Raw genomic sequence first — 72,089 nt, 5'->3', positions numbered from 1 at the left:
GTGGAATTGAAAATGAGTTTTAAGTGAAGAAGAATGTTAAATTAGGCTTTGAAATTGTGAGAAAATCAGCAGTCTTCTCTGCTTGAGACTGGCATACATTGTAACTATATTCTAAATGTCCACCACAGGGGGCGTGTCGCGTCGCCTGAAGGAGCTATATTAGACATTCTCTGATACCACCTTATTCCCATAGGAGGTGGGACACAACCTTGTCTACCTTAAAGCAGACATATAGCCTAGTCAGAGCCTTAAAGTCCCACATCACCGGTCCTGGGTTTTAGTTGTCATCGTCAAAGTGAAATACAAACGGCTGGGTGCTCATGTGTTGCTGGACCAGGGCACTACTAACCCACACAAATTCCTATATGAACACTTGCATCCCATCTTTACTGTCAGTACTGCAACTAAATCTGTGGAGGTCTTTCGTAGCCCAAACACAAAGTAGGAATGCGGATTTCCTCCGTCGGCTTTTTGTCCACAAAATGAAATGAGTACACATATGATAGTGTTTTGGGTGGTCTCTTCAAGGCTAGGTTTTTCAGCTACATTCTTTTGTATTCCTCATCTGTTGGCAGGCGATGGAAACTGTACCGTTTGTCAAAAGAACAATCCCTTTTTGTTGTGGGTGTGTGTTCAACACACTAGTTGAAGCCACAGATTTAGATAAGTCTGGTTGTTAGTACCATAGATATATATAAAGGGTAGATGTCTCGTCCGCACATGGCGGCCATCTTGCTACAGTCAACTCACTCACCCATAACATTGTGTTGATGCTACATGTACTTTTTAAATTACCATAACTTGCTCAATTTTCAACTGATTTTTAAACAGTTTGGTTTGTTATCAACGTCAGAGATGTCGTTATGCCACTGCATACTTATGAATAATTGTTTTTTTTTATAGAATAGAAGTATGCAGTGGCATAACGTAAAAAGGTAAAATCGTATTGAAAATATAGGTATCAAATATGATACAGCAGGTATATAAAGTAATAATTGACCTGCAAATTCTGGCATCGACAATGCATTGCATTTCATGATGCAATCTGGATTATGCCATTTCACAATGCCAAATACTGTGTTTTGATCATTTAATTAAACTAATTAAAGGTATAAATGCCACAGTAAGATATTTTTTGAGTGGAAATGTATGTATTTTATTTATTTTTAAATCCTCATAATCTTTTGTTATATTGCTCTATAAAAATCTGAGTAAACAATCATTTGTATTTTCTGTTTACTTTTAGATGGCAAAAGAATAAAATGTTGAAAATGTCATCAGCATGATACTTGATGGCAATTCAAGTGACATGGAGAAGTTAGGGCAGGGGCGTTGTTAGACATAAAACTCTACTGGGAAACAGGCCCCTATTCATATCACTTTTTTTCTTCCAAGCGTGCTGCGCACAATGCTCTACTCGGCTTGTTACGGGTTACGCACCTTGTCTAGGGGGAAAGGCCGTAACACTGCTCAATGAGCCTATGACACTAAGACACACTGAGTAACACTGCTCAATGAGCCTATGACACTAAGACACACTGAGGTACACTGCTCAATGAGCCTATGACACTAAGACACACTGAGGTACACTGCTCAATGAGCCTATGACACTAAGACACACTGAGGTACACTGCTCAATGAGCCTATGACACTAAGACACACTGAGGTACAATGAGCCTATGACACTAAGACACACTGAGGTACAATGAGCCTATGACACTAAGACACACTGAGTAACACTGCTCAATGAGCCTATGACACTAAGACACACTGAGGTACAAGCCAACAAAAAATTTATTGTCTACACAAAAGGGGGAAAAACACAGCCGACAGGGTACAGTGGAACTATGAGAAGAAAAGAACCCCATCTACCTAACCAAAAGACGTCCCTATACTAAAAACATACATGGGTGGCACACGCTCCTTACCTAGACAAACAAACCAACAGGAGGATAACAACGTATAACACTTAACAAGAGTCTCAGAAGTATCGGCAAAACGGCACAGACACATACAACGCCGACGACAAACACACACAGGGCTAGAGACTACTGAATAGAGGACAGGGTTTAAATGTGGACGGACAGACAGTTGTTTGGAGGAGTGTAGTGCGTTGGCGGCGGGGGAGTGGTGACGACAGCCAATCGCGGACGGAGATGGATGGGCGTAGGTGCACCGGTAACGAGGATTGGGTTGGTAGCCAATCACTGACGGGCACCTGGTTGCAGCAATGAGAATGAGGGGAAACAGAAGGGAAGACAAGCACACAACAATACAGAACACACATACAAGCAGGGCGAGGGACATAGCACGGCTATAGAAACACCCCTTGCTTAACCCACTATACAACAGTTCAGGGACGCAAGTTTGATATCAGCTTTGGCAGGGACATCAAGTTAATGCAAGCTCACACATTTTTTTTCATTCATTTGAGCGCAAATACTGTTTTTTGGGGCTTCGTGTAATGTTGTTTTTATGTTTTCATGAAAATAAGATGATCGGTAGGCCTATCATTTCGAAACTTTCTTTAGTTTTGTAATGTTTGCTTAGCCTACCTCAATTCTGACTTGTGTGCTGAGTCCGACACCTGGACTTCTGTGTGCATGCTGCAGTGGCTATTTGGCAAGCTCAGAAGAGCGCGCTGACATGGAATTCTGCAGGCATTGGTTTGTGTTTTCGGTTAAACTGCTTTGATTTGACAAGCGTTGATTGGATTACTGCTTTTTTTTCCGGGATTATCAATCTAAATGAATGCACTGACTAATAAAATAAATTGTTAAATCTTTTTAACGGGGCACAGCAGATTTATACTGGGGCACGTGCCCCCAGTAATAAGGGTCTAACGATGCCCCTGAGTTACGGGGAAGATGGTGATGATGAGGAGAAGGAATGGTCTCCTAATGCAGTGCTTACTGAGGGAAGCTCAGATAGAGGTGAGGAGGAAGACTTGCAAGAGGAAAGTGTTGACCAGACTAGTGCAGAAGTAGAGGGCCCAGCACTGCAAGAGGAAAGTGTAGACCAAATGAGCAGAGGTAGAAGGCCCAACAGCAACAACAACAAAACAGTCGGCAAGGGGTAAAGTGAAAACGAAAAAATACAAGTGTAAAAAAGTTCAATATGAACCTCCCGCTGTTGAATTTAATGAATGTGTTGAGGAAGCCACAGAAGACAGGTGTGCCTGGACACCATACATGTTTGTTAACCCTCGTGCTGCCTTCGGGTCACATGACCCAAAGGTTCATAACGAACCATCGTTGTGTTTACCCAATTTTACCCAATACAAAAACAAATTAAAATAATTTTCTTTTAACCTTTGCAATGTGGGGGGTCTGAGACAGCCCAACGGTTAAAAGAAAATGCTTCACTTTGTCTTTGTATGCGGTAAATCTGTCGCAATACGACGGTGGGTCACAATGACTGATGGGTCAGAATGACCCGAAGATAACACAAGGGTTAATGATGAAATGCTGCAGGAAAATGCAGAACAAACAAACAAACGTGTACACAGTGTACAGAAATAGGGAAAGTCAGTTAACACAACTGCCAAAGAAATGGAGCAGGGGTATGTACATGCACATGGGGTTATTACAGATGCCCAGTGTACGAGCATAAGATGGAAACAAAGCACTTCATAGTTTGTGATGTCATGTCTCATTCTTTGACTAAAGGTCCAATAAACACTTTTATTTAAAAAATCAGAATTTTCTGGATATTATTTGCTTCACAGGGTTAGGAAGTTGTGATACCCTCATAAAATTATTCAACAGAACACCCCACACGTAATGTATTCCTTTAGCATATGCTTTAATCCAAAGCAATGCACGGGAGGGGGGGATTTGAACCTGCAACCTCTTGATCTGCAGTCAAATAATCCACCACTGAGCTGTACTTATCTCCATGTGGTGTGTACATATTTCCCATCTCCCCCAAGGTATGTGTCCTCCAGTCCTTGTGCCACCTGTGCAGCCAAGCTGGTGGAGGTACTCCAGGCCAGGAAGAGCTTGAAGCTGACCATCTTCTCCGCCCGGCTGTTTGAGTGGGAGGAGCCGGACATCCAGGCAGGGCTGAGGGCCCTGGCGCAGGCAGGCTGCAAACTTAGGATGATGAAGCCCCTGGACTTCTCCTACACCTGGGACACGTTCGTGGAGAGTGACGAACAGAGCTTCACGCCCTGGGAGGACTGCCAGGAGAACTACGAGTACTACCAGGAGAAACTGGCTGACATCCTGCAGTGACCACAGTGAGTAGGAATACATACACGCACAAACACACATGAAGAAGTATGATCATGTACTATACACACACACGAGAGAGGTGGCGAGAGAGAGTTGAGCAGGCTCAGCTTTAGAATTAATTGGATGGGGGGGCCGATCCTGAAGTTGAGCAAAAGCCAGGGAAGGCAACAGGGTGGCAGGAGATGGAGGTGGTTTAGGGAGGGAGACAGGGAGGCAGGAAATGGGTGGAGGGTAGAAGATTGTCAGAGGGAGTAGAAGGCTTGTTTGGATTCAGCCACATGTAGGTATAGGATTACCTTGAGTCATCAATCAGTCACACAAGGATTAAGAGGAGAGGACAAGCTTAGCTTGAATCCTAAGGTTTTCAACTTGAATATACAGACAAAGGTCATTTCAGATTCCAATCCAATTGTTAAACAAAATAAGTAGGGATGCACCAATATGGAAATTGTGGTCGTTACTGATAACCGATAACTCTATATACTATTTGGAAGCTGATAACTGATTAAATGCCGATAAATACAAAGCCTGAGTCTGATTACAAAAACAAAAGGCAACCAAATACAGTGGACAACTGCTTTTAACTCGTTAAAAGCAGACCCGCTCCGGTCACAAATATGTGATCGTTCGAATGTGGGTCCCACAGCGTAACATCACAAATATGTGATTTGAACATTCCAATAGAATATTTTGCGATAGACAAAAAGCTTTAGTATGGTTGCAAAATGTACTAATTATAAGGCTATCAAGTAACACTAGCATGGTAGTAGCATAGCTATGAGTATTATGCTAGGTAAATTAGCCCGGCACCTATCTAAGCTAGCTAGCTACCATTTCATACAAAAATACTTACGCTGTGGGGACCTTCCGAAATATTTGGAACTCACTAATCTAAAGGTTAACCTTAACTGCATAAAACATACAGATATTTATTTTACCAATTGATCAGATTTCTTTTAATTTTACAATTAATTATACATTCCTATGGCCGACTTTCTTTTATATAAATAAAATATATTGCCTGACAGAAAAAAGTGATTCAAGGCGGAAATAATACATAATATATTTTTTTGATGATATTATTTGTTGACCTAATCATCGGGCCGATAACAAAAACAATAAAAATATTTATCGGCCAATACCGATATGGCCGCCGATATATTGTGCATCGCTAAAAATAAGAAATACATTTTTTTACTAATTTCATCAAGTTGATCTTGATACCTTTTTGTCTCAAGGCTTATTTGTGCTCTCTATTGGTTCAATCTTCTTTCATGGCTTCGTTCTCATCAACAATCTGCAACAATCGTCTGTCATTCCAAATTCCTGTCTATCGTCACTATCTCCAACATCTGTCTTTCTCTCCGGACACAGGAATGCTGTTGGCCCAGAGTTCCCCCAGCCAGCTCAGACATGTGGACATCAGTCAAACATCTGCAGAGCAGATCTCTTGTGGAAAGGGCTGATGTCTGTGTGTGAGTTTGTGTGGGTGTTTGTGTGTGGGTGAGAGAACATTGTTAACCCTAACCCTAGAAACCAGATTCCAACACCACCTTTCCTCTGACCCATGTCCCGGCTTTTGCCTATTTTGGGGTTGTCCTGGCAGGGAGTTTTGGGGTATGTAGTTCTTTGGTGGAAAACTATTTTGTATCAATATGCAGTGAAAGCTTCTGCACATCTTGAATACATTGCACTGGTTATCATATAACATATTGTAACATTGTAACGTTGTAAATTATCCTCATTCATTGATAACAATAAGAAACCGGGGAAGCCGAAGCATAAAACAAACTGCACTAATTTACCTCTGAAACTCAGTGGTATAATAATAGTGTAGTGGGATGGTGATATTACAGGGACTTACAATGTTCTAATAATGAAACGATGCCATAGAGAATGTGTTATAGGTTTGGATACTGTATGATTTACTGAATGTGACCGGTACATTATTACTGTTGATGTGAAACACATTCAATATATTTGTTTTACACATTTTGCTGTTGTGGTTAGTATTTAAAAAGTGGATGATTGACAAAACTTTTTTTACTTGCATACACACACTATTTCTTGAATTTCCTCTTTTAAACACTAAATTGTAATATATTGAAAAAGTAAAGTGATATACAGTTTCTATTTTGAACATATGAGATTATTAAAATTTTGTCATAATCACTGATCAATATATATTACTCGTGTTTTATGGAAATACATTTGTCACTGAAATACTACAGTTCCATCAATTTTTTTATCTCAAATATCTGCACTACAGTCACACTAAATTTAAAAACATATATGTACACAGCTTATACCCTTGTCACCTGTTCCTAATAATAATTACAATTTGTCTGAAGATGTGAATATATGTTATGAAGTGTAAAGTTTAAACCAAAAAAAGTAAATAGAAATAATTCCATAATGGGAAAAACTTTTATTCCTTGAGTAATAAACTAAAATAGATATACAGTAGGGATGTGCATCTCCATCACTGAGGACGATGCGATACACATCTCGATGCACTGCCAACGATCCGATACCTAAAGGTTTACTTCACATATTAAACAAAGTCTCTGACAAAAGATAAAATAACATCAGGCCTGGACCTTGCCTTAAACCAGTCCTTCTTTCCTGTTGTATGTGTTCTCTGAATGTAAAAAAGGGTAAACTATTACTGGCAGTCACAAGCTGCTGTAAACACTGTCATAACACCACACACTAAACTTGAACTCATACGTCCTACTTTAAGGTTTTTCTCAATGACTCAGCTATCTCTCGTCTTACTTTGTCGTACACAACAGGGATTTGTTTCTCGGAGAATAGCTTCCTATTCTTGCTAGGGGTACCGGTGGAGCTAGCCACTGACTGTAGCCATAGCTGAATCCAAGGGGGAGGCAGACGTCTCCACACAAATACCATGTAGCCTCTTCAGGTGACTACCTAAATTAGCCGTGCTCCCTGTGTACTTTATAGCAACACGACATATCTTGCCAATTGCATTGGTCTTGTCAAATTGCCCATCTTTCTTGTAAAATCCGAAGTGTTGCCAAACCTTGGATTTATTGCAATTCGTAGGGACGTGTAATTCGCCATGATAACACTCTCCCGAACACGCCTACAACTCGCGCAAAACTTGGTCGAGAGACTTGATGAGAATCGGCCACTGACAGCTAGGGATGGGCGATACCAATCATTTTCTTTTCGATCCGATACCAAGTACTTTCAAGACCAGTATCGTCGATATCAATACCGATACCTAGGGGTGGGCGATATGGCCAAAATCTTCTATCACGGTATGAGTCATTTTATATCACGGCTACGGTAAATATATCATGGTATAGTAATTGTTAGCCTTCACTAGTCATGATCAAGAATGCTAGCAACGCCACCAGTGTAATTTTACAACAATAATTTTACAGCAGGAGACATAAAACTTGAACAACAAATCGAATTGGTTACCTGCAGAATGGGTCATCAAATATATCATTAATTAGCATCGGCATGAATGTGGTCCGCTTAGACAAAATACACTCCGTTCCGTCAGACCAACGCAAATGTGCTTCAAGGTCAAACGAAAATAGCAAATCAAATAAAAGTTAAACTACAATTCTAAATATCGCAAGAATGCGATTTATATGATGGCTTATATACAATACAACAACCAGACATTTAATTGACACGTGTAATACAAAAATATAGTATAAAAGTATACCACGGTTGAAACGGTATAGCCCAATCTCTCCCGGTAGACACATTTCTACCGTCGCACGGTATATACCGTCATACCGCCCAGCCCTACCGATACTGATACTTCTATGAAATATTTGTAGTTGAGTAATTTTATAATGCATTCTGAAAGCCATCGTTATTAATATTAAATAAACCGCAATAGGCATTACGTGTCTGTGTTGCCTCCTCTGCTCGCGTCAGCTGTACCTACTTCGTTGTGCTCTTTAGGGTGTTTAACTTTTAGATGCTTGTCATGTTTGTGGTATTGCCACAATGGCGTATTGTTGTTTGACAAATGTCACATAAAGTTTCATCGTTGTTAACTGGTGAGTCGGGCTAGTAATCTGAAGGTTGCCAGTTCGATACCCAGCCGTGCCAAATGACGTTGTGTCCTTGGGCAAGGCACTTCACCCTACTTGCTTCGGGGGGAATGTCCCTGTACTTACTGTAAGTCGCTCTGGATAAGAGCGTCTGCTAAATGACTAAAATGTAACTCCAGGATTATGCTTCTTTTTCTTTCAGTCATGACCGCAGCAATGCACTCGAATCTGCGCTGAGTGTGCTTTCACTGAGTGAGAGTGAGAGAGCGTGGCGCGCTGCCGCTGATGAACTCATGATAAGCACAGACACAGCGGAAGAAAAAATAGTTCCCATTGACTTTCTTATTTAAGTACATTTATATACTATACGGCCTACAACTATTAGAAAAATATTCTAAAATCACTTGTTTAAAAGAAATCCCAGGTAGGATCGATATTTCAAATTGAAAATCGATCCTTTTGATACAATGCCAGTATCGAAAATATCGATACTTTAGGATCGATCCGCCCATCCCTACTGACAGCAGTGGAGATGAGAGCGCGCTTAAGAAACAGTTAGAGAGGAGGAATCTATCTAAATATAAAATTATTGGTCACAAATCATTGGTCACATTTCTAAATACTAAATGGTGTTCGCCTACCATAATTCTATATAAATACATCGGATTATACCGATGCAAAAATGTTAGAAACGATGCATCACGATTCATCCCACATTGTATCCGGTGCACACTTTTTGGATCCGGGCCATCGCATCGTGAACTTTTATGCCGATGCATCGATGCGAACCGGTGAATCTTTCCATCCCTACTCTGTGCATACAACATTTTGACACCGACATTGTCTATGTAGAGCAAATATTCACGTTTTTTTTCGACAATGTTACAATGGTACCTCGCTTTCACCCAGCTTCACGTGGCTCAGCTAGCAGCTAGCATGCAGGCTTAAGTCAAACTTTTCCGTATAGTCTGCTAAATGTACATGCTTAAATTATTACATTAACTAACCTAATACTTTACTCACTGATTGTTCATTACAGTATTAAAACATATATACATTAATCAACACATATCACAACCTTCGTTCTTACCATATAAGTCTATGGTTCTTACCTGTAAGGGGGGGTGGGGGGTGGGGAATAGAAAATGTTGTAATGAACGAACGTAAGCTACACGTTCCCCTACAGTCAGAACGAGGCATTAGCAATCAAAACAGATAAGCAAATAACAATTGGTACTCGCCGGTCTCCCAGCATGCGCAACCCGCCCTCTTCAGAGGATTCAGAACGCGGCGGCCCGTCTGGTCTACAATCTACCCAGACGCTCCCATGTTACCCCGCTCCTCATCTCCCTCCACTGGCTTCCCATCACGGCCCGTATCAGATTCAAGACTCTGGTACTGACCTTCCGAGGGGTGAACGGGACTGCACCCGACTACATCAAGTCTCTCCTCCAGCCTTACACCCCCCCCCCCCCCCCCCCCCGCCACCTACGGTCTTCTTCTGACAACCGTCTGGTGGTCCCACCGCTCAAGAGCGCCCGGTCCCAACACAAGCTCTTCTCCTGTCTGCCCCCCCAATGGTGGAATCAACTCCCCACCTCCATCAAGGACACTGACTGTCTCCCCACCTTCAAGAAAAGGCTCAAGACGCACTTGTTCCGGGAGTACAACGGCACTTACGAATGCTTGGCTGGACTTGATGTTAGTTTCCTCCAGGATCACAATGACTCGTATTGAGAGACTTGTTGCTCTTGTTGGTTAGTTGTAACGGTTTTAAATTATTGTACTCGCTGTGAAATATTTGTTACTGTTGATTGTTTTTCTACAGGTACACTCTTGCACTTTTTGAGTTTCATGTTGTTTAATTGTAACTTGTTTAACTGCATGCCCTTATGGTTCTTCCCTTTGGCACTTATTTGGTTTTTCACAATGTATGCTTCATGTTTTGGCTGCTCGCAATGTTTGGGGCTATCTTGTTGTTATGATCAGTGACCTATGCTCTTTTGTAAAGCTCTCTCTTGGAAGTCGCTTTGGATAAAAGCGTCATAGAACACAGAATCTTCAGAATCTCTCTCTCACACACACACTAGCACACGCACACACACATGCACACACCCTGACTGGCAATAAGAAATTGTATTTGGCCATCGACTGTGAACCCTTTACACCATGAGAGGATCTGTTGTCAAACTCACCTTAAATACGTGCGGGGGGTCTAGCTCAGAGTGAAGCTGATCCGGCCCAGAGTCTTCACTCATGGTGGGGGCTCTGGGAAGTCTGGGGGGCACCCCTCCCAGTCTGCCTCCTTGGCTTCCTCCCCCTCCTCCTCCAGACCATCTTCCAATATACTGCAGACAGGACAGGCAGAGGGACAAGAGAGAGATCAAGCTTCCTTCCCAAAGCTTGAGAGGTAAACTCCTTCTCTTCATTATTGTGGTCGCAGAAACTGCCTGATATTTCCAAGTAAAACCAAAATACATGAATTTGACACAAGAATTTATTCCCTTAAATAACTATAAATCTAGTTGTAGCACAACATGGTAAGAACGAGATTAAGAGATTACTTTAGACCCACTTCCCCTTAATGAGCTGGTGAACACATTCTGATAAGAGAGGGGATGGAGATCTCATGTCCTTATATGGGTCATTAGATAGTGCCAGACTTGGGTCAGGAAAGGACATCTGGGGTCATTTTATCTTTGGTTCTGAGAGGAGTTGGGAGAGGAGGGAAATGTTTTGCAATATTTCTGTATAAATGATCCACTGTATTTTGACTTTGTGCTTCTCTGCTTCATTGCTCCACTTGTTGTAACCTGCTTCAAGCCTGAATAAACCAGTTTGATTGAAAAGAGTGTTTTGCGTATCCTTAAAACCTTCTGAATTTAGCCACAACATTATCTATTAATATTAGTCAGATAGCCTGCAGGTTTGTTACCTGTCAGGCATGGAGCCCCCCTGTTTTACATCGTGTAGAGGGTCTCTGGTGAGTCAAAATGCTTCAGCTGCAGCCCGGGAAACACACCAGCGTAAACAAAGTCTCTTTTAAAGAGATTAATATGGTATTTTTTTCATTACAATGTGATGCCAAAAGTTGTTTCAGGAATCTCAGGAATGGCCAGTGATGTGGTGGCTTCTGCCATGTCTTATTCATCCTCCTCAATTAAGAGACTTAAAATGGAGAAAAGAGAGCTGAGTGTGCATGGTGAAATATAGCCCCAGACAGAGCCTCTGCCTCAGAATGGTCTGACAAAGGAAATTGTTGATTTTTTGCAGCAGTGACTAAAAGGAAAGATAGACAGAAAGATAATTTAGAGCAAAGAGAGGAGGGGGAGGTGAGTGCGTGAGACAGAGAGAATGTGTAGAAGAGGGTAAATCTGTCAGTGTACCTCATAGACAGTAAAATGTCTACAGTCAATGGTGTAACTGATCAGTGAGGGTGCAGACAACTGCCTTACACACTTAACTCATATCACACAAATGCAAAGATACTTGAACAAGCAGACAGATTTTTGTATGCTTTAGTATAATAAATATAATACAATAATATAGGTGTTTTATAAACAAACAAATCTATCCTATTTTAATCTAAACATTACATTAACATTACATTTAGTCATTTGGCAGACGCTCTTATCCAGAGCGACTTACAGTAAGTACAGAGACATTCCCCCCGAGGCAAGTAGGGTGAAGTGCCTTGCCCAAGGACACAACGTCATGTCGTTTGGCACGGACGGGAATCGAACCAACAACCTTCTGATTAATAGCCCGACTCCCTAACCACTCAGCCATCCGACCCCCGTTTAACCCCAGTTTGCAGCACTGATAGTTAAGGGTAAAGGGCAAGAGTACACACATAAGAGTACACACATAATGGTAGATACATAAGAGTACACACATAAGGGTACACACATAAGGGTAGATACATAAGGGTACACACATAAGAGTACACACATAAGGGTAGATACATAAGGGTACACACATAAGAGTACACACATAAGGGTACACACATAAGGGTAGATACATAAGGGTAGATACATAAGGGTAGATACATAAGGGTAGATACATAAGGATACACACATAAGAGTACACACATAAGAGTACACACATAAGGGTACACACATAAGAGTACACACATAAGAGTACACACATAAGGGTACACACATAAGGGTAGATACATAAGGGTACACACATAAGAGTACACACATAAGAGTACACACATAAAGGTACACACATAAGAGTACACACATAAGGGTACACACATAAGGGTAGATACATAAGGGTAGATACATAAGGATACACAAATAAGAGTACACACATAACAGTACACACATAAAGGTACACACATAAGAGTACACACATAAGGGTACACACATAAGAGTACACACATAAGAGTACACACATAAGGGTACACACATAAGGGTAGATACATAAGGGTACACACATAAGAGTACACACATAAGAGTACACACATAAGGGTACACACATAAGAGTACACACATAAGGGTACACACATAATGGTAGATACATAAGAGTACACAGATAAGGGTACACACATAAGGGTACACACATAAGGGTACACACATAAGGGTAGATACATAAGGGTACACACATAAGAGTACACACATAAGGGTACACACATAAGGGTACACAGATAAGGGTACACACATAAGGGTACACACATAAGGGTACACACATAAGAGTACACACATAAGGGTACACACATAAGGGTACACACATAAGGGTACACACATAAGGGTAGATACATAAGGGTAGATACATAAGGGTACACACATAAGAGTACACACATAAGGGTACACACATAAGAGTACACACATAAGGGTACACACATAAGAGTACACACATAAGGGTACACACATAAGGGTACACACATAAGGGTAGATACATAAGAGTACACACATAAGGGTACACACAAAAATCAATTTTGTTTATGTGGGTTATGTTGGTTTCATGACACAGAGAGAGATCTAACGTATTTGGAGATTGATATTGAAGGTCATTTTAACAACCTTTATTTAAATGAACGGCCAGTCAAATCTTACATTTACATTTATTCATTTAGCAGACGCTTTTATCCAAAGCGACTTCCAAGAGAGAGCTTTACAAAGTGCATAGGTCACTGATCATAACAACAAGATAGCCAAAAAACATCACGAGTAGCCAAAACATGAAGCACACATTGTGAACAACCAAAGTAAGTGCCAAAGGGAAGAACCATAAGAGCATGTAGTTAAACAAGTTACAATTAAAAAACATGAACCGCTATAAGTGCAAGTTTACCTGTGGAAAAAGCAAGCAACAATAATAAAAACTATATATCACAGCGAGTACAAAATTTTTAAATCAGTTACCACTAACCACAAGAGCAACAAGTCTCTAAGCAAGAGTCATTGTGATCCTTGAGGAAACTAACATCGGGTCAAGCGAACCATTCCTAAGTACCGTTGTACTCCCGGAACAAGTGCGTCTTGAGCCTTTTCTTGAAGGTGGAGAGACAGTCAGTGTTTCTGATGGAGGTGGGGAGTTGATTCCACCACTGGGGGGCCAGACAGGAGAAGAGCTTGTGTTGGGACCGGGCGCTCTTGAGCGGTGGGACCACCAGACGGTTGTCTGAAGAAGACCGTAGGTGACGGGTGGGGGTGTAAGGCTGCAGGAGAGACTTGATGTAGACGGGTGCAGTCCCGTTCACTGCTCGGAAGGTCAATACCAGGGTCTTGAATCTGATACGGGCCATGATAGGTAGCCAGTGAAGAGAGATGAGGAGCGGGGTAACATGGGAGCGTCTGGGTAGATTGTAGACCAGGCGGGCCGCTGCGTTCTGAATCCTCTGAAGAGGGCAGGTTGCACATGCTGGGAGACCAGCGAGCAGCGAGTTGCAATAGTCCAACTTGGAGAGGACAAGTGCTTGGACTAGCAGCTGGGTGGAGTGCTCAGACAGGTATCTCCTGATCTTCCGGATGTTGTAGAGGGTGAATCTACACGACCGGGAGACTGCAGCAATGTGGATTGTGAGGGAGAGCTCGTCATCCATGGTAACCCCAAGGTTCCTGACAGAGGATGAAGGGGTCACCGTCGCAGATCCCAGGGTGATTGAGAGATCGTGGGAGATGGAGGGTTTGGCCGGGATGATGAGAAGTTCTGTTTTGGCGAGGTTCAGCTGGAGGTGGTGCTCGGTCATCCAGGCGGAGATGTCTGTGAGGCAGGCCTCAATCCTAGCTGAGATCCCCGGATCGGTCGGGGGGAACGACAGGTACAGCTGCGTGTCGTCAGCGTAGCAGTGGTAGGAGAAGCCATGGGAGGTGATGATTGGTCCAAGTGAGGTGGTGTACAGAGAGAAGAGGAGGGGTCCAAGGACGGAGCCCTGTGGGACACCAGTGGAGAGCTGGCGAGGTCCTGACAGTTTGCCTCCCCAGGAAACCTGGTAGGATCTTCCCGACAGGTAGGATGAGATCCACTGGAGTGCAGTGCCAGTGATGCCCATCTCAGAAAGTCTGGCGAGCAGGATCTGGTGGTTAACCGTATCAAACGCTGCAGAAAGGTCCAGCAGAAATCTTTCAGAAGTTGCTTTTTATTTTTTCCAATTTTGTCTCAATCTTTACTAACCCAACTAGTACTGATTGAGGCTTACATGTTCTTGGGTGCTAGGTCTTTTGACATTCATAACTTTTGTGGTTGTTACGGTATAGCAGCTCAAAGTGTCAAAAAACAAAAACAAACAAACCCAAAACATAATGGCTCTCAATGTGACTTGGCTCTCAATGGGATGTACTTTTACTTCCTTTTTAAGTGTTAGCCTCTATTTTAATATAAATATATTCAGGCTTACCAGTTGTTTACAGCTGTACACCCCCATCTTTCTATAGTTTATACTTTTCCTGCCAACAATCTATGGAATATATTATTTTAATTGTATTTGTTCATTTTTCAAGAATGATTAAATATCACACAATGCTAAACAATGACCAATATACTTCCCTACTGCATGCTGAATTTGATTACAAGTAACTTTCATTAGACTGCTTTTTAAACCTTGATCCCTATTCAAGCTATCAAAAGAAAATTATTTCAATTGCTTTGAGTAAACATGCACATTATTTTTAGCGAACGTACCTCATCATGTTAATATGGCTACATGCTTTGCCATTGATCACCATTGGGACACCATCTCTAAAAATATTTGATGCTTGGTCTACTTAATAATCTGTCTATGCAGAGCCATTGAAATGGAAAAAAAAACATAATTTGTCTATGGCTCTGGGTCTATGCAGTCAAGCAACGAATGATCACTCCACCACAGCAGATGGCGCCAGGGATCTGTAGGTTCGAAGAAGCTCATCACTGAAAAATATCAAATCTAGTGTAATAGGCTCTGTGCACAATCGTACTGACGAACTTCCGCCGTATCCCAAATTCGGCAAATCAGTTTCCGGTTCACTTCCTGTCCTCATCCGCATTAGTGAACGAACAACAAGATGAGTGGTGCGGTTGTACGGAAAAAAGAAAGTAAAAAGAAATATAATGTACGTGATACATTTAAGTTCCAAGGTACTGTGCGTGGGTCTAAGGAACACTGTTGTGTGCCACTTTGCTCGGCTTCAGGCCGTTATAACAACCATTTGAGCTTCCACTGCTTCCCGAAGGACACCTGCCTTCGTGCGCGGTGGCTGCACAAAATAAGGAGGGTGGAATATTCGGTGACCCAACACACCAAGGTTTGCAGTCGACATTTCGAAGGCCATGAAATCGTCACTACTGCTAAGGGTAGACGGGTTTTGGCAGCAGGCTCTGTTCCTTCTTTTTTTGAGTGGAACAAATACACCAGTAAGTCAAGGGCCGGTGTTTGGGAGCGCCGATCTCGACCACCAAATCCGGAACCTGACCCGGCGGAGCCAGAGGAGGACAGCGAGCAACCCGCCATGGTCCCGATGGTCGTGGACCACGACTATGGGGCCAGCGGTACCGTATGTGTGGACAGGGAGCAGTATGGAGATATGTTGAGGGAACTCGAGGCGCTGAGAGAGCAGGTCCAAACGTATCATCTTTCCAACTTTGGACTGAAACGGTTTGCTTCGTCTCCTGAAGACATCAGATTTTACACCAGGTAAGCTAGTTATTAGATCAACATCTTCTCTTAACTTGATTATTTCCTCTTTTTTTCTTAAAAGGTCTCATGACATGTTCACTTTAGGAGGTTATTTAACATTAATGAGTTCCAAGGCTGAATTTCGGGAAATTCAGATATTAGGGGACCATTAGGGCCTATATAAAAGCATACAAAAACAGCATGTCATGGGATATTTAATGTTATTCTTAAGCTTGTATGACAAGACAACTGATTTCAATTGTAATACTGTATTTTAGATTCCCCTCATACGAGCATCTGATGGCGTTTTGGAACCTGATTGAGGCAGCAACAGCCAAAATAATTAGGGTCACCAGAGCAAAGAAAACCTACGCCACTAGCACAACAACTGAAAGCCCTTTAACCAGACCAACTGTAAGTACCCATCGCCCCAAAAAACACACAGACACAGATCCCTAAGCATTAAAAGGGTGGTTTTGAACTAACACTCATTAAACACTTCTCCCCACAGAAACTGCTGCCAATAGATGAGCTCTTCCTCTTCCTGACATACCTGTCCACTGGCTGTACCCAGAGGGAGTTGGGTCATAGATTTAACATCCACCGAGCAACCGTCAGCCGAATCATCGTGACCTGGGCCAACTTCCTCTACAGCTTACTGGGCTCAGTCTGTATATGGATGTCTCCCGCAACTGTGAAGGCCCATCTTCCACGCGACTTTGATGGCAGCTACAGTGACACACAGGTGGTCCTCGACTGTACAGAGCTACGGTGTCAAACACCGTCATCCATGCTCCTTCAGAGCGAAGTTTTCTCGACCTACAAGTCCCACTGCACCTTTAAGGCCATGGTGGGCATGTCCCCTCACGGAGCCCTGAGTTTTGTTTCAGCACTCTTTGAGGGTTCCATGAGTGACAAGGAGGTGTTTCGTCAGTCAGGGATTGCACCACTCTTAATGCCTGACATGGCCATCATGGTTGACAAGGGATTCTTGGTGGATGACCTTGTACCTGGGACTGTTCATCGTCCTGCCTTCCTCTCCAAGAGGGCCCAAATGCCAGAGGTGGATGTTCTGAAGACGCAGTCCATCGCCCGTTTGAGGGTGCATGTCGAGAGGATGATCAGAAGAGTTAAAGAAAATAAACTCTTTGATACCACCATCCCTCTCTCCATTGCAGGGAGCATAAACCAACTCTTCACTGTCGCTTGTCTCCTCTCAAATTACCAAAATGGACCTCTTGTCAAGAAATGGAGATATGAAGTTTGATATTGTAGCTTAATCTTTTTCTGAGGAATATGATAACTATTGTTCTGTTAAACATAAAGAATTCATGAAATTAAATCATTTTTATTGCCTTTAATATCAAGATAATAAATATTTCTTGGCGTGCTCACGGCACACACACATTTTATTGTGTTTACTTTTTGGGAAGGCAAGGTTAATCATGGAAAACATCTGCCATTGAAAGTTAAAGATGCACAAACATTAACATAAAATAATCTCAATCATAAAACGTACCATTAAAAGTGAAAATTAAAGAACAGATCTTATTTTATCTCAATCCTGAAGCATTACACATTTCTGCAAGTAGACATAAAAATAAAACCTGTCTACTTTCTCTCTGATTATATCCAAAACATCATTGTCTCTGTAAATTCTTTGGATGAGTACATCTTCCTCAGCCGAGACTACAAAATCACACCAACTCATTCCCGTTATTAGCATCTGCCCCTGTACTTGCCAGTAGTAAGCATGCTTTTCTTTTAGCTCCAATTTTCCTGACTTCATTTTGAGATACGGGCAGTCCACATAGCTTTTAACATTTGGGCACTTCATCTCAATCAGCCCAAACTGACATGGCTCTGAAGGGTCAAAGATTAACCCGTCTGGAGACGCCCCCAGCCAAGGAGCGTCAGGATGAATTACCAATCCACAGGGGTAGTGGTTGACCCTTTTCATTTGGCAATATTCCCAAATAGCATCTGCCTCTAATTCGAGCCCCCTCTTCATAGCTGCCGTGTCCCTTGCAGTATCCGGTTAGCCAGACCTTTTTCAGAGTTCTCTCCAACCAGGCAGATCTCCCTGAAACGTGACTCCGTCAATCTATGCCTCCTTAGCTGATGCCATTCAGTACATGAACTTTGTGCTCTGGTAGCACATTCAAATTTGTGCACCATGTCCCAGGTGACCTCCAGACTCCTATGGTGTAGCTGTTGTGGTTCAGTACAGACAAACATGCAACTTGATGGCTGTAGGCAGTAATTCTGAAGAGGCATAGATGGACGTGGTGGGGCAGCATGGAAGGACAGATCTCTCTTTGCTGTTGCTGGTTGTTGGTAGGACAATGGACTTCCGGCTTGAACCTTGCCAAGGGCAGAGTCAACCAGGGGAATTTCACAGCTAATGCTCATGCTGCAGATCATCGGCGCCTCCGATGTAGAAAAATCTTTATACGCCTCTGTCACCTAGGGATGTAATAATATAATGATTAGCAATATCAAACTAAATGATTATACCATACATTTTCATGGCCACAATATGTTGCGCATCATGCACAACGCCAGACACCATTACAAATAAGTTCATAATAAAGAACCCTTGTGTAAACATTTATTTTGTTTCAGTTCAATCAATTATTTCTTCAAAAGCAGAATACTTGTTTGTATAATTGGGTCATAGTACATTTAATCAAAAGGAGAGGAAAAAGAAAATCATGAAATACTAGTATATTGTTTGATATGAAATCCCTACTAACCCGAAGAACAGTAAGATCAGGCAATTCCCCACTGAGGCCTTTGTAGAGTGTGCTCCTGTGTGGAACATAACACTTTCATGAGTGGAAAGTGGCATATCCACACAGGTATTTTAATTCAAATAGGCAACATATTGGAATACATCGACAATATTCAGGTTTTACCTTACACCATCTTTGCTCTACACTTTGGTTTAGCAGAAAGCACAGCCATCTTATCCACAGGGCCTGGCTTTACACCCTATCAAGTTAAGCACAATACAGTTAGAAGTTTAATATAGTTAGAAAATATATCCAACAGCTCTGTAATTACAGTGCAAACTTACCAAAGTTCTGGGCTTGTGCCACTGCTGTTCTCCTTCAGTACAGCTTAGCACAGGAGGGACCACTGGCACCTTCAGCTGAGAGTAATGTGCTGACTGGAACAGCAAAGCGACACAGTGGTTGCATAAAGCTGCTCCAGCAACACATGTGCAGCTGTGATGAAGCAGCTCCACAGGACTGGAATCTTTCAGTACCACCTGCATAAATAAAATGTCATAGTAAATACTTATTTATCTTAGCTTGGTCACTGTTTAACCATTCTTTTAGGACACAATCTTGTTTTTACAATATTTTCTATATCTAATATTCTAGAATCACAGATCAAATGTCATGTATTTCTATATGTTGGATTAGAGTATGTTGTATAATATGCCAACTGCATTAAATCAACATCCATAATCGTTTTTCTTTGAAACATGATAGCCTAATACCTTAAACACAAGATTGCATCTTAAATGAATGACAGTTAGGGAAAACTTGAATAAGAACACATTTAACCCGGAGGGGATCAGCTAGGTAAACTTACCTGCCTAATGAAGATCATTATATTTGAGAGTTATAATAAACGTAAATGACCTTAGCTAAATCCCCAGGAACTTTAGGAACGCCGGGTTATTAAAGTAACAAGCTTATAAGTGTTGGCTGAACCTGAACCTGAACTTGAATTTATCAATCCTAACTTCACCATACACTCAAACTGTGAGGTTTCTCAGCTTTCCTCATGGACCTGTAGCACAATGCCCTGACCACGACTTCCCCTGTGTCCTGATCTTTATTAGAAACTGAGAGGGGCAGAAATACAAATGATAATACATAAAAACGGACAGTTAGCGTTTAAAATAAAGAAAAACAAGCTTCTATACTACACTAAAAATTAACACATCGCTAACTAGCTTAGCCGCTAGCCGGCCGGAACACCACATTAAATTACTTACCCTCATAGTTGTGCAGATAACTGGATATGTAAAGTTTGAATCCCTTGTCCCGCTTGCTTGTTGGAGCAGGGGAACAATCATTTACGATGCGATGGACGTCACTGACGCTTATTTTAGGCAGGTCTTGGAGACATCTACTAAAGCCGGACATTTTGGCAAAGCGGGTGATCGCCTCCAGTAAACCGGAAACTGATTTGCCGAATTTGGGCTACAGCGGAAGTTCGTCAGTACGATTGTGCACAGAGCCTATTTCAAGAAAAATGTGTAGTGACATCTCGGAAACTACTGTTTTGATTCACTTTCCCTTGTGTGCCACTCCTAAAATCCTTAATTTTATTTTCCATAGCCTTTTTGCCTTTGACTTGTGTATTTCAAGTAATTCCCCTTTTGGTTTGTTTTTGTTTGTTTTACTGCTTAGGTAGTTCTTTCTTGCACTTTGAAAACATTTGTATTGTATGTATATTCTCTTTCCCCTGAGAAAGTTTTGTATTTTGTTCTGTTTCGGCAACAAATCTTTTTTTTTAAAAGGTTCGAAGAAGCAATTGAACTGATCACCGGAACAACTTGCGTTATTACATCCGGGTAGAAAGAACGAGCTGAAGGAAAAAGCTAACTTCCTTGAGCTACAGTTTCGTAAACTATCCTAATTTTTCACACAATGTCTAAACTACATGTGTTCAGGGATTTTATCATTCAGCGATTAACAACGGCAACTTTGGAGATAATTGCGACCGCTGAAAAATCATTTGCAGAGTTAGAAGAGGAGATTTATCGTTCAAAGGAGGAGAGCGCACGTCTGCAACGGTTGTTGGACATTGTTACTCAACCTGAGATCAAGCTTCACCGAACAGGTTCGATATTAATAACTACAATTGATTATAATCTGCTGGGTTTATATTCATTATATCTTATTTGATGTACCACGGTCAGACCTAGTTGTCGTGTCAAAATAAGGGTATACCATTAGCGTAAGTACTGTAAGTGATCGCATTATCGTCCACCTATCTCTTGACACTCGACGGGAATTTTACGAAAATGTCGATATAGTATCAATTTAAAACGTTGTCACAGCATTGTAATTTAATGTGTAGATAGATACACACCTACATTATAACATTCCGTTTTTAAAATACACTACGGATATGCCTAAAAGGCAGACCCGATCATCGGCCAATACCGTTTTTTTTCTGTCAATTTGTTATTAAAGAATAGTTACTAGCTACCGCAACGAAAGAAAGTAGAGCTACTATACAATGTGTATCATTTATGTTGCATGATGTACTTCATATTAGTCTCCTACCTTGTTTTTTGAATATATAAACGCGCTCTCAAACCATAGGCTATTATGTGCAGTCCAGAGCTAGCCTAGCTGACTAGTGTCATGTTATCCATGTTATTACTTTATTCAAAATTGAGCTGCAAGCAGCTCAAAAGTGCAAATATTGTATCTTCTTGCTTGGAAAGGGTGATTGCTTAAGTACAAAAGAATTGGAGCAATGGGGCGGAAATGCCATAACTTGGACATTTGGGTGTGGCCTGTGGCGCCCCCTATTGTCAAAAGTGGGCCATTCTAAGTCAGGTGGCGTTCAATCTCCATTGATTCCCTCAGCCCCTTCTTCCCCCGTTCGCCGGAGAGTGGGTTCGCCCAGGGAGCCACACAAGCTAAGGCCGCCACTGGCCTAAGTGACTGTATCCCTGATAACTCTTCTACAATCATAATACCCAACGATACCTTTTCAAAAGCTCGTTATCATGAAATTCTCAAATGTTTTGTTCCAAGGCGGATTGGGAGCAAGAGACATTTTAGTATTGTTTGTGATTTGGTCTTAGTGACTTAGGAGTCCTCTTGACTCCCCCTAACTTTTCACAGATTTTGGAGCTAGTTTTAGTGCAAAACGCTTTGTGAAATACTCTTAGAGTAAAAAATGAGGTGTCCTAAAATAAGGACTGACACCCATTATTTAGAACAGAGTTTCTTCTTAAAGCGGCAAGTTAGGAGCTACTTTTAGCTAGGGATGCACCGATCCGACTTTTTCAGTCCCGATACCGATACCTGGGCTTTGTGTATCTGTTGATACCGATCCGATACCGTTGTTGAATTCAAAATAAACCGTATACCTCCCACCTTATACCTTCCTTCCACCATGTGGAAGAGACTAAAGGCACCAGACTTTACTAACTAAGACAAAATAACAGATGTAATGTACTGAATTCTTATTGTTATTTAAAAAACAATTCTGCATTCAAAATGCGAAAATAGAATGTAATCAAACGTATTAAAATAAATAAAATGTAGCAGTAGAAAGAAAATAATGTATTGGTCAAACATACAATTACCAAACATTGTAAACATGTAAAAAAAATAATGTAATTCTTATTTATTTGTTGTTGCTGGTGTGTGTGAACCATGGAAGTTTTTAGATTGAAGCATTGCACCGTGCGATGTACAGCTCGTGTCCAACCAGTGGACAGATAAACTTAAAAGTAACATGGAGCGAGCCAAAGAGTCGGCTGTGTGGAGATATTTCACGCTTGGCACGCCAACGAGGAGTAGTATTGCCATGGCAGTAGTATGGCAATATTGAAGACAATCCGGAGTTTACGAACGGTTAGGCCCAATCCCAATGTCTATCCTCACAGACTTTGAGGCACGTTCTTTCAAAGTCTGTGAGGGCGTCAGGTGGCTGAGCGGTTAGGGAAGCGGGCTAGTAATCAGAAGGTTGCCAGTTCGATTCCCGGCAGTGCCAAATGGCGTTGTGTCCTTGGGCAAGGCACTTCACCCTACTTGCCTCGGGGGGTATGTCCCTGTACTTACTGTAAGTCGCTCTGGATAAGAGCGTCTGCTAAATGACTAAATGTAAATGTAACTAGTTTGTTGGCTGTTTGCAATTTAATCAAGCACATCCAAAAGCACAATGCTAGGAGCACGCCGAATTCCTGCAGCTCAACGACTCTATTATACTGTAGAATCTACAGTGTAGATTAACCCGTTAACCTGTTAACGAGTAGCGTCTCACATATGTAATCGTTCGAATGCGGGTCTCACAGCGTAACGTCGCATATACGGGACCGTCGTAAATATTTAAAACTCACGCATCTAAAGGTTCGGTTAACTCATGCTGCTGACAAATGACATAGGATGTGCGACAAAAAAAAGGATGGATCGGCCAGTGGATCTGTTAATTTTTCCGATCCCCGATCCAGTTATTTTGTCAATATCGGGGCCGATATCCAATCTTAATATCGGATCGGTGCATCCCTACTTTTAGCCATAAGATGTTTTGTGAATACGGCCCCAGGACTTCTATGTCCGCTGCCAAATCAAAAGTTGAAAGTTTCATTTATCACAGCAGATTGTTCACAACATAAAATTAGGTTTTCATTACAGTTTACTTTAGTCTTCTACATGAAATAAATGATAAGGTATACTTAAAAAGAAGTATTGCCTGGCAATACTTGATTGAGAAGTAGTATTGCCATGGCAATAGTATGGCAATACTGATGACAATCCGGAGTTTACGAACGGTTAGGCCCAATCCCAATGTCTATCCTCACAGACTTTGAGGCGCGTTCTTTCACAGTCTGTAAGGGCTTAGGGCATCCCACAGTCAAAAGATTTGACTGTTTCCCACAGAACTGTGTAGGTTGTCCTTTGATTCCAAATATGCTTTCATCAGATCTGATCCAAGAACATTTCTATTTTGCAGATAATGCAGCAAAGTGCTGTCCCATTCCAATTAATAACATTTTGAGCCCTTGCATCCTCTGGCACTCTTCACTTACTAGGTGACGTCAACTAAGTCTGTGAGGGTTCAGGGGGGGACATTGGGATTGGATCTTAGTATTATAATTCTCTGCACAAATATGTCCAAAACTGATATATTCAAGTTAAATATAATAATATTAATAGTTAAATACATTCGGCAAATATAACAATGAGTCTAACATAATGTTTATAAAGCTAAAAAAACTTCAGCGCTCACATTAATGCAAAACAATTTCTTGTTACTTGTTGAGGTCTATATTTACACTCACATCTAAACGATACAAGGACCCAGGTTTGGGCTAAGCCCCTAATGTTTACAACATCCTGCTCCGCCCCTGTCTACCACCACAAATAGAATCAAATACGGCAGTGGACTATATTCAAATGTTAATGCAAACGTGAACATTTTATTTTCCATTTGTGCAAGCATTATTTAAGTCTCAATTCAAAATGCACTTTCTAACTATTTGAAAATGTAAATGAAAACGGCATTCTCATTTTCAAAGACAAACCTCTGCTTTGCAGCGGACAATATTCAATAAGTTAAACACCCCTGCCAATTGCATTTCTATTTCAAGTAGGGCTGCAAATAACGATTATTTTAATAATCGATTAATCTGTCGATTCTTTTTTCGATGAATCGGACAAAAAACAAAAAAGCATTAATTTCCAACCCTTTATTCAAAAACAGAACTGACAGTGCAAATTCACAGTGCAAACAATCTTCAGAATGTGCACAAACAGGCACACCATTTTGAAAAAGCTAAGATTAGCGTGGATTTAATGCTATTTTCAGAGATGAGCAATTTATTTGAGTTTTTTTTTAAACGTTATTGAAAATTTAAAGGTTGTGGAAGTAGGCCAGACTTTATTAGAATAACCTGGTGTATATGTGAGATTGTTCAGTACAATTCTGAAAAAATTAAGATTAGCGAGGATTTCATGCATTTATCAGAGATTAGCGATTTCTTATCATTTTGTTCGAAACTTAATTGAAAAGGTAAAGGGTGTGGAAGTAGGCCAGACATTATTAGATGAAACTGGTTTATATTAAAGATTTTGAAACACAATTTTGAAAAGTTAAGAAGCTAAGCTATTTTCAAAGTGATTTTCTATCATTGGGTGTGCTCAAGCCTTCGGCGAGAGCACAACCATTGTTCTCTCTCATATATATTTATTATTATTATTATTTATTTTCCCACCCCTAAGGATCCATCAATACCGACTACATAGACAACGTCAGTGTCAAAAGTTTTGTCTTGGTAGCGATTGAGTTTTGTGGCAAAAAGTGCCTTGTGTCAACAAAGGGAACTCGGTGCTAACGTCACAACGTCAGCAAACGTTAGCAACGAAGCATTGCTGTTGCACAGCGAGTATCGTGCCGTGGCAGCATCATACATGTACATTTAAGCAAATCAAGACTTGCATGTACAGTAAGTAATGTCACATTAAATAATGTATTTAAACTCAAGCTTGTGTGGTGCGTCAATGCCACAGCCTAAACTTTATGTCAAAAGAAACGTTCTAATTTCCGGCCCTTTCAAACAGTCCCCTCAGTGAAGTTTGGCTAGCAACAGAAGCTAATGGTACATGGTACTGTTTGAATCGCGATTCCATCTGAAATACTGCCGGTGACAACGTTGTTACAATAGCTTGTTTCAAAGGGTGTTCAGCTTGTTTCAAACGGGGTTATTAATGAAATATGCAATATGAGTAGGCTAAATGCTTTAAAATATCACTAGAAGGGAAAAACTTAAAGGTGACATGACATGAAAACTTCACTTTAGGAGGTTATTTAACATTAATATGAGTTCCCCTAGCCTGCCTTTGGTCCCCCAGTGGCTAGAATTTTCGATTGGTGTAAACCAAGCCCTGGGTGTTCTTCTCCGCCTTTCAGAAAATGAAAGCTCAATTGCTCTGTTTGAAAATCTCCTCTTTGTGACGTAACAAAGAGGAAGGTTACCTCCCCTCTCTCTGCTTTGCCCGCCCAGAGAATCTGGCCCGCCCATAAGAAACTGAGCTACGACCGTGCAAGTGTTTTTATCCTCGAGAGACATGGCTTGCAAACGAACGAAGCATTACATTTGCTCAGTTTGGATGTACACTTCAACACTGCGCCAAACACTTCAGCCACGACTGTTTCCTCAACTTGAGCTAATACAAAACTGGCCTTGCTGAAATTAAATTCTGGATCAGTACTAACTCCTTCGTCCAGCTACTAACCTCGGACAAGTAAGTAATGATATAACTAACGGTATATCATTTTGTAGCTTTACTGTATATGGTTACCTAGCTTGCTACCCTTAGAATGTGGCTGTAACATTATCTCTGCAGCTAACAGTTGAGTTACTGTTGCTAATGGAAAGGTAGATAGCATCAAGTATGCGTGTGAATACACATGCTGTAACGTGACTGTTGTACACTTCTTTGTTATTTGGATAACCGTTCTGCTGTTGGTGTTATGGCGCGCGCGATATCCGCCTTTCCCCTCATTGAAATGAACAAACCAGGGTTATCAGATGAGAATGGGAAAATTCGAGGTATCTTACAGCAACGGGGCTACAGCCATTGCGATACATCCATTGTAAACATTAGCGCATGGTGCCGCCCCTCCGCTCCTCATTAGCATTTAAAGCTACAGACACCAAAACAGCGCGTTCTGAGGAAAGCTCCTTGTGGGACTGCTAGTAGTGGTTGTAATTCTGCACCAAGGCTGAATTTCGGGAAAGAGACTTCTGATACAGTATTAGGGGACCACTAAGGCCTATATAAAAGCATCCAAAAACAGCATGTCATGTCTCCTTTAAGGGGCCGGACCCACCTGCAACCAACGCAAGCAAGCACACCCTACAATTTCCCCATAAATTGTACCCCCTCTAGTTTTATTTGAAACTTAATTGAAAAAGTAAAGGATGTGGAAGTATACCAGACATTGTTAGAATACTCTGGTGTCCGTTTGAGGTTTTATATTCATAAAAATATTATAAAAGTCATAGGTCAAAGGATTCTGTTCGTCTTGTTGGTCACGGCAACCCCGCCGCAAGCGGTTCTTAATACGGACCAATCCCAATCACAGCCAAGGGGTATCCGTAAAAGGACGGACGGATAGTCAGGAAAATCAGGAAGTGCACGTAGAGCTCTCCGAGGGGCTTGGAGAGGGCGTTCCGTGTGTCCGTCTTCCGTAAAAAAGGAGTAGTATAATTCGGCCTTCACCTCGGTCAATACACTTTTTCGATTTATTTAGTGTGAAATGCTCCCACACCTTAGGTCGGACTGATTTCTCTGCCTCCGCCATGTGTTTCAGAACAACGTTACTCAACAACGTCTCTCCGATGGTCTTTCCTCTACCTCCGCTCTGCTCAGCGCTCAACTAAACCATCTCCGCGACTTATTGAGTGGTGTAATAGTCGCATGACACAACGTATCGTGCGACTATATGAAATTTGTTGCCAACTCTTAATAATCGATTTTTATCGATTTTATCTATTCGTTGTTGCAGCCCTAATTTCAAGTCACCACGCTCTTTTAGGGATAAAATGTAATCCTGAAAATGCAATCCGTCAGACCTCTCAAGGCGGGTCTTCAGTTAAAACGTCACATTTTCTGAAAAACAAATCATGAGTCTAATCGAGTTTAATTGACTAAACTCACTCCTCAGTACAAATAACGGCCGCATCATCGAGGAACACGTTTTCTGGTGGTGTAGCAGGTTAGAGCGGTGTTCAGGGCTCTACAGTGTGAGGATTTCACCCACATTTGCCCATAAAAATAGATATATGCAAACCGTAAAAAATAATTTACGAGCACAGTATGTGCTCTATTTACCCCCCCTGTTTAATAACTACAAGTCCCCACATTTCACAAGCAGTAGCCTATGCGCCAACACAGTAGAGTTTTATGTGATGATGCAGTCCAGTCAGAGAGAGAAAGTTGAACAACACTGGAAAATGGAGACCAATCACCATCAAGTTCTCCTAGTTTGTGTGCAGATTCCCCACTTGAAAGGGATTTGATGCATCCACCCTGAAATAAAGAACAGGATTTAATTGACAGCCACTTATTTTCCCTTTCTCCTCCTTTTATTTTGGCACACTTCAGCAGTTCAATCTGAAGACATTTTGGATTTTGTAGTCTTTATTTACGGTTGCAGGTGAAAAACCTTTCAACACTAATATGCACATTTTTATAAGATTTTCTCCTGTTTTTAAACCCAATTAAAAAAAAAATGATAATGCATATCTGAAAGTAGTAATACACCATTTTTATCATACCTATTTAACATATTTTAAAGTGCAATTAATTAAGCCAACACCATACATACCATCAAAAGCAGACTGGTTCATATTAGTCCTTTATGTCACCAACCCCCCGAAACAGTACGCACTTTCAACAGTTATCAAACACTACCTCCACCCATTGCTTAGTTAACAAACATCTACAGTAGTTGAAACTAGTGCTGTCAGTTAAACGTGTTATTAACGGCGTTAACGCAAACCCATTTTAACGGCGTTAATTTTTTTATCGCGAGATTAACGTTCTTTTTGGCCTAGCAAACTTTGTAGTTTTTTTCACATGCTGTTGCAACGACTACTGACGTTAGAAAAACTACAACACCACACCGGATCTAGCTAGACCGGAAACAAAACAACAGGCACGAAGCATACACTTGTTTGGGCTTGCGAGCCGGCTAAAGAGTAGTAGGCTAACGTTACGTTTTGAGTGGATAGCGAGCTAACGCCAGGCAATCTTGCAATGTTGTTTTCAATTAAAAAAAAACATTTTGCACTAACTAAGCAATCCAATCCACTTTTCCATGTTGATAAGAGCATTAAAATGAGAAAAAAAAATTGGACAAAAAGAAATCAAGGGACATTTAGAATAGATTAAAATGGCGATTAATCGCGAGTTAACTATGACATTAATGCGATTAAATATTTTAATCGTTTGACAGCACTAGTTGAAACACATTTGCAAACAACAGTAAGCAGACAAGTCTCCCAGGCATCAAAGGGTTAAGTGACGTTAGAGTTTCTGTGTCGCTGTCACCCATGTGGCTACAGCAGCAGAAGCAGTTTTCGCAGTCTAAGTTCATTTCGAGCTCAGCTCATACCGGCTGCCATTCGGGTGTTGTAGGTCATCAGTTCCGCATGCTCTTGCTGGCGATCACGGCAGCTTTTGAACAGTCCTCTTTTCGACTATTGCCATAGACTTGTATACAGTAGACACAGCGAGGCTTCTCTTTCAAGATGGCGTCCCCATTCATTTCTATGAAAAGTGCTCAGTGGCGCAGTGAGGCAAGCGAGAGCGCAAAACGGACCGCGCCATCTTTCCAGTTCCGGCTCGTCCGGTCTTGTGCAGAACAGTGGCTCGCCTTGTTTCTAGCTCCGAGACTCGTGCACGCTTGAAACTAGCTGTACACGTCATACTTTGCGACATCTGGTCGCGAGTGTGTGAGCTAAGGCATTGCAGTTAGGGCTGCAACGATTATTCGACATTATCGACAACGTTGACAACGTTGACAAATATTTCTGTTGTCGACAAATCGGTTGATCTCATAGGACCTATTTTAAGTGCCTGCAATAACTTGATTTGACCAGTGCGGCGCTGTAGTGCTAGACTAATGCAGCCCTCCCGTATGCTATCCAATAGAAGAAAACAGCGCTAAAATGTCAGCGTGCAAACGAGCAGAACAAGTCGCGTCACTAAAAATACTGTCTTGCTTTCCATGGGAGCACAACGTCCATGCTGGAACATTTCAAAAGTAAGCATCCCGGCACGAGAGGAGATGGAAACGGTGAGAAGTGAGTGTGCTCCAGCTTGAACTAAGCAAGATGGCCAGTTAGCGACAGCAGTTGATAAAAACGCATTACGCGGTATTTCACGCATACTAACACCGTAGCAACATGTCCATAGACAGCAGTTAGACATGCATTACAGACATAAAGCTAGGAATGTACACAAATCTCTTAAATTAGGCAGCAGCAGTGGCGGTGCGTCAATAGTGGGCGCAAGTGCGCTGCCCCCGTAACATTTTTTGATGAAAAAAACATTATATACCAAATAATAAAACTAAGAAATGTACCGTGTTTACGCGTTAAATGTGTGTGGGAGACCGTAAGCCCCTGACAACAACCACTTAACCCTTGTGCTGCCTTCGGGTCACATGACCCAAAGGTTCATAATGAACCATTGTTGTGTTTACCCAATTTTACCCAGTACAAAAACAAATACAAATAATTGTATTTTAACCTTTGCAATGTGGGGGGTCTGAGACAGCCCAACGGTTAAAAGAAAATTCTTCACTTTGTTTTTGTATGCGGTAAAGTTGTCGCAATACGACGGTGGCTCACAATGACTGATGGGTCAGAATGACCCCGAAGATAACACAAGGGTTAAATGTGACCAAACATAATATATTCGTCATTACTGAGAAAAGCCCCTCCTTCAGGTGAAGGGCGCCGGTAACAGCAAAGTCTATGGAAGCTAGTTAACTTTTCGCATCATTTCAGCAGGGACAGCATTTCATTGGCGGATTGAAAGTTCGATTCTGGGGCGCAAATCTTTGCGCCCTAACCAATGACATGGTTTCCTATCGTTCTTACCTCAACGCGATTGGACTGATTTGGTGAATCATCGACCTTTAAAATTCCCTTAGTTACCAGAACAAGCATCTACGAGAGCAGCATAGCTAGCAGAAACTTTGGTTTTGTGAGTCAGTGGCTTACGGGAGGGTCAGAGTTTGCGTGGAGGACCGCACATTCTCCCGTCAAGTTAGTTTTTTATAAATCACAACCTTTGCATGGAAAGTGGCATACGCACATTTTCAGCCCTGTTTTGTGCTTACGCAAGCTTTATAAATGAGACCCCTGCTCTTTATGCAAAATGGAGTTGGCTGGCTGGATGTTCAAGTAGCTAGTTAACATGCTTTTTGGTAGTGGATGGGAGGATACAGTAAAAAAAAAAAAAAAAAACGATATCCTCACTATCTTATGTTTGTAACTTGAATTTTGTATCGTATTGTCTTGCTCTTCTTAAATACATATATTTTTTTTAAGTAGTGGTGGTTGTTTTGCCCAGTTTCGAAGTGCTGTTTTCTGTTTATTTGCCCCCCCCCAAAATATCACCAGCCGCTAGCAGCAGCATTAAGATCTTCATTTGTAAGACAACAGGGTTATGTTCAATGAAAAACAGTGAGTAATTAGACAAAAAGAGATTGGCCTGTTCAGTTGGCTCAAAGTGCAATAAAGCCTAGTGATTAATCAGTGAAAAAACGGTTCTAATAATCGTTAGATTAGTCGATTATCAAAATAATCGTTTGTTGCAGCCCTAATTGCAGTAGAGTCCGAAAACTTGTAGAATGGGGTTAAAGTCTGATTAAGAATCAGATACATGATGCAAACTTTACGAAAATCAATGCTATCACTGTATAGTATTCCTTTCACTTGGTTTTTAGAAATATAGGGCTATTCTAGATGGAACTCACCATGTTGTTGTTTTTCTTCGTGTTTTGAGTATGATTTACAACGCATTGTATCGGATTAAATAAACTGTTAACTTGAATACCTGGCTCCGTTGTTGTTCTCGCCAGGCAAAGAAAGCTTAGTTATTTTGGTAACAGAAATCTTCCATAATGCTAACCCTAACTTTCTATTTAAACTAAATGTCTTCATACTGCCTTCAATTAACATCAATGTAGAAATGTGTTTTCTATGTTCAACCTACTAAACCAAACTATGATTATGCCTATTTTCTTTTAATCGATTAAATGGATATAACGTGATCTAACAAGACTTGGCCACAGTTAACAGCGGCACAACTCGGCATGTTTTTTATTAAGACAATATACCTGCCACTAGCGACCGTAATTGATGAGTGAGTGTAGTTGCGGAGTCAGGATGACTAACGAAGATTAATACATTAACTGATAACCAGAATATTGTTATGGTTATGCTACATTAGGTTGGGTATCACCACAACAAGGACATACAAGCCTTCTCTTAGTCTATTGTATGTCCTTGATCACTTTTTTTTTTCTTGCTGTGCACTTTATTGGGTGTGCTTTGCCTTCGGCAAGGGCACAACCTTTGTTCTCTCACATATATATTATTATTATTATTATTTTTTTATTTTTTTATTTTTTTTTGCCCCCCTAAAACTCACTCAATATTTGGCCTACCTAGACAACCTAGGTGTCAAAAGTTTCGTCTTGGTAGCGATTGAGTTGCTTGTATTGGAATTTACGTTCCGTTGCATGGTTTGGGCTTAAGTTAAGTTTTTGTGGCGAAAAGTGAAGCTAACGGTGGCTAATTTGCTAGCCACAGTCACTGACGTTACTACGTCACTAACGTCACAAAAACACGCGTGACTACCTTTGGCAGAACATTCGTTTCGTATCAGTTAACTTGGGGGATAGCTAGGCTAACTATAGCTTTACTGCAAGGCAGCTAATTTGCTAGCCACAGTCACTGACGTTACTAACGTCACTAACGTCACGAAAACACGCGTGACTACCTTTGGCAGAACATTCGTTTCGCATCTGTTAAGGGATAGCTAGGCTAACTATAGCTTTACTGCAAGACAGCTGCAGAAACGCCACAAGCAAAGAGGCCAGGGTGATAACTATTTACTCATTTTACTTTGTGATATGACACACAATTGTGATGTGTAATGTACAATATAAGCTGATATTATTAAGGAAGTACATCTACTTTCGGAAACAGTAGTTTACTATTTCACTGAAGTATTAGCATCATGACATTATAGCCTGTGTTGCCCGGGCAACACATACTACAGTGGTCTATGATGTATCTGTTTTCAATCGTTAAAATACACATTCCTCACATATACATTTTCGTTGTAGGATTTATTCTGACATTAGTAAACGATTTGTTGGTGAAATTACCATTACCTGTGGTTTCAAACCAGTGTAGCTAACTGCAACGCTGTAGCTTACGCGAGACACACTACAAAAACATCTACAGTACACAGCTGTTTAGGAAGTCAAACGGCGACAGAACATGTTTGGCACTCTCCTTACTTAAATCAAAAGTCTATCTAACTACTAACCTGAACTTCATTGCCACAGCCTAAACGTTGTCAATCTGTTCATGAAAATAATTAATTTCAGCCTAAACCGTACAACGGAACGTTAAATCCAATTCAACCAACGCAATCGCTACCAAGACGAACACAGCAGTAGTCTACTAGTACTGTACCGTAGTAGTACAATTTACCGGGGCAGCTTCTCCACACAGGGCTATATCGCATTTTGCGTTGTTACTGACAATGGTCGCTACCAGTGAGCTTTTTATAATTGATCGATTTTCCACTAAATAAATGTCAAGCTTATTTACGTTTTGGGGGGCATATTTTCAGTTAGCAGATTGTACTGTTTGAATCGCGATTCCATCTTCTACTGCCGGGTAACGTCGTAGAATAATCTTCAAAGGGGGTTCTTTATTAATGAATGAATGCAATGAGTAGGCTACATGCCTGAAAATATCACGAGAAGGGAAAAACCTAAAATGACGTTTAAGTCATAGAGATTAGGTCAATTTTTACACCGGTCTGCCAAATCTATTTGTTTTGATTCAGCGATGAGGCTGCCTCTTGCAGGGGAAATGAGAAGACATCTATTTAATTCTACACTTCACTCGTATTTTCAGTTGTAAATGAGCAGCAAAAAAAAATGCTTTTAAATCTATTTAATCTTTATAAATAATAACTATGCATTTTCATATAAAATATACAGAAATCAGTTGTAAAAATGTCATTCAAAAACGGACCCCTGTGCAACCGACGCAAGCAAGCACACCCTACAATTTCCCCAGAAATTGTACCCTCTCTAGTTGCCCATGGTCCTTTATCTCCTACTTAAATGCTGAAAAATGTGAAACAATATTTTGACTATAGCCTTTTATGTTGTAGATTTTATAGTCTAAAGTTAACATTTATAAAGACTGTTTATTCTGTTTTTGTAATGTATTTTTTGGCAAGATAGTTACATTTGTTTATAAGCGTTTATCAATAACCCAGCATAGGCTGCTATGGTTTATGTTGCGTCTCTAAAAAGCGTCTCTAAGAAAGAGAGTAGAATATGTTCAACATGTTTCCTGCCACTAAATAAACGGTTGTTGTTAATTCATGATATTTTATCATCTCTTCATTGTTATACTTAATATACATTGTTGTTAAGAATAGTTAAATAATCCTACATGATAAATAGAAGGCTTAAAATAGACCCCTTAATTGGTGGTCGGTACTCGTTATCGGCTCATACTGCTTCTAGCGATCGGTGATCGTCCCCAAAAATCCTGATCGGAGCACCCCTAGAATTGATATTACTGAAGATATGTTAACCAGACAGGCTTTGCCTAGGCTTAAAAATACCAAATATGTGGCAGGATCTGTATGTATTTGTTCTCTTAACCAGGTTGAAGGTATCTCGAGACTTGTTTACCCTGCGCTATCATTGTTTTCTTGAACTGAACAAGTCTTGAACTGTCATTCAAGACTTGACTTCTAAGGAAATCAACAACATATTTACTAAACACCTCCATCTAAAAAAAATACATAATGTATTAAACTACTACTGAATCAATGAATAATGACAAACATCACCCATGAGCTTCTCAGAAGGATAGATTTGTGTCCCTAAGTCATATGGTGACATCAGTTGTGCAATGTGTAAACTAGTGGCGGTGAAATTGATTAGGAAATCTTAACATCTTTGGATCAAGGTTGGGTGGAGTGTTTCCTATTTCGGCGACCATCCCAGATAGGGCTGAAAGATTTCGGAAAATAAGATAATCGCGATTAATTTGCAATTGCGATTTAATATGCGATTATTATGATGTATTATTAATATAGATACTAGCCTACTGATCTCCAGTCAGCAACATAACACACAAGTTCAGAAAAACTAAGAAGAACATACCGCCTGTTTGTAGCCTACCTCATCGAAAATATTTTGGTAAATCAAAGCTAAACTAGAAACGTAAGCTTTAGTTGCACTTTCTTAACTAAAGCTAGCTAGCTAGCTATCGTTTCAGAAAAATAACTTGCGCTGTGCAGGGCTCCAGACTAACTTGTTGCCTTGGTTGCACTGGTGCGCCTAACGTTTTTTATTTAGGTGCACCCAAATTTTTCCTTGCGTCGCCACAATTTCAAGGTCACCTTTTTATCACGCTCCATATACATTCATATATATTATGTAAATGATCTTAAACAAGAATAAGGTGTATGTAAATATATTTTTTATTTGAAGCACAATCATACTGTATATAAAAATAAAAATCTTTTAAGTGCTTCACTGAGCTGCCAAACTAAAACATTTTAAGCAAAATAAAACATTTAAAAATAGAACGTGCTACTGTTTAAAAGTGCTTCCCTGAACTGAGACCTAACATTTCATGGCTCAAAGTCTTATAGCGGGTCCCACCTTGCTGTCCCATGCCCTTCAGATGGCCAACACCTGTAATTTGGCCTTCTTGCCCTTTGGCCTTGGTTAAATCATATTGCCACACTCTCCCTAGCATCAAAATCCTAGCTCCATGGGTTAGCTCCATGGCCCAGCTCCGTAACTCAGGGGTCCGCAATTCATTTTTACAAGGGGCCACATGAGAAACCAGAAATGTGTTGGAGGGCCGCATCAACGATAACTTGAACTTAATTCTGCTCACTATTCATTTTCTCCCATTGTAAAAAGCAGTAAAGTATATATTTTGATTAGCTGCTACTGGTTATCAGAAGAGTAAGGATATTCTGTAAATATTTATATAAATATTTTAGATTTTGGTGTCGGTCAAATAGGAAAAGACTATAGAAGTAATAAACAGTAAAAACAACAACAACAGTGTTTCATTTTATTTGTAACTAGTTAATCTTCACAAACACTGAAAAGTTGTTTTGCAGTATGTTAAAGATATGCAATTGATCAACTTTATAGAAAAAGCAATACGTTTTTTCAGTTCATTTTGTTCTGTGAGAGAAATCCAGTGGGCTTGAACAAGTGCATCGAAATCTGTCAATGTCTGAGGTGGATATGCGAAGGACAGCTGACAGGTGATGATCAGGGTCTGCAGTTCAACTAGCAAACCATCAGCCCACGCCCACTGAATCAGTCAAGTTCTTATTATGTCCGCGTTCGTTTTTTTTCCTCACAGCTTTCACTTTGACCTCAGTAAGCAGATACTTAGAAGTCCATGTCTTGTTAAAAGGTTGATACATTCTGTATCAACCTTTTAGTTTTTCATTTTCGAGGGCTAACAGCTAACTCTCCTGTCGGTGAGGTTGCGCAAGCGTACATATGTAAATCGCCTGATCACTGTAGTCTTTCAGGACTACATATTTACTACCGCTCAACACATTTATTTTACATTTTTGATTTACCTCACACGGGCTGGATTGAGACAGCCAGTGGCCGGTTGTGGCCCGCGGGCCGTACAATGCCCAGGTCTGCTAAACTGACTCTCTGGTGCTCAGGTCGTAATTTCAATCACACAGCACGGAGCTACAGGAATATCTGGACCACAGCCAATCAGAGGCAAAGACCCGCCCCATCTCTGTCTCTGATTGGTTTAGACCACGATATGATCCAATCATGAGTGTCAGTTCCGTCAAAGGATAACAAACGCTTTGTTTGTGGAGAGACAGCGGATGCGAGGTGGTTAGGTGCACCGGTGCGACCTAGGATTTTTTTTTTGTCGCACCCGTACACATTTTGGTCGCACTCTAGAGCCCTGCTGTGGAGACAGTCGGAAATATTTAGAACTCACGCATCTAAAGGTTCAATCTTAAAAGAAAAAGAGACACTGTCTGAACATTTCTGATCCAATCAGTAGCCTAACAGAAACGGTATGACACCGTCAGCCATAGTGATCCTAATGTATGTGTATCACCGAGGGGTATCATATATTTCGTGATGAACGCTTACTGCTTGAGTAATTTTGTAGTAGGCTACATTGAGTTAGGCTTTGAAACATTTTGATCAGTGATCCTGTCGGGTGTTATTTGGCTTATTTGACACACTGGTGTTCAGAATTTTAGCTATGCATCGAACATGGCTTGTGGTGTTTTTTTAGGGCCGAATTAGGATGGTGGTGTTGCCCCGTGAGGTAGCAACATTAGCCAGGCAGGTTTTGCACAATACTTTTTTTAAAGGCAAAATTGGCAAAGTGACTGTAGTCTCAGGTTCTGTCAAACCCTGAGGCCATGATCGTACAGGTCAAGGTAAAGTGTAACGTGCAAAGTTGATCCTTCGTCTGCAAACTGCGTTACTCTCGCGTGTCACTTGACCAAAGTAAAATCGCAGCGTTTGCGATTAAAAAAAATCGCGTACTGTCCCATCGCGATATTAATCGCAAATGCACATAATCGTTCAGCCCTAATCCCAGAGACCCTATGCTGAGATCTGTCTACATACTTGAGTTTAAATTGGTCTTTAGCTGTCAATCTAGGTTGCTGAATAATGAAGCAGGCCACATCTAACTGTTGTCTTGCCTCTTCTTCCCCACAGATGTGCAGCAGTTCTCTCTCCCGGAGCCCCCACAGATTATAAAGGAACAGGAGCTGTGGACCAGTCAGGAGAAAGAGCAGCTCCAAGGACTGCAGTCTGAAACTACACACTCCATGTTCACTTCTACCAGTGTGAAACACGACTGGGATCAGGAAGGCTTTTCTGAATGTTCACATCTCGACAAAACTGTTAAAGTGGAGAACAGAGAAGGAGACTCTCTACCCACCAACACTACTGAGGAGCAAATCAAAACAGAGCCTCATGTACAAGACTATGCAGCACCAGAACTGGACAGTGACTCTCAGCCCTTCTCTGTTGTAGCTCCAGACTGTCCTACAGCTCAGGAGGAAGAGGAACATAGAGTGCTGCTTTTCCAGAACAGAACACAAAACAGTGAGGCTCTGCCAAGGGAAAATATGCCACAGAGACATCACACAGGAAAAACATTACATCAGTGTCAACAAAGTAACAAGCAGTTTTCTCAGAAAGTGTAATCAGTGTAATCTGATTGGACACATGAAGACACACACAGGAGAAAAACCGTATCAATGTCAGGAATGTAACTAATTATTTTCTCAAAGTAGCAATCTGGTTGGACACATGAGGATACACACAGAAGAGAAACCATATCAATGTCAGGAATGTAACAAAATATTTCAACACAAAATGCAAAAACTTGATACTAGTTTCGAATTAGACTACTGCTCATTGCTGGTGGAGTTTATGACTGCCGTGACACAGCTCTTTATGACACTTGTAGTTCGGTTCTCCTGAGTCTTGGATCTCTTGGTCCAGACCCAAAAATACAATTAGGCTATAGCCTTCATTTAGTCCTGGTTCGCTTACAGAGCAATCGCATCAAAGTTCGTTTTTATCAAACCAAACAAAGTGTGAACACACCCTTAGATGCAGACTTTTATTTACCACTGGAATTTACAACTGTCCTGTGAGACTACATTTGCCCCATTGCAAACGCCAAGGAGGCACTCGGTGAACTATAGGGCCATCCGCGAACTTCTCTTATCTGCCCCCACCTCGGCTACTAAAACCACATCACTGTTATGTTGTTCCCTGCATACAGACTGCTCGTCAGATGCTCCAAACCGGTTTTGAAGCAAGTGGCTCCTCACTAGAATTGTGTAGGCTACTGGTCGGCACTGCACTGTGTCTTGACCAGCCTATATTGTCCTGTTGCACACGTTTGCATGTGCACTGTGAAAATGTGTAGGTCTTGTTCAGTTCTATGTAGTCTCATGTATTTCTGTGTTGTTTCATGCAGAACCATGGTTCTGGAGGAACGCTGTTTTGTTTGAAACATTCATTTAATTGAGGACCTAAATTGATTTGCTCTACAATCTTTAGGAGGGGGATGGGATACCCCACTTACCAGACACAGCATTCACGGTTTACCAGCTCAAACAAAGAAGCTGAGCACAATGCAATGGCCAAGACTAACCTATTTTCTTGTATTTAGTCGGTATGTTGGCCTAAAAGGAAAAAATCTTATGGCATCTGCCAAAAAATTTAAACGAACACACTAAAGATGTGCTCTGAATGTTGACAAAGCTATTGGGAAACCTCTTGAAGGGAACTTTCTTTGAGAGTTTGGTGAAAACGAACTTTGATGTGATTGCTCTGTTAGCGAACCAGGGCTAAATGTAGGCTATATTTGTTTTTTTGGGGTCTGGACCAAGAGATCCATCAGAACCAAACCAGCTCCACCAGCGATGAGCAGTAGCTTAATTAAAACCTAGCATGGAGTTTTTGCACCATTTTGTGTTGTTGTAAACACACAATCCACAGTCCAACAATTTATTGTTCAGGGAGCAAACATTTGAGGGCTGGATAAACGGGAGAGCAAGCAGAGATCGTAGCTTCTAGCTTAGAAGTTCCAAACTAATACACTTATCTAATTTTTGCAATACTTGGGCTGTGCCGTGTCAATAAATAAAGAACAATAACTGTTTTGCCAGGATAACCGGATCTATCAGACTTTTGAATGTTTGAGACAATTTCAATAGCTCCTTCAGTAGACCTACTGATTGCAAACTATAGTTTGAATATCCACTAATTCGCCTTACACACACAGATTGACCATTTTCATTGGTGATTTCATCTGCTAAGGATTCGTTTGACCCATGTTTGAATACAGGCAAAAATTTGTTTATTAGTTACGTTTATCTTCTTTACAAAACATAGCTTAGGCCTATTTGGGTGTGCTCAAGCCTTCGGCGAGAGCCCAACCTTTGTTCTCTCACATATATATTATTATTATTATTTTTATTTCTTTTTGCCCCCCTAAAACTCAGTCAATATTTGGCCTACATAGACAACGTAGGTGTCAAAAGTTTCGTCTTGGTAGCGATTGAGTTGCTTCTATTGGAATTTACGTTCCGTTGCATGGTTTAGGCTGAAGTTAAGTTTTTGTGGCGAAAAGTGAAGCTAACGGTGGCTAATTTGCTAGCCACAGTCACTGACGTTACTAACGTCACTACGTTACTAACGTCACTACGTCACTAACGTCACGAAAACACGCGTGACTACCTTTGGCAGAACATTCGTTTCGCATCTGTTAACTTGGGGGATAGCTAGGCTAACTATAGCTTTACTGCAAGGCAGCTGCAGAAACGCCACAAGCAAAGAGGCCAGGGTGATAACTATTTACTCATTTTACTTTGTGATATGACACACAATTGTGATGTGTAATGTACAGTATAAGATGATATTATTAAGGAAGTACATCTACTTTCGGAAACAGTAGTCTACTATTTCACTGAAGTATTAGCATCATGACATTAGCCTGTGTTGCCCGGGCAACACATACTACAGTGGTCTATGATGTAGCGTTATTTGTTTTCAATCGTTAAAATAAACATTCCTCACATATACATTTTCGTTGTAGGATTTATTCTGACATTAGTAAACGATTTGTTGGTGAAATTACCATTACCTGTGGTTTCAAACCAGTGTAGCTCACTGCAACGCTGTAGCTTACGCGAGACACACGACAAAAACATCTAACTTACACAGCTGTTTAGGAAGTCAAACGGCGACAGAACATGTTCGGCACTCCCCTTACTTAAATCAAAAGTCTATCTAACTACTAACCTGAACTTCATTGCCACAGCCTAAACGTTGTCAATCTGTTCATGAAAATAATTAATTTCAGCTTAAACCGTACAACGGAACGTTAAATCCAATTCAACCAACGCAATCGCTACTGTACCAAGACGAACACAGCAGTAGTCTAGTACTGTACCGTAGTAGTACAATTTACCGGGGCAGCTTCTCCACACAGGGCTATATCGCATTTTGCGTTGTTACTGACAATGATCGCTACCAGTGAGCTTTTTATAAATGAGCGATTTTCCACTGAATAAATTATTTAGTGGAAAAAACATATTTTCAGTTAGCAGATGGTACTGTTTGAATCGCGATTCCATCTTCTACTGCCGGGTAACGTCGTAGAATAATCTTCAAAGGGGGTTCTTTATTAATGAATGAATGCAATGAGTAGGCTAAATGCCTGAAAATATCATGAGAAGGGAAAAACTTAAAATGACGTTTAAATCATAGAGATTAGGTCAATTTTTACACCGGTCTGCCAAATTTATTAGTTTTGATTCAACGATGAGGCTGCCTCTTGCAGGGGAAATGAGAAGACATCTATTTCATTCTACACTTCACTCGTATTTTCAGTTGTAAATGAGCAGCAAAAAAAATATGCTTTTAAATCTATGTAATCTTTATAAATAATGCATTTTTATATAACATATACAGAAATATCAGTTGTAAAAATGTCATTCAAAAACGGACCCCTGTGCAACCGACGCAAGCAAGCACACCCTACAATTTCCCCAGAAATTGTACCCTCTCTAGTTGCAATATACCATTGTAAATTATTGTTGCTGCTCTAAAGTAATGGGACATAAGAATTGCGCTTATACCATGGTCTACACGCAATTGTATGTGACACAAATGCACCTGATATTTACATTCTTGCTATCACTGCACATAATTATATTTCTTAATATAAACTATACATATTAGGTATATTTATACATTAACTTTGTCTGAATAACATAAGACTCTATATACGGGAGGCCTTGCGACATCTGCTGATAGAAAAGAAAATCGCAGCCTTGGAATGCAGGAAATAAATGTCCGAGGGCGCACCTGGCAGCTATTTAACCCGCGTGTAACCTTCAGGTCATTGTGACCCACCGTCATGTTGCGACAACTTTACCTAATACAAAAAGAAAGTGAAGCATTTTCTTTTAACCATTGCGCTGTCTCAGACCCCCCACAGCCCGAAGGTTAAAAGAAAATGCTTCACTTTATTTTTGATTATTATTTAAAAATAATATTTTTCATGTATTACACTACTACTGAATCAATGAATAATGACAAACATCACTCATGAGCTTCTCAGAAGGATAGATATGCGTTATCCCTAAGTCATATGTTGACATCAGTTGTACAATGTGAAACAATAGTGGCGGTGAAATTGATTAGGAAGTCTTGACATCTTTGGATCAAGGTTGGGTGGAGTGCTTTCTATTTGGGCGACCATCCCATAGACCCCATGCTGAGATCTGTCTACATACTTGAGTTTAAATTGGTCTTTAGCTGTCAATCTAGGTTGCTGAACAATGAAGCAGGCCACATCTAACTGTTGTCTTGCCTCTTCTTCCCCACAGATGTGCAGCAGCTCTCTCTCCCGGAGACCCCACAGATTAAAGAGGAACAGGAGCTGTGGACCAGTCAGGAGAAAGAGCAGCTCCAAGGACTGCAGTCTGAAACTACACACTCCATGTTCACTTCTACCAGTGTGAAACATGACTGGAATCATGAGGACTTTTCTGAATGTTCACATCTCGACAAAACTGTTAAAGTGGAGAACAGAGAAGGAGACTCTCTACCCACCAACACTACTGAGGAGCAAATCAAAACAGAGCCTCATGTACAAGACTATGCAGCACCAGAACTGGACAGTGACTCTCAGCCCTTCTCTGTTGTAGCTCCAGACTGTCCTACAGCTCAGAAGGAAGAGGAACATAGAGTGCTGCTTTTCCAGAACAGAACACAAAACAGTGAGGCTCTGCCAAGGGAAAATATGCCACAGAGACGTCACACAGGAGAAACAATACATCAGTGTCAAAAAAGTAACAAGCAGTTTGCTCAGAAGTGTAATATGGTTGGACAAATGAAGACACACACAGGAGACAAACCGTACCAATGTCAGAAGTGTAACAAACTATTTGCTCAAAGTGGTTATCTGTTTAAACACATGAGGACACACACAGGAGACAAACCATATCAGTGTCAGGAATGTAACAAACTGTTTGATCGGAAGTGCAATCTGGTTGGACACATGAGGATACACACAGGAGAGAAACCATATCAGTGTCAGGAATGTAACAAAATATTTCGTATGAAGTCACATTTGGTTGTGCACATGAGGACACACACAGGAGAGAAACCTTATCAGTGTGAGGAATGTAACAAATTATTTTCTCAAAGTAGCAATCTGGTTGAACACGTGAGGAGACACAGGAGAGAAACCACAGTCTTTCCCCTACCATCGTTTTGGAGGGGCGGCTCGCCCCCACAAAACGACCTCCCGCCCCCCTAAAAGTATGACAAAATGTATATGCTATATATTCCAAAAAACTAAAAAAATTGATGTGCGAAATAAAGCTGTTTTCACACATTCAATTCAATTCGCTTCTTGCGCGTTGCCTCAATTGTTGCGACTAAAGGTTGCTCGTCCACAAATGCTCTAATAAACGTATAGAATCGGGTTTGCTTCTCCTGCTAGGATGCCTGTTCACGCTGCCAGGTATCTCACACTGCCTTGCAGGGCCTGTCACATGACTTCCATTGAAAATGAATGGGAAGCAAAATGTAGGTCTTCCATCCCCCCTAAAACAAATCCTAGGGGAACCGTATTAGTCAACAATGTAACAGATATTTTACGTTTACAGTGGCCTATACGAAGCAAGTACAATATACCTGGGATATCTTTTAGTTACCTGGCTTCACCAAGCCTAACTTACAGGGTTTTTCCTGGCTCAGAATGGGCCTTTGATGGGTGACTACGCAAAACAGAAAGCATGATCTGTCTGCGTACAGTAAAGGCAAGGAGTTACCTTATGGCAAAAATCTAGGTGTTTTCTTATTTTCGACCATTTGATTAACAAACATGTATATCTTGTTTAAATAAATGAAACCCCATTAACAAAACTGGTTCAAAAAAATAATTTTATTACATTGGAAAGGGGGGAGGGGAGTGAGTTTGAGGCTGCTGGATGTCTTTGTCTGCCGTGCTCAACTGCATGGATAGGAAAAATGAGGGATGTAGCATCTACAACTCAGACCTCACTGTCACAAGGAGGCGTCACGCTCAGATCACCCGTTGTGAACGTGTTTACAAAACAGATGTCATCTACAGTTACCAATAAAGTGTGTCCTGTTGATGAGGCGTTTCTTTGTGAACGTCTCCATGGTGATGGTCATCAGTTCAGGGAAGGTGTTTGCTACCACGGCTACGGCAGGGATGGGGTTTGTAGGGGGGATGTAGCGAGGGTTGATGGTGTGCTTGGTAGAACTGCAAGTATTATATAGTAGTACAAATATATTAATTTAAAACAAATGTACCTATACGTTGACTTAGGACTTAGGTGTGTGTGTGTGTGGTCTGCTGTTGTGAAGGCATGACCTGTGCTGCTGGAGTCTCAGTGTAAATGAGAAATGAAAACTAGATATGTGTGTATCTTGTTGGGGCGTTGTGTTTGCTCCCGGGGTGTCTGTCAGAACACAACTCTTGAAACGTCTTTCTTTTGCTGATTTATTGCTAGAAAATTAAAGTTTTCTTACGAGTGTGGTGCTGAAACAACACAGAACGTAAACAATTACCATCACACTCCCGACACAGCATATGACAGGATATAAAATAAATATGCGTTAACTTACCAATGCTATTATAATTAAACACATTATACAGTCTATTGACATTATATTAATAAAATCAGACCACTGTTGAAAACAAAACTAAACATTCCACACACAATGGTCTGACCGCTGCATAAACTATTTATAAACTGTACAGAATTAAATATGGTTAAACAATCAGAGGACTAAGAACAACAAAACAAACACTTTTATCACTATCTCACACTTTGTCTAAATTAAAGATTACTCACTGCGAGCATATCAATAAAACTTAGAGCGGTATTAACAGAAGACCAACTGTCATTTCTAATAATTCTAACAGATAAAAGTGCCAAGCGTAGTCGGTCTCCTTTAGCCTTTCTTACACTCAGTGAAGAAATAAGCCGGGTCCCATAAGGCAGTAGTCTGAAACAAGAATCACATTAACAGACAGCAGAAATATGAGTAATTAAGAGAGATAGAGGAATAAATGTTTCAGTAAGAGAGAGAAAGAGAAGAGAGATCTCTGGAATACCTGAGAAATGTGTTCCTCTATGGCCTCTGCAGTGGAAACAGCAGTGTAGTGGAAGACCCTTGTTCTGCTGCAGGCGTAAGATGTCGACTTGCCTGCCCAAGTGCTGATGCACTCGAATCACTTTGACTTCCCCTTTGCTAGCACTAACGTCCTCTTAAAATCCTGCTTAATTCAGCAATGTGTAACATGTCACATTGTTGCCACACAACAATGTCAGTGCAATGCTGAAGCAGACATTCCTCCCCATCAGAAACCTGCAGAGTGGACAAATAAAACAAGAGGACTATCATCTCCACTGTCTGCATCTCCAACCTCTTTGGGAACTACAACAATGTGCTTCAGTTTACCCAGAGTCTAGAGATGTACAGGTGAGTGTCCAACAATGTGCTTCAGTTTACCCAGAGTCTAGAGATGTACAGGTGAGTCTACAGGTGAGTGTCCACTAATGATGGAAGCACTGTGTGTCCCCGCAAGTGTCCTGCAGCATAATGCACCCTCAATATAGGACATCCTTGCTGTTTGTCTCCCAGATTGCTGGGTGTTGGCAGGGTGGTGGTGAACAACACTAGCTCTGGACCAGAGCTAGACAAGCTGCTGAAGAGGGTATTAACCCTTGTGCTGCCTTCGGGTCACGTGACCCAAAGGTTCATAACGAATCATCGTTGTGTTTACCCAATTTTACCCCATACACAAACAAATAAAAATAATTTTCTTTTAACCTTTGCAATGTGGGGGGTCTGAGACAGCCCAACGGTTAAAAGAAAATGCTTCACTTTGTTTTTGTATGCTGTAAAGTTGTCGCAATACGACGGTGGGTCACAATGACTGATGGGTCAGAATGACCCGAAGATAACACAAGGGTTAAAGAGGCAAAGCTCAATAGAACGTCCCTTTGCAACATCTACGCCCAGCAGCAGATCCGCCATTTCTTTGAATTTAGAAAACGTAGAAAATCTTTTATAGCAATCTAAATGAATGTAAGTTAATTATGAATAACTGGCTCCAAAGAGACATTACAATATTTGGATTACATTTACATTACATTTCTTTTAAAATGTGACTGTTCTAATTTCTAAGATGCCTTTGAAACTTTCGACTTTCCACCAACAGTTCCTTCTATACTGGAAACTAATATTCAAGCACAATCTTTGGCCACATAATTGGTCATTTGGAACAATAGATGTATATTATCCAATAGAACCATATTTAGCACATTACCAAAACTGCATTTTTCCATCTACATAACATTGATAAAATAAGATTTTTCCTCAAAGAATGATGCTGAAAAATTAATACATGCATTTGTTACATCCCGATTGGACTACTGCAATGTATTACTGCAATGGCACCTCTTCTCTGGAACAAACTCCCCGTTTCAATTAAGGAGACTGACACCATTTCAACATTCAAAGCTAGGTTAAAAACCTTTCTGTTATGAAGTGTGTTTGAATTTACAAATAAAGTAAACCTGATGCTGTATATGGTTCCTGTTACTGTTTCTGTTACTAGTTGGAGACAACGGGGGGCGGGGCTTCTTATTCGTATTTTAGAGTTTCTCTCCCTGGAACAGATTTAATGTTCCAACCGAGGGGGGCTGGCGCTGTCTTAGTGTCTAGGGCTGCATCAAATACCCTCTTTGGTTTGCTAAATTGCTGCACTAGTTTACACTTGACCGGTGGGGACCTAATTTTTACTATTATTGTAACTGTTAGTTGCTCCCTGCATTCTCTAATTCCTGCTCTCTTCTCTCTGTCCCCCCTCCACACATCCCCTGTGGTGTGGGGGGTTTGAGCTGTCTCTCAGATGGAGAGAGGGATGGAGAGAGAGACAGTGGGAGTGGGGTGACTGTCTCTCAGATGGAGAGAGGGATGGAGAGAGAGAGAGTGGCAGTGGGGTGACTGTCTCTCAGATGGAGAGAGGGATGGAGAGAGAGACAGTGGGAGGAGGGTGACTGTCTCTCAGATGGAGAGAGGGATGGAGAGAGAGACAGTGGGAGTGGGGTGACTGTCTCTCAGATGGAGAGAGGGATGGAGAGAGAGACAGTGGGAGGAGGGTGACTGTCTCTCAGATGGAGAGAGGGATGGAGAGAGAGACAGTGGGAGTGGGGTGACTGTCTCTCAGATGGAAAGAGGGATGGAGAGAGAGACAGTGGCAGTGGGGTGACTGTCTCTCAGATGGAGAGAGGGATGGAGAGAGAGAGAGTGGCAGTGGGGTGACTGTCTCTCAGATGGAGAGAGGGATGGAGAGAGAGACAGTGGGAGGAGGGTGACTGTCTCTCAGATGGAGAGAGGGATGGAGAGAGAGACAGTGGGAGTGGGGTGACTGGCTCAGATGGAGAGAGGGATGGAGAGAGAGACAGTGGGAGGAGGGTGACTGTCTCTCAGATGGAGAGAGGGATGGAGAGAGAGACAGTGGCAGTGAGGTGACTGTCTCTCAGATGGAGAGAGGGATGGAGAGAGAGACAGTGGGAGGAGGGTGACTGTCTCAGATGGAGAGAGGGATGGAGAGAGAGACAGTGGGAGGAGGGTGACTGGCTCAGATGGAGAGAGGGATGGAGAGAGAGAGAGTGGGAGTGGGGTGACTGTCTCTCAGATGGAAAGAGGGATGGAGAGAGAGACAGTGGCAGTGGGGTGACTGTCTCTCAGATGGAAAGAGGGATGGAGAGAGAGACAGTGGCAGTGGGGTGACTGTCTCTCAGATGGAGAGAGGGATGGAGAGAGAGACAGTGGGAGTGAGGTGACTGGCTCAGATGGAGAGAGGGATGGAGAGAGAGACAGTGGGAGGAGGGTGACTGTCTCAGATGGAGAGAGGGATGGAGAGAGAGAGAGTGGGAGTGGGGTGACTGGCTCAGATGGAGAGAGGGATGGAGAGAGAGACAGTGGGAGGAGGGTGACTGTCTCTCAGATGGAGAGAGGGATGGAGAGAGAGACAGTGGCAGTGAGGTGACTGTCTCTCAGATGGAGAGAGGGATGGAGAGAGAGACAGTGGGAGTGGGGTGACTGTCTCTCAGATGGAGAGAGGGATGGACACAACAAGAAACAATCTTGACAGGGAAACTGGAGAATGGTGCCATACAAAATAAGTCAGTAAAATTGATTCCCACTGTATGAAGGTGTAAACAAACAACCAAACACAAAGCTATATACAGGGTACAGGCATAAAGACAACAAGATAAACTATGGAAATTCTCCTATCAAGTTCAAAGTCAACACAAAACACAGTCCTCATACAAACAGCTCTTTACACATCATGGATCAGTTCCCTCTCCTGGTGTTGAAGAAAGGTGCTGCTTCTATGGGAGGCAGGTCGTGCTGATGGTTGTGATAGGGGAGGCTGTTGATTGGACCAGGGAGGGGACCGGAATGGACCAATCAGATGGAAAGATTGAGGGAGAGGAAGGGAGTGAACAAACAAAGCACAGACATCATACAGACCAGAACTAGAGACATGATGTCTGGTGACATGACGGTATACTGTGTGTGTGTGTGTGTGTGTATATACTGTGTGTGTATGTGTGTGTGTGTGTGTGCAGATAGCTCAGATGTCTCAGCGGGCTCTGGTCCAGGAGCTGCTGTGTCCAGAGGGGGGCCATGGCCAAGCTGCAGCTGCTGAGGGCAGAGTACAGCAGTGCCCAGCTCAGCCTGCAGGAGGCGCTCAACCACAGCTTCCAGGTGCCTCAAACAACCTACAGACCAGGAGCATCTACTGACACATGTGCTCTTTGTTTGAATGAAGAAGAATCATTTGAAGTAAACCTAGACTCACCAGAGATTGTAGGGAGATGTCCATTCAGTACCTGCAAGCACACCACGCATGTTAACCAAATCAATCAGATGTTGATGTGTAATCTCTCTCCTGATGGTTCCCCTCTCTGCAGGACCCAGACGTGTGGCTCTGTACGGTCACCTGCACTACCAGACTGGGGAGCACAGGAAGGCTCAGGAGGGCTATGAGAGGACCCTGGACTTAGTGGTGGACGCCTCAGACACACATCCCATCTACCTGCACCTGGGCTCCATCTACCTGGAGGAGGCCAGGGGGAGATGGGCGGGGTCACACACACACATGAACCAGTGACATGGTTTAGTAACTTAACTAGGAGGTAGTTCGGGGACAATCATTGTTTTGCTGAAACCCATCTGTTTGTATGTGTCCATTTGTAGTATGAGAAGGCTCAAAGGACATATTTACGTGCCTGCATGAGTACCTGTCTTGTCTCACCTCCCTGAGAGCCCTGCATATCCCAGACCTGCTCAACAAAGGAGCAGACCTGATGTCACGGGGACGAACCACCGTTGGGGGTGGATGGACGAGACCTCTCCCTCAGTGGAAGGATGCTCTCCCAAGCCGGAGGCACGGTGAAGAGCCCACCTGGGATCGGAGGTCCTCTCATGGCTTGGCTACTGAGAGGGACCTGTTAGAACACAGAGGTCTGTCTGAGGCTGTCATCCAGACTGTACAGAGCACACGCATGTGATCCACTGTGAGGGGTCATGTGATCCACTGTGAGGTGTCATGTGATCCACTGTGAGGGGTCATGTGATCCACTGTGAGGGGTCATGTGACACGCTGGCAGACTTTCTCTCGGTGGTGTGAAGGACAAAACGTTGACCCAGTCTCGTACCGGATCAAAACGTTCTTGTGCTTTTTACAATCACTGTTTGACAGGAGACTGTGGGTAGTGTAAGGGTATATGCAACAGCCGTCTCAGCTTGTCATGAAGGTGTTGCCAGGACGACTCTGTTCAGCCACCTGTCTGTTCAGCCAAACGTTTCCTGTCTGGTACGTACAGACTCAGACCCCCTCAGAGAGCGTCAGCACCCTGGTGGGACCTGTCCATGGTGCTGCAGGCTCTGTGGAAGCACAGACAAGACAGGGTCTAGTTATGTTAGACAGCTGCTACCTGTTCTATACCAAGACCTGCCCTGGACCCCCACTCTCCTGCCTGCTTGATCCCTCTCCAGACCTGCCCTGGACCCCCACTCTCCTGCCTGCTTGATCCCTCTCCAGACCTGCCCTGGACCCCCACTCTCCTGCCTGCTTGATCCCTCTCCAGACCTGCCCTGGACCCCCACTCTCCTGCCTGCTTGATGCCTCTCCAGACCTGCCCTGGACCCCCACTCTCCTGCCTGCTTGATCCCTCTCCAGACCTGCCCTGGACCCCCACTCTCCTGCCTGCTTGATCCCTCTCCAGACCTGCCCTGGACCCCCACTCTCCTGCCTGCTTGATCCCTCTCCAGACCTGCCCTGGACCCCCACTCTCCTGCCTGCTTGATCCCTCTCCAGACCTGCCCTGGACCCCCACTCTCCTGCCTGCTTGATCCCTCTCCAGACCTGCCCTGGACCCCCACTCTCCTGCCTGCTTGATCCCTCTCCAGACCTGCCCTAGGATTTGTGTGGTCTGATGTGTGTCAGAATGCATTCACTACTATTAAATCTCTGTTGTGTAGCTCTCCTGTTCTGTCTGCCCCAGGCTTTGATACCCCATTCAAGCTGGAGGTGGACGCGAGCGCAGTGGCTGCTGGTGCAGTGTTACTGCAGGAAGGGGCTGACGGAATTGATCATCCCGTTTGTTATTTTTCCCATAAATTCACCGGTACTTACCGGTTGCCAGTGCTGTTACTCCACCATTGAACAGGAGACCTTGGCCATGTTGTTAGCCTTGCAGTTTTTTGAGGTTTACTTGGGTTCCACAACGTGTCCTATTGTAGTGTTCACTGACCATAACCCCCTTGTATTTTTACATCGCATGTACAACAGTAACCATCGCTACAGATGTTCGCCACAGATCGCAACGTCCATGATGGTCCAAGGTTTCAACCTAGAGATTCGTCATAAGAAGGGGTCTGAGAATGTGATTGCTGATGCCTCGTCACGTATGTGATGTTACACTGCGGGGGGGTTGGGAGAGAGTATTGAAGTCATTGCACTCTGCGTTTGTTTTCTTTGGTGAACCCAAACCAGAGGCCTGTTCCATAAAGCGAGTTTACCGAATAAGCCAGACTTATGTTAGTTAGTCTGACTAATTTCTAGTTAATTCGGTTCCGTAAAACTAGCTCAACATAGTTCGAACTCAGTTATTATGGTAACTTATGCTTCTAAACTAGCCTGGTCCGGGGCAGGCTAATTGTCAGGCTTAGACCGTGTTGTTGCTTAACCCTTGTGTTATCTTCGGGTCATTCTGACCCATCAGTCATTGTGACCCACCGTCGTATTGCGACAACTTTACCGCATACAAAAACAAAGTGAGTAATTTTATTTTAACCGCTGGGCTGTCTCAGACCCCCCACATTGCGAAGGTTAAAAGAAAATGCTATTTATTTGTTTTTGTATTGGGTACAATTGGGTAAACACAACAATGGTTCGTTGTGAACCTTTGGGTCATGTGACCCGAAGGCAGCACAAGGGTTAACCAGACGTTCCTGTAACACTGACCCAACGGGAAAACGATGATTTACCACGGACATTCTCATTTTCTTATTCTCATCAGTTCAATATGTAGGCTACATTTATAGAAAATCAACTTAAATAGCCTACATAGGCTAAAACATTTAGCCTAATGCATTAAACAAGGATGAACAATGATTTGATACACACAGCCGTTAAATGTATGCCTATGGTAGTTTGTGATTTCAAATGTTTAGGCATCAGGCATCGGCCTATATCTCAATCTAAATTATCAGAGTATAATTATCATAGCTATATAACTGTTAACAGTAGCCTACAATTGCAAAACAAACCTAAATCCATAGGCTCATCCTCCATTTTCCCGACACAAAAAACATGTTAAAAAGTAAGCCTACTGGATGATGTATTGATTAATATTAGTATATTTATTTTAAACAATGTCAAAAAAGTCAATTTAGATGTGTTTTCGAGGGTGTTTGTTTTTTAATCGATGAAGTAAAGGTCTAAAAAGGGACCTCGATAGCCTATCGTTCACGTCAATATGGCGTGTCGTTTCATTTTGATGAAGCGGTGGATGAGGGAGCTGTCATAGTACAAGGCTTAAAGGGAACGTTCTTTCTGGAAGAAGTCACATGGCCGTGTGCATTGCTTTTGCCGTGGTGGATTGTATGATCCATGTTTTACCTCTCGGGCTTCTTAAGAATAGGGTGCACGTGCAATTAGCTTGACTACTTAAATCTGACTTGAATTAGTAGGACTGCGTGAGCTGAAATTGGCCTTTATGGAACCGCTTTAGCCCCGCTTGATTTGTTAAGCTAATTCAAGTCTGGTTTGGGACTTTAAGTCCAACTTTTTTGAGCGGCCTTTATGGAACAGGCCTCTGAGGGTTTGTGCTTTATGGGTGAGGGTGTTACAACTCCCTCTCCTGCCTGTAGGGTGTGTGTGTCGTTGCCTGTGTGTCTTGTCTCTGTGTTCTAGGTGTTCCTGTGTGTTCCTGTGTGTTCCTGTGTGTTCCTGTGTGTTCCTGTGTGTTCCTGTGTGTTCCTGTGTGTTCCTGTGTGTTCATGGAGCCGAGTGCACCAGCTGGGCGTACGCCTGGGTGTAACGCTACGTCCGACGTAGAACTGAAAGTTAAGACTAACTTAAAGTTACGACTAGTGCACCAGTTAGACTGAAGCCCTTTATGTGCTGCACCTGGGTGTACATTTGATGCCTAGTGTGGAGCAGGCGTAAGTTGGAAAATCGGACTAATATCCATGGTAATTATAATCAGGGTTCTAAATTAACTTTTTTGATCACCAGCCAATTTGGCAGGTAACTTTCTAAAGTTACCAGCCAATCAGAATTTCCACTAGCCAAATTATTTCCGGTGAAAATAAGAACAATTATGAGTTTCACTGAATGCATTTGATCATTTTATTAACATTGTTGGCATGAAAAACACAGAAAATGAAGTAAAATGAAGCACAGAAGTATGATGCAAGGGTATGTGAAATCACCAACACGTGACTAGGTAAGGACACGATTTATTGTAAATGGCTAAAACGTCCATTCGCGTCATGATGAGATTGACTCCTGCCCATGCATTTACAGTAACGTTTTGTCCTAAGCAGGCATTAATTAAACTGACCTAATATACTCTTGATTAAGAACAGTGTATTTACATTACACTAGACTGTGTCAGTAAGCAACATAATTTTTCTTATGCGTAGACTACATGCGGCAATCCTTACAAAACATGACAACATTTTCATTGTCAAACACAAGCCATTCCCGACCCGTCAGCCATTTGGCATTACATTTTCTTTTCTTCGTTTCTCTAGTGCTATCAATATCCTCATCCCCTGCCTCGTTCCTCTTCTCGCCCCCAGAAGTTTGTCCTAACCACCGCCGCATTAAGTTAACTTTTTACTTTACTTTACTACTCTAGCTAGCTCTTATTACCTCCTATGGTCCACTATGCTTCGTTTGACTTCTTCCTTGTGTTTTCTGGTGGACGCTCCGTTCGTTTCCACGGTTTCTCGCGCCGGTTTCACTTCAACTGCGCGCAGCCAATGGGCGTATAAAACGTTATCACGTAGCATTACGGCACAGTGTTCATGGGAAACTTAGGAAGTACTGCCAGGGGGATAAATGACCGAGAACCATGCCGAGAACAGAGCCTTATGTATCATTCATCTAATGCCTCATGTATCACCGGCCAAACTGGCTAGTGAGTTTTTATTAACACCCGCCAAAATGAATTTTAACCCGCATTTGGCGGGTTGGCGGGTGTTAATTTAGAACCCTGATTATAATGTACAACAGTTTGATCGCACATGCAGCACGTCTTGTTTATAGGCAACATATGGAAAGGACATTAAGGCGAGAAAAAGTTGTCCATGATCGCACAAATCCACTGTTAATTTTATTGGTGATCGATTTCCAAGCTGATTGTTTCTTTTTGTTTGTGTTGATATTATTACATTTCCCCGTGAGCACGCTTCTATTCTGAGTAAACAACTCTAGAAGTTTTCTAATTTCTCTATCAGTAAAATGTATTTTCCTTTTCTTTCTTTTTTAAATCCATGGCTTGTTTTGAAGGGAGATAGGCTAGCTAAGTGCGCTTTGGATAGGCTCTTAAATGTGTTGCTTGGCAACGATCGACGCTTTCGCATTTTCACAAGGACGTGCATCTTAAAACCAGGCGTAGCTACGACCGTGGTCTGTCAAGCTTGGTGCACTCGGTGTAAATTCAAATCACAAAGTCGGACGTAGCTAAGACCGACGTAGGCGTTAAGACCAATTTTTTTTACGCCCAGCTGGTGCACTCGGCTCCTGGTGCTCTAGGTGTTCCTGTGTCGGTGACGACGTCAGTGTGCCCCGATCTCGATGTCCCAGAACTGGCGCGGCTGTGTCTAATCAGCCCAATTAGGCTGATGTCGTCACGTATAAATGTTGTGTTGTGGCGTATGAGAGTGAAGGCGGGAGTCGCAGTGGTCAGCTGTGTTTGTCCAGATGTGTTAACAGGAGAAGGGAGATGGTGTAGAGACCTCGGTAACACTTTATAATAAGTCAACGCTTTTTGGCATTTACAAAGTGTTAACTAATAGGTAGTTAACCCTTTATAAAACATTTTGAAATATTAACAATACATTATTAAATAGTTAATAAGATTATTATTAAATGCTATGTTAATCATTAATAAACACTGTTAAACATTATGGATTTGATTCATAATACAATTCATAAGGTGTTTGATAACTGCATTACCATACTTTATAGACAGCTTGTTAATATAGTTGCAAACCAGTAGTTTATAATCTGTTAATGGTACATGAGCTGGTATAGAAAGCATTAGCAAATGGTGAACAAACCATTTACATTACCTTTACAAAGCATGAGTAAATAACTAACAACATATTAACTTATGTCTTTAATTAATGTACGCCAAGTCGAATACATGATGTACACTAATACTTAGCAGATGTCTTAACAACTATTTTATAAACACTTACTAATGATGCAACTTGTGATTACTAATGCAAGTTATAAAGCATTTACTAAGTGTTAGTTAAGGCTTTTGTGTTATTTATTAAGGTATTCTTGTCTCAAACCTCACATTCACAAAGGTATCGTAACAACTATTTTATAAACACTTACTAATGATGCAACTTGTGATTAGTAATGCAAGTTATAAAGCATTTACTAACTGTTAGTTAAGGCTTTTGCGTGACCTAATCTAAAGTGTGAACTATCTATGCCTTATTAAACATTTATAAGTTATTTATTAAGGTATTCTTGTCCATTCTCGAACCTCACATTCACAAAGGCTGAACATACGTTTCTCAAAAGGAAACAGACACAACACAATGTGATACACAAAATTACTATTTTATTGAAGTAATGACAGGCATGTGTCTTACTAACTACTTAGCTCTACTAGCCGAGAGTGACAGCGGTCGATACGTTAAAACCTCAGTTTGATATTTCCCGGCATTACTGAACGGTCGAGGTTAGTAAGTTGTTTATTATATGGCATTTTTAGCTCTTTTCATTTAAAAAATGTAGTTTTGTTCAGCTCTACTCGTCTTCTCACGGTGTGTTTCAGGTGTTAGTACCTAGCAACCAATCTGAAATCTGGGCAACCAAACCTAGCAATCTGCTTAGCGCTTGTCGTTTATCTCTCTGTGTTCACACTTTTCTGCTCTTTTAGAAAGTTAAGAATTTCCTCGTCACTGTTGATGTCTTCATTGTCATCTGGATAGTAAAACTCCTCGATCTTGCTCATTTTGAAGATGACATCAGCGGAGGGCAATAAGAATACGTATCAGACCGCAGATGAGGTCAATTCATAGACGCCACTTACGTCACTTCCAAACAGACCGCCGCCATATGCACTACCGATCTCGCCCAGTATGGCCGCCCACACTGCCGATTTCAATGAGACAGTGAGACAGAGATATGTCGGAAAAAAATCTATTTGAAGCTCCGATCCTTAGCCTATTTGTTACCCCCAGTTTTCTTTGGTTCCTTATCTCCCCCAGGCTTGTCCCAATTGGCTTTCCATGACAGAGCTAGCTATAAACACTTACCTTGTACATAACCCTCCCCCTGGGATTGCTTGAAGGCTTTCAAGAGTACGGATGTTTATCAGTATGCTGTGGCTGGATGGGTGAATGACGTGAAAGTGTGGCACATGGCCACCAAGGACTTACATATTTAATCATGGGAAAGTTATTTATTATTTGAAAGAAATCAAATGTATGTTTTTGGTCGTAGTTTACTCTGACTAGGTAGCGAGTTGTTAGCTAAGTGTCTAAGAGCTAGCTTGCACTCATCTTAGTGCCACTTAAGCTCACGGCTAGCTGTCATTAATCTTGACAATGTTCTTTAATGTCAGATGCAGGGCTTGAAATTTTGAGGCACTTTGAGGCACTTACGTTCTATGCACAAAAGTAATTTGTCCGAAACTTTTAAATAGCCTGACCTAGTGAAACGGTCAAAACTAGCCTGGCTAACGGAGGTCGCTTTCTCAGGCAAATGACGAATGAAACAGGCTCGGTTAAAGAAATCCAATATTCTGGCTATCTTCGGTAGGCTCGTATCTACCAAAAGCAGTCCTCCCTGACGTTTGTGGTGTAGAATGGAGTGAAATACAACATTGTGAACACTGCCAGTGAGCGCCCGAGTCTGACTCTGAGGCTAACGTCAAAACCGGGGGACCAAGGCATGGCTGCCGCCTACTACTATGCGGGCGACGCATTCTCACTCAAATTGCAAGACTTTCGTGACCCAAATCAAAATTCTGATGCGACAGATCAATGGGGAATCGCGTTCTCTCTTAAAGGCTGTCCTCCTCGACCTGAGCAGAATTCACCGAGATGAACTTCACTGAAACAGAGGGAAAAAGCAGGCATATTGCAGGCATTTCTAAGGCCGAGTAGGTAGGTAAGATGGCGGCGCAAAGCTACAGTGACGTCATGTGAATCAAATCAATACGCGCATAGATATATATAAAGACTTAATACACGGCTGGCATGACTACCCATTAGCCAATCAGAACGCTCGTACTGTTGTTGCAATTGAAACAATATGCTGTTCTTATTGGTTCAGAAGACGTTCTCAAAAGAGTTGTTGATATGTTGCCTTGGAGATGTAGTGACGTCACCAGTACAAGTGCAGCTGATTGCTCTGACAAGATGGCGTCTGCTCCAGATTCGCCGTGTTTGATTTGGGATCTTCCCACGTATTGTTGTAGTATATAAGAAACCAAATGTTTACTCTTCGACAGGTCAGCAAACGCTTTGTCGCCTCAATTTGTTAAAACCATTTGTTTGTAAACCTAACAAACAAATCTTAACAAATCTCTGCTTTCAAAGGCGTTTGCAGACCTGTCGAGGAGTAGCTAAACATTTGCAGTTTATTACAGCCATTTTTGGAAAATAAAATACAGCTTTGGGTAACCAACTTTTATACCAATTCTACTGTATTGCTTCTTAATGGAAATAAAATACTATTTTATTACCCAGGTAAATAAATTAACAGCTATTTCTTCTAAAAAACAAAAACACAACATCTATAGGCCTATAGTCTTTCTATAAATGCTTAATAAGGCATAAATAGTTCACACTTTAGATGAGGTCACGCAAAAGCCTTAACTAACAGTTAGTGAATGCTTTATAACTTGCATTACTAATCACAAGTTGCATCATTAGTAAGTCTTTATAAAATAGTTGTTAAGATATCTGCAAAGCATAGTGTACATCCTGTATTCGACTTGGCATACATTAATTAAAGACATAAGTAAATATATTGTTAGTTATTTACTCATGCTTTATACAGTTAATCTAAATGGTTTGTTCACCATTTGCTAATGCTTTCTATACCAGCTCATGTACCATTAACACCTTTTAAACTACTGGTTTGCAACTATATTAACAAGCTGTCTATAAAGTATGGTAATGCAGTTATCAAACACCTTATGAATTGTATTATGAATAAAATACATAATTTTTAACAGTGTTTATTAATGATCAACATAGTGTTTAATAATAAGCTTATTAACTATTTAATAATGTATTGTTAATGTTTCAAAATGTTTTCTAAAGGATTAACTAACTATTAGTTAACACTTTGTAAATGCCAAAAAGCGTTTTATAACACTTATCATAAAGTGTTACCGAGACCTCATATACTCCTGGGTATACGCCTCAACACGTAGGTAACTGATGTTATGTACAGTAGTTTAGGAGCGGTTCCACCTGCACCTTTGTAACCTAGAGCATGGTCAGGTTAGAATTGAAATGCGAGTAGGTAGTCAGTGGTTTTCCAACAGGGCCGGTTGGTCCTTAGCATAGTGCACTTGTTTGTCTCGTCGGGAACCGCTCATAGTCCCTTCTCAGTGTCTTGTTTTGTGTTCCTTGTCTATTTGTATTTGTACTAATAAATGTACATAACCTGTCCTTAAGACCCAGTTTGCATTGCTTGTGCGCCACTACACCGTTGACCCATTCGCTGGTATCGTATTTGACGTCGAACACTGTTACCTGTAACATTGTACGTAACAACGGTGTAATAACAACAGCGCCGGAGTCCCTCCCACAAAGTTACTCGCGTTTCGCGTTTGATACTTGCGTGTCATTATTTGGTTAATGTTAAAACACTGTTCAGTTTCCGCTGTTCCTTCAAACATACAGGACTTAGCTGGCTTGGCTACTGAGAGAGACCTCTTAGAACCCAGAGGTCTGTCTGAGGCTGTCATCCAGACTGTACAGAGTACACGTGATCCACTGCGGTTTTGGTTTCATTTTGAGAGCTAGTCTACATTTCTGAGAATGGTTTGAGTTCTAACGTCTTGAATGGTGTTGTGCCATTACACCATATTATTCCATCGTTTAACTCTATTTTACAAGTTAAAAAATAGAAAAAAATGACTGAAGTAAAGACAACTAAATTATAGTAGGCCAAATTCTGGAAGGTTAGAGTAGACTACACTCAATACAGTTTAGCCTATATAGAGACAACAGGGATTTGATTTCCAATGCTTTGTACAAAAAATACAATATAATACAAAATACTATTTTATCGCACCTCATAGCACAAAGTAAAAAACACAAATGTCAATGTCAAAATAGCAAATGCCCCTCAGACAGAACTGTCAGGGTGTGTGGAGGGGTAGGACCCAAACGCAGGAGAGATGCGAGGCATGGTAGAAACATAGGGTTTATTTTCAAAACGGGGAACAGATAGGGTACTCACACAGACAGGTAGTAGTAATGACAAGACAAAGACTGGACACAAAACAGAAACCTAAATACACAGAACCAAACGACACACAGGTGGACACAATGACGCTAACGAGACAGGTGAAGACAATGACAGGGAAACACTAGGACAGGGCAAAACCAACAGGGGGGCACGGCTGTGGCCGTGGGTCGGGGCAGGTCCGGGGGACGGCCTGGGAGTGCCTGGGGGCGCGGACGAGGGGGCGCCTGGGAGCGCGGACGAGGGGGCGCCTGGGAGCGCGGACGAGGCGGCGCCTGGGAGCGCGGACGAGGGGGCGCCTGGGAGCGTGGACGAGGGGGCGCCTGGGAGCGAGGACGAGGGGGCGCCTGGGAGCGTGGACGAGGGGGCGCATGGGAGCGCGGGCACGGTGGCAGGCTGCGGCCAGCAGTCCTCGGGCGGAGGAGGCGGGGGCACAGGGCAGGAACAAGGCTGGGGCACAGGGCAGGACCGGGGCTGGGGCACAGGGCAGGAACAAGGCTGGGGCACAGGGCAGGACCGGGGCTGGGGCACAGGGCAGGAACAAGGCTGGGGCACAGGGCAGGACCGGGGCTGGGGCACAGGGCAGGAACAAGGCTGGGGCACAGGGCAGGACCGGGGCTGGGGCACAGGGCAGGAACAAGGCTGGGGCACAGGGCAGGACCGGGGCTGGGGCACAGGGCAGGACCGGGGCTGGGGCACAGGGCAGGAACAAGGCTGGGGCACAGGGCAGGAACACGGCTGGGGCACAGGGCAGGAACAAGGCTGGGGCACAGGGCAGGACCGAGACAGGGGCCCAGGGCAGGACCGAGGCTGGAGTCGGGGTTCGGGCTGGCGCCGGAGCCGGGGTAGAAGCCCGGTCTTGGGGTAGGCCTTCCACTGCAGGCTTCGGGGTCCACCGAAGGCAAGGCGGGTCCCTATGAAAGGGTTCGGGGAACTCCGCTGGGTCCTTTTTAGGTCTTGTCATTCTGTCAGGGTGTGTGGAGGGGTAGGTAGTGATGTTATGCTCGATACCGTGCTCACGAACCGGAACAAAAATATTATGAATGTAAAATAGCAAAGACGTTACGTTGTTTATAATACAACATATGTGCTAACATATTTTTGACACTAACAAATCGACACATTTGTCACATAACCTTTATTTATCAAGTTGTCAATGACGATTGTGAGACTGACGTCTCGAGGACTTGACGTCACTTGACTCCTTCCATCGCTCGATACAGTCGCCATACCATAATCGACCAGCAGATGTCCCTATGGAGAAGATGTATCGAATGCTTCGAAAAAGCAATACTTTTTCGACACAATTGTGTCAAACAGCTTCTTGCTTCAGAAAGCTTTGTTTCCCCCATCACTAGGGGTAGGACCCAAACGCAGGAGAGATGCGAGGCATGGTAGAAACAAAGGGTTTATTTTCAAACCGGGGAACAGATAGGGTACTCACACAGACAGGTAGTAGTAATGACAAGACAAAGACTGGACACAAAACAGAAACCTAAATACACAGAACCAAACGACACACAGGTGGACACATTGACGCTAACGAGAACGAGACACGGGTGAAGACAATGACAGGGAAACACTAGGACAGGGCAAAACCAAAACCAACAGGGGGGCACGGCTGTGGCCGTGACAAGAACTGCACATGCAGTATGGTGAATTAGGCCTACAGTTATGACAACTCGCTCAACCATTGTGCATGTATTTTCTTATGTAATGAACTAAATGTCTAGATGTTTGTGGAGGTAATACTATTTAACAAAAAAGCTATATGATACAATTGGATCAACATGACATAAGCAATTGATAATGTAGGAAACAGCAGACAATTGTAGGCTACATAATCATTCGCATGAATGTACCAGAGCATGGAAATCCGTTCATAAGAATGAGCAAATGCTTTTATGATGTGCATAAGTGACAATGATGTGGAGGTTGAACAAGTACTTTTGAGAATTTCTAATGTGATTTGAGGAATGCAGGTACCAAAGCCACTGAGAAAAACTGTCATCACCTGCTGCATCACAGGCACTGCACTATCAATCTCTAATTCCAGAAATCTGTGTGTCGCTAACATCTTACTCACCTGCTGCATTACAGGCACTGCACTATCAATCTCTAATTCCAGAAATCTGTGTGTCGCTAACATCTTACTCACCTGCTGCATCACAGGCACTGTGCCCTATATATATTTCCTGAAATCTGTGTGTGTCACCAACCTTATCACAGGCACTGTGCACTATCTATCCATAGTTCCAGGAATTTGTGTGTTTGCCTCACCAACATCTTAATCACCAAGTGCATCACAGGCACTGTGCCCTTGTGGGCAATAAAGTCAATCAATCTCCTGAAGTAGCCAACAGGAAGCAGAAAGTCTAGGGTGCAGGTATTACAACCTTTGTAACAACAAAACACCTTGGCTTATCCCATGACTCAGTTATCATGTACAGGGTCTAAAGGTAGAACAGTTTAGGTTTCATTCTGAGAGCCTCTGCATTTCAGAGAAATGACCTGACAATTATCATAAAGATCATACAAGATATAACGTTAGCAGGCTTGTTTGACCAAGACCAATGATATGTGAGGTTGAATATGAGAGGGAGCAGAAGGGGCGAGGGTGCAGAAATGTGGCAATTTCTGCTGACACTTTCTCAACTTTCTCTTTTATAATTTACTTTATTTTACTTACTGAATAAGTGAAATTAGAATACAAATATGTATGTTTGTGGTCAGATGCTAAAGGTTCATATGGTAAACATGTTAACTATTAGATCTCACCATGATACTACCCCACTTAATAAGTAAGACTATTTGTTTTCATAATGGAATTTTATTTGTAAACTTTCAATTAATCGGCGAGTGAGGCACCATCTAATTAAATCTGCATTTATTTGCATACATTTACAGAACAGAAATCTGAGCCAGGTTGAAAATTCACTTTGTTGACATATTAGAGTCAAGGGTTATTATCACTGAGTCAACAGCTAAATAAAACAAAAAGAGTGTTTAACTTTGTTTTAAGAACTAATTGTTAGACTATGAAGGATGTCTAAATAGGATTAGCACTAAATAACACAGCATGTTTGGTCTTTAAATATTTTTTTTAAAGGAAAATAGGCCTGGCCTACTTTATGTCAAGGGGTGAGATGGGCAGGGTCACACACACACACAAACCAGTGAGATGGTTTAGTAACTTAACTAGGAGGTAGTTCGGGGATAATCATTGTTTTGCTGTAAGTAAAACCCATCTGTTTGTATCTGTCCATTTGTAGTATGAGAAGGCTCAAAGGACATATTTAGGTGCCTGCATGAGTACCTGTCTTGTGTCACCTCCCTGAGAGCCCTGCATATCCCAGGTCTGCTCAACAAATGAGCAGGCCTGATATCTGCGGGTAGTGTCAGGGTATATGCAACAGCCGTCTCAGCTTGTCATGAAGGTGTTGCCAGGACGACTGTTCAGCCTCCTGTTGGTTAAAGGTTTCCTGTCTGGTACGTACAGGCTCAGACCCCCTCAGAGAGCCTCAGGGCCCCGGTGGGACCACGTGAATTCCAGCACATAACCATGACAACATGGATCTCATTCCAGTGCTGCTGAATCAGTAGAGAGCAGCTGTCTGGGGAATGTCAGAAGGTGTATAGAGTGAAATTGATTAAAGCCTCAGAGACAAGGGTCTAGTTCTGGAAGCCTTTGTTTGAACCGATCAACAGCCTGCGCTTCGTTTATCTCACCAGCTTCCTCCTCGCTCTGACTACGGCTAAGCCAGTGAGTGACTTGTGTCCCTTGTCCACACACTTGTCTGATCATCTCAGGTGACCAGACAAGCACAGTGGTGTGACCTAACCCAGGCTTTGTGCCCAAGGTCACCAGTGGGATGTTCAGGGTACAGAGCTGCCAGCTGAGATCATTCTTCCCCCCTCCACACAGCGGGGAGAAAGAAAAACGTAGTTTTGTTTATGTCCAGTAGGCGCTCTCTCATGCTACTGTAAGGCTGGGTGTCCCCCTGCCCCCTCCTCTCTCATGCTACTGTAAGGCTGGGTGTCCCCCTGCCCCCTCCTCTCTCATGCTACTGTAAGGCTGGGTGTCACCCTGCCCCCTCCTCTCTCATGCTACTGTAAGGCTGGGTGCCCCCCTGCCCCCTCCTCTCTCATGCTACTGTAAGGCTGGGTGTCCCCCTGCCCCCTCCTCTCTCATGCCACTGTAAGGCTGGGTGTCAACCTGCCCCCTCCTCTCTCATGCCACTGTAAGGCTGGGTGTCCCGCTGCCCCCTCCTCTCTCATGCCACTGTAAGGCTGGGTGTCCCCCTGCCCCCTCCTCTCTCATGCTACTGTAAGGCTGGGTGTCACCCTGCCCCCTCCTCTCTCATGCCACTGTAAGGCTGGGTGTCAACCTGCCCCCTCCTCTCTCATGCCACTGTAAGGCTGGGTGTCCCGCTGCCCCCTCCTCTCTCATGCCACTGTAAGGCTGGGTGTCAACCTGCCCCCTCCTCTCTCATGCTACTGTAAGGCTGGGTGTCACCCTGCCCCCTCCTCTCTCATGCTACTGTAAGGCTGGGTGTCCCCCTGCCCCCTCCTCTCTCATGCTACTGTAAGGCTGGGTGTCCCCCTGCCCCCTCCTCTCATATGCTAACATCTGGAGTTGCTGGACAGAGTCTCCGCTTGATGGGTCTCACACCTCATTGTGTAACTTACTGTCACATTGCTAAGTCATATGTTGATAAGTAAGGGTCAAGAAGTGGTCTGATTGGTTGATCTTGTGTATAAAGGGAATTGTGAAGCATTGTTCTGTGGATTCTTCATCTCCTGAGACCTTCTCCTCAGCTCTGGCTTGTCCTACTCCTTCTCCTTCCTCACCTCTTGCTTTCTCTCTGAATTACAATAATCATGGTAGAGCAGTATGATTTAAAGCCTTAATTGTGTAACGTTTGCCTTGTCATTTTTTTCATTCATTTGCAATGTTATTAAATATCGATTTCATTTTAACCTTACTTTGACCATTTTTGCTCGGATTTAACCCAGAGTCAAATAACTGTAATTGGGTGTGCTTGCCTTCGCTAAGAGTGATATTGGTTATATTGGTTCTAGTTATATTGGTATTGGCATTATTTGGTCAATGTTAAAACACTGTTCAGTTTCCCATCTTCCATCAAGCAGGGGAATTAGTTTTGGTTGTTTGGCCAATATTAACCCCCTACACTACCTGACATGTTGTGCATCTATCAGATCTTCCCCTCAGTTACTGATCTGCTGTGGTGGATCAAGAGTTGGGATACTTTGTCGACACAAAGACTCTCTCACTGGCTCCACAATGCATCTCTCAGATCTTTGTAATGATCGGACTCAGGAGAAGTAGGAGCAGTCCAAGTGCTTTTAATGGTGGTACAAAGTAGTCAAGCAGGCACAGGTCGTCAACAGGCAAACAGAGCAAGGCAGGCAAATCCAAAGGCTAGTCGGGTCCCAGGCTTGGGTGGAACAGGGGCTGGCAGGGACATCAGAGGCACAGAGCAGGTACGGATGTCAGGCAGGGGTCGTTATCTCAGTTTCTAAGAATCCAAAGGGAAGCGCAGGAGAATGGTGGAGACAAAAACAAGGTAAAGAATAACTAACAAGACTTGCAGTGAAGAAACAGGCTAAGCTGGTATATATGGACTGAACCATCTAATCAGGCAAATGAGATGCAGGTGTGTGTGTGTGTGTGGGTGTGTGTGTGTGTGTGTGTGTGTTGAGGAATGTCAAAACTCCGGTGATCTGGGAAGGGGAACCACCACTGTCACAATCTTCCCCTCAGTTACTGATCTGCTGTGGTGGATCAAGAGTTGGGATACTTTGTCTCCACAAAGTCTCTCTCACTGGCTCCACAATGCTCTCAGTATCATGGATGAGGGTGTGGGATGTCCTGTGTCACCTGGCATTGTGGTGGAAATTCGGACGATACTGTGTGCTTTGAATAGTTAAGATGGCGGCTTAATACAATTTAGTTCAGTACATAAGCAAACAGATTACTCTGTGACCATGTCATAACGAAGGACAACTAAAATAGAGTTGTTTGAGAGAGTGGTGAACATCACATACACACTGCTTATATAAACATATAACTGGCAGGCGCTACAGATCTCTGTACACAGGAACAGTTTTTTCCCCACGCCGTCACTCTAATGAACAGTTGACAAATTATTATAATTAATTTATATATTATCTATTATATTTATTTATTTTATCCTAAACTGTTGTGTAATAGGCTACTGTATATTTTGCAGTTTAAGTACATTGAGAGCAACCCAACCCAGGAAAAATTCCTTGTATGTGAAAATGTACTTGGCCAATAAACATGATTCTGATTCTGATTGGTCATTCTTTATGGTCAATCAATCAATGTAGCTGTCTCTGATTGGCTAACACTATTCAGTGACAGTTGAAACAATAGAGCCTCAAGACATGGTGTCCCAAAGTTCTTAGATGTTGCGTCACTCTCCAGACCAGGAGGTCATAAAGCTGCAGCTGACCATCTCAAATGGACAGCTGTCCCTTGTGGTCATTTAAAACAAGAGTTCATTAAATACAAACAAGGCAACAGGATATGGCAAAAGTTCAAACAGCTACTTCACTGTATATCTTCAATAAACCCTTTCAACCTCTCAGGTCATAAATACCTTAAGACTTGATTCCCTACAAGATAAAAGGCCATATACGATTTTACACCCTTCTTGACCTTACTGAAAATAGTCACTGGCTGTCCTTTATCACTGAACAAAGGAGCTTACAAATTAACACTTATAAAACACATACATTTGTACATATGCCCTAAATTTCTTTCACAGAATTCAGGCTCATTCCACCAGAGGAGTGGAGACTTCGGTAGCCATCCTCCGTGGTGAGGGAGTGGAGGAGATCTGTAAGACACTACGGCCCTCCCTTTCTAACCCTAACCCTGTCTGAGACTGCTGTTATTGTACCCATATACATGTGACCTCCAGCACACAGCCATGACAACACTGCTCTCATTCCAGTGCTGCTGAATCAGCACAGAGCAGTTATCTGGGGAGTGTTTACAACAGAAGGTTAATAAAGTTAAATGGATTCAGCCCAAGAGACAAGGGTGTAGATACTCCTGGTCATGCAAACTGGGCAGAGAGACCAAGAGTGGAATACAAGTGCAGACCTTTTAATCAGAACACAGGTTCAGATGTACCAAGGGCTAATCCAGAATCATGGTCAGTGACAGGTGAGGGTCAGTCCAGGTACAGCAGGTCTATAGGAGCGTGGTGGTCAGTGACAGGTGAGGGTCAGTCCAGGTACAGCAGGTCTATAGGAGCGTGGTGGTCGGGAACAGGTGAGGGTCAGTGCAGGTACAGCAGGTCTATAGGAGCGAGGTGGTCAGTGACAGGTGAGGGTCAGTCCAGGTACAGCAGGTCTATAGGAGCGTGGTGGTCAGTGACAGGTGAGGGTCAGTGCAGGTACAGCAGGTCTATAGGAGTGTGGTGGTCAGTGACAGGTGAGGGTCAGTCCAGGTACAGCAGGTCTATAGGAGTGTGGTGGTCAGTGACAGGTGAGGGTCAGTCCAGGTACAGCAGGTCTATAGGAGCGTAGTGGTCAGTGACAGGTGAGGGTCAGTCCAGGTACAGCAGGTCTATAGGAGCGAGGTGGTCAGTGACAGGTGAGGGTCAGTCCAGGTACAGCAGGTCTATAGGAGCGTGGTGGTCAGACAGGTGAGGGTCAGTCCAGGTACAGCAGGTCTATAGGAGCGTGGTGGTCAGTGACAGGTGAGGGTCAGTCCAGGTACAGCAGGTCTATAGGAGCGTAGTGGTCAGTGACAGGTGAGGGTCAGTCCAGGTACAGCAGGTCTATAGGAGTGTGGTGGTCAGTGACAGGTGAGGGTCAGTCCAGGTACAGCAGGTCTATAGGAGCGTGGTGGTCAGTGACAGGTGAGGGTCAGTCCAGGTACAGCAGGTCTATAGGAGTGTGGTGGTCAGTGACAGGTGAGGGTCAGTCCAGGTACAGCAGGTCTATAGGAGCGTGGTGGTCAGTGACAGGTGAGGGTCAGTCCAGGTACAGCAGGTCTATAGGAGCGAGGTGGTCAGTGACAGGTGAGGGTCAGTCCAGGTACAGCAGGTCTATAGGAGCGTGGTGGTCAGACAGGTGAGGGTCAGTCCAGGTACAGCAGGTCTATAGGAGCGTGGTGGTCAGTGACAGGTGAGGGTCAGTCCAGGTACAGCAGGTCTATAGGAGCGTGGTGGTCAGTGACAGGTGAGGGTCAGTCCAGGTACAGCAGGTCTATAGGAGTGTGGTGGTCAGTGACAGGTGAGGGTCAGTCCAGGTACAGCAGGTCTATAGGAGCGAGGTGGTCAGTGACAGGTGAGGGTCAGTCTAGGTACAGCAGGTCTATAGGAGCGTGGTGGTCAGGAACAGGTGAGGGTCAGTCCAGGTACAGCAGGTCTATAGGAGCGTGGTGGTCAGTGACAGGTGAGGGTCAGTCCAGGTACAGCAGGTCTATAGGAGCGTGGTGGTCAGTGACAGGTGAGGGTCAGTGCAGGTACAGCAGGTCTATAGGAGTGTGGTGGTCAGTGACAGGTGAGGGTCAGTCCAGGTACAGCAGGTCTATAGGAGCGTGGTGGTCAGTGACAGGTGAGGGTCAGTCCAGGTACAGCAGGTCTATAGGAGCGTGGTGGTCAGGAACAGGTGAGGGTCAGTCCAGGTACAGCAGGTCTAAAGGAGCGTGGTGGTCAGTGACAGGTGAGGGTCAGTCCAGGTACAGCAGGTCTATAGGAGCGTGGTGGTCAGTGACAGGTGAGGGTCAGTCCAGGTACAGCAGGTCTATAGGAGCGTGGTGGTCAGACAGGTGAGGGTCAGTCCAGGTACAGCAGGTCTATAGGAGCGTGGTGGTCAGTGACAGGTGAGGGTCAGTCCAGGTACAGCAGGTCTATAGGAGCGAGGTGGTCAGTGACAGGTGAGGGTCAGTCTAGGTACAGCAGGTCTATAGGAGCGTGGTGGTCAGGAACAGGTGAGGGTCAGTCCAGGTACAGCAGGTCTATAGGAGCGTGGTGGTCAGTGACAGGTGAGGGTCAGTCCAGGTACAGCAGGTCTATAGGAGCGAGGTGGTCAGTGACAGGTGAGGGTCAGTCTAGGTACAGCAGGTCTATAGGAGCGTGGTGGTCAGGAACAGGTGAGGGTCAGTCCAGGTACAGCAGGTCTATAGGAGCGTGGTGGTCAGTGACAGGTGAGGGTCAGTCCAGGTACAGCAGGTCTATAGGAGCGTGGTGGTCAGTGACAGGTGAGGGTCAGTCCAGGTACAGCAGGTCTATAGGAGCGTGGTGGTCAGTGACAGGTGAGGGTCAGTCCAGGTACAGCAGGTCTATAGGAGCGTGGTGGTCAGGAACAGGTGAGGGTCAGTCCAGGTACAGCAGGTCTATAGGAGCGTGGTGGTCAGTGACAGGTGAGGGTCAGTCCAGGTACAGCAGGTCTATAGGAGCGTGGTGGTCAGTGACAGGTGAGGGTCAGTCCAGGTACAGCAGGTCTATAGGAGCGTGGTGGTCAGTGACAGGTGAGGGTCAGTCCAGGTACAGCAGGTCTATAGGAGCGTGGTGGTCAGTGACAGGTGAGGGTCAGTCTAGGTACAGCAGGTCTATAGGAGCGTGGTGGTCAGGAACAGGTGAGGGTCAGTCCAGGTACAGCAGGTCTATAGGAGCGTGGTGGTCAGTGACAGGTGAGGGTCAGTCCAGGTACAGCAGGTCTATAGGAGCGTGGTGGTCAGTGACAGGTGAGGGTCAGTCCAGGTACAGCAGGTCTATAGGAGCGTGGTGGTCAGTGACAGGTGAGGGTCAGTCCAGGTACAGCAGGTCTATAGGAGCGTGGTGGTCAGTGACAGGTGAGGGTCAGTCCAGGTACAGCAGGTCTATAGGAGCGTGGTGGTCAGTGACAGGTGAGGGTCAGTCCAGGTACAGCAGGTCTATAGGAGCGTGGTGGTCAGACAGGTGAGGGTCAGTCCAGGTACAGCAGGTCTATAGGAGCGTGGTGGTCAGTGACAGGTGAGGGTCAGTCCAGGTACAGCAGGTCTATAGGAGCGTGGTGGTCAGTGACAGGTGAGGGTCAGTCCAGGTACAGCAGGTCTATAGGAGCGTGGTGGTCAGTGACAGGTGAGGGTCAGTCCAGGTACAGCAGGTCTATAGGAGCGTGGTGGTCAGTGACAGGTGAGGGTCAGTCCAGGTACAGCAGGTCTATAGGAGCGAGGTGGTCAGTGACAGGTGAGGGTCAGTCCAGGTACAGCAGGTCTATAGGAGCGTGGTGGTCAGTGACAGGTGAGGGTCAGTCCAGGTACAGCAGGTCTATAGGAGCGTGGTGGTCAGTGACAGGTGAGGGTCAGTCCAGGTACAGCAGGTCTATAGGAGCGTGGTGGTCAGTGACAGGTGAGGGTCAGTCCAGGTACAGCAGGTCTATAGGAGCGTGGTGGTCAGTGACAGGTGAGGGTCAGTCCAGGTACAGCAGGTCTATAGGAGCGTGGTGGTCAGTGACAGGTGAGGGTCAGTCCAGGTACAGCAGGTCTATAGGAGCGTAGTGGTCAGTGACAGGTGAGGGTCAGTCCAGGTACAGCAGGTCTATAGGAGCGTGGTGGTCAGTGACAGGTGAGGGTCAGTCCAGGTACAGCAGGTCTATAGGAGCGTGGTGGTCAGTGACAGGTGAGGGTCAGTGCAGGTACAGCAGGTCTATAGGAGCGTGGTGGTCAGTGACAGGTGAGGGTCAGTCCAGGTACAGCAGGTCTATAGGGGCGTGGTGGTCAGTGACAGGTGAGGGTCAGTCCAGGTACAGCAGGTCTATAGGAGTGTGGTGGTCAGTGACAGGTGAGGGTCAGTCCAGGTACAGCAGGTCTATAGGAGCGAGGTGGTCAGTGACAGGTGAGGGTCAGTCTAGGTACAGCAGGTCTATAGGAGCGTGGTGGTCAGGAACAGGTGAGGGTCAGTCCAGGTACAGCAGGTCTATAGGAGCGTGGTGGTCAGTGACAGGTGAGGGTCAGTGCAGGTACAGCAGGTCTATAGGAGCGAGGTGGTCAGTGACAGGTGAGGGTCAGTCCAGGTACAGCAGGTCTATAGGAGCGTGGTGGTCAGTGACAGGTGAGGGTCAGTGCAGGTACAGCAGGTCTATAGGAGTGTGGTGGTCAGTGACAGGTGAGGGTCAGTCCAGGTACAGCAGGTCTATAGGAGCGAGGTGGTCAGTGACAGGTGAGGGTCAGTCTAGGTACAGCAGGTCTATAGGAGCGTGGTGGTCAGGAACAGGTGAGGGTCAGTCCAGGTACAGCAGGTCTATAGGAGCGTGGTGGTCAGTGACAGGTGAGGGTCAGTCCAGGTACAGCAGGTCTATAGGAGCGTGGTGGTCAGTGACAGGTGAGGGTCAGTCCAGGTACAGCAGGTCTATAGGAGCGTGGTGGTCAGTGACAGGTGAGGGTCAGTCCAGGTACAGCAGGTCTATAGGAGTGTGGTGGTCAGTGACAGGTGAGGGTCAGTCCAGGTACAGCAGGTCTATAGGAGCGTGGTGGTCAGTGACAGGTGAGGGTCAGTCCAGGTACAGCAGGTCTATAGGAGTGTGGTGGTCAGTGACAGGTGAGGGTCAGTCCAGGTACAGCAGGTCTATAGGAGCGAGGTGGTCAGTGACAGGTGAGGGTCAGTCCAGGTACAGCAGGTCTATAGGAGCGTGGTGGTCAGTGACAGGTGAGGGTCAGTCCAGGTACAGCAGGTCTATAGGAGCGTGGTGGTCAGTGACAGGTGAGGGTCAGTCCAGGTACAGCAGGTCTATAGGAGCGAGGTGGTCAGACAGGTGAGGGTCAGTCCAGGTACAGCAGGTCTATAGGAGCGTGGTGGTCAGTGACAGGTGAGGGTCAGTCCAGGTACAGCAGGTCTATAGGAGCGTGGTGGTCAGTGACAGGTGAGGGTCAGTCCAGGTACAGCAGGTCTATAGGAGCGTGGTGGTCAGTGACAGGTGAGGGTCAGTCCAGGTACAGCAGGTCTATAGGAGCGTGGTGGTCAGGAACAGGTGAGGGTCAGTCCAGGTACAGCAGGTCTATAGGAGCGTGGTGGTCAGTGACAGGTGAGGGTCAGTGCAGGTACAGCAGGTCTATAGGAGCGTGGTGGTCAGTGACAGGTGAGGGTCAGTGCAGGTACAGCAGGTCTATAGGAGCGTGGTGGTCAGTGACAGGTGAGGGTCAGTCCAGGTACAGCAGGTCTATAGGAGCGAGGTGGTCAGTGACAGGTGAGGGTCAGTCCAGGTACAGCAGGTCTATAGGAGCGTGGTGGTCAGTGACAGGTGAGGGTCAGTCCAGGTACAGCAGGTCTATAGGAGCGTGGTGGTCAGTGACAGGTGAGGGTCAGTCCAGGTACAGCAGGTCTATAGGAGCGTGGTGGTCAGTGACAGGTGAGGGTCAGTGCAGGTACAGCAGGTCTATAGGAGCGTGGTGGTCAGGAACAGGTGAGGGTCAGTCCAGGTACAGCAGGTCTATAGGAGCGTGGTGGTCAGTGACAGGTGAGGGTCAGTCCAGGTACAGCAGGTCTATAGGAGCGTGGTGGTCAGGAACAGGTGAGCGTCAGTCCAGGTACAGCAGGTCTATAGGAGCGTGGTGGTCAGTGACAGGTGAGGGTCAGTCCAGGTACAGCAGGTCTATAGGGGACAGGGGAGATAGGGCAGGGTTTACACAGGAAAGCAGAACTTCTGGTCAGACTGTAATAATCTGCTTTATGATGTTCATGCTGTTAATGATTCAACATTCTAGAGTGTGTTGCCACCAGGGCATTGTGAAGTCACTGTGATCCCAGGTA

The 72,089-nt window shown here is 43.4% G+C and overlaps 3 protein-coding genes across 3 annotated transcripts in view; all 3 read left to right on the top strand.

Annotated features, from left to right (window-relative positions):
• Positions 1 to 6,461, top strand: part of apobec2a (apolipoprotein B mRNA editing enzyme, catalytic polypeptide-like 2a) — a 16,533-nt gene extending 10,072 nt beyond the window's left edge. The window contains exons 3-4 of the mRNA XM_062448734.1: positions 3,932 to 4,240; positions 5,610 to 6,461. Coding sequence (XP_062304718.1) covers positions 3,932 to 4,235 — 304 coding nt within the window. The 3' untranslated portion in view covers positions 4,236 to 4,240; positions 5,610 to 6,461. The remainder of the gene's footprint in view (positions 1 to 3,931; positions 4,241 to 5,609) is intronic.
• Positions 6,462 to 16,170: 9,709 nt separating this feature from the next.
• LOC134008561 (uncharacterized) lies at positions 16,171 to 18,000 on the top strand. The gene is made up of 3 exons (XM_062448027.1): positions 16,171 to 16,397; positions 16,658 to 16,793; positions 16,891 to 18,000. The coding sequence occupies exons 1-3, from the start codon at positions 16,213 to 16,215 to the stop codon at positions 17,644 to 17,646; spliced, it is 1,077 nt and encodes a 358-aa protein (XP_062304011.1). The 5' UTR covers positions 16,171 to 16,212; the 3' UTR covers positions 17,647 to 18,000.
• A 2,964-nt stretch (positions 18,001 to 20,964) lies between these two features.
• On the top strand, positions 20,965 to 44,209 carry LOC134040573 (zinc finger protein 37 homolog). The gene is made up of 3 exons (XM_062486564.1): positions 20,965 to 21,242; positions 37,674 to 38,066; positions 42,374 to 44,209. The coding sequence occupies exons 1-3, from the start codon at positions 21,050 to 21,052 to the stop codon at positions 43,306 to 43,308; spliced, it is 1,521 nt and encodes a 506-aa protein (XP_062342548.1). The 5' UTR covers positions 20,965 to 21,049; the 3' UTR covers positions 43,309 to 44,209.
• The last annotated feature ends 27,880 nt before the right edge of the window (positions 44,210 to 72,089 follow it).

The sequence above is a fragment of the Osmerus eperlanus genome, chromosome 1 (assembly GCF_963692335.1).
Source record: "Osmerus eperlanus chromosome 1, fOsmEpe2.1, whole genome shotgun sequence".
NCBI classification, from domain to species: Eukaryota; Metazoa; Chordata; class Actinopteri; order Osmeriformes; family Osmeridae; genus Osmerus; species Osmerus eperlanus.
The sequence above is the reverse complement of the archived record's forward strand: the minus strand, read 5'-3'. Positions and strand labels throughout refer to the sequence as shown.

Coding starts and splice junctions, on each gene's coding strand:
- LOC134008561 (XM_062448027.1), top strand. CDS start 16,213: ATGGTCCCGATGGTCGTGGACCACGACTATGGGGCCAGCGGTACCGTA. Junction 16,398..16,657: donor GACATCAGATTTTACACCAG/GTAAGCTAGTTA, acceptor ACTGTATTTTAG/ATTCCCCTCATACGAGCATC. Junction 16,794..16,890: donor GCCCTTTAACCAGACCAACT/GTAAGTACCCAT, acceptor TTCTCCCCACAG/AAACTGCTGCCAATAGATGA.
- LOC134040573 (XM_062486564.1), top strand. CDS start 21,050: ATGTCTAAACTACATGTGTTCAGGGATTTTATCATTCAGCGATTAACA. Junction 21,243..37,673: donor GATCAAGCTTCACCGAACAG/GTTCGATATTAA, acceptor TCTTCCCCACAG/ATGTGCAGCAGTTCTCTCTC. Junction 38,067..42,373: donor CCAGAACAGAACACAAAACA/GTGAGGCTCTGC, acceptor TCTTCCCCACAG/ATGTGCAGCAGCTCTCTCTC.